This window comes from Aotus nancymaae, unplaced genomic scaffold (genome assembly GCF_030222135.1).
Source record: "Aotus nancymaae isolate 86718 unplaced genomic scaffold, 86718_ANA_hifiasm-v0.15.2.pri h1tg000036l, whole genome shotgun sequence".
NCBI lineage: Eukaryota > Metazoa > Chordata > Mammalia > Primates > Aotidae > Aotus > Aotus nancymaae.
The window spans coordinates 58,903,564-58,975,652 of record NW_026988450.1 but is presented as its reverse complement, the minus strand read 5'-3'; the positions used below and the strand labels follow the sequence as shown (position 1 = coordinate 58,975,652).

At 34.9% G+C, this 72,089-nt stretch overlaps 1 pseudogene; it reads right to left on the bottom strand.

Moving 5' to 3' along the window:
- Positions 1–33,009: 33,009 nt before the first annotated feature.
- On the bottom strand, positions 33,010–38,856 carry LOC105710783 (anaphase-promoting complex subunit 13-like; annotated as a pseudogene).
- Positions 38,857–72,089: the final 33,233 nt, after the last annotated feature.

The window sequence follows — 72,089 nt, the reverse complement described above, 5'->3', positions numbered from 1 at the left end:
GTGCCTATCATGTAAAAGATACTGTAAGTTTACAAGTACCATTGAATTTAAATCAAATTTAAATGCAAATTAACCATATAAAGTAGGTACTTTCATTTTGCCTATGGAAACAATTTACTAAGCTTAAATAACTTCTATAGCTATTACAAGATCATATATCTAGAAAATGATAGAACTGAAGCTGAAACCCAGTTTTAGATAATTCTAAATCCCATGGTTTTAAAATGTTTTATCAAAAATTGAGTTAATTCTACAGATATATTATTTATTCAATTATTAAAATAGTTGAACAACTACCTAATAACTATTTATAATGTGCCAGTCACTGTTGGTATAAACTGGCCATAGAATACTGAAAAAGACTGAGAAATTTTTTGCTCAATAAACGTGATGGAAGGAAAATGAGTAAATTACTAGACTGATTGATTGAAGAATAGCTAGCTAGACAGAAAGACAGAGGCATAGAGAGATAGAGAGATAGATAGATATAAATAGTCAAAGTGCTACAAAGGATTTTAAAAAACAGGTAATGGAATCAACAGTGATGGAATTGAGAAAGGAGGTGCAGCAAGACCAGTTTAGACTGATACTGGGAAGCCCCTCTGCATCAGTGATTTTTTAGCTCAGTCCTGAATGAGAAGTCAGCAAAGAGAAAATCTTCTGTTATGAGAAACAGAAGTGTGAAAGGAAAGAACATAAATTCTGAAGGCACACACTTTGCATTTGAAAACTGGCTGTAGACCACGGCATGTGTGACCATAGGCAAGCTATTCCATGTTATTACTTGTCAGTTTTCCTTTATAAAATGGAGAAAATAGTCACACTTTATAAGTTTGTTATGATATTAAATGACTTAATTTATACAAAAGGTTTAGGCTAGTGCTTAACGTAGCGAACAATATATTAGTGTTCAATACTACCACCATCATCACCATCATCATCTTCATCATCCACATTCAAAGGAGAACAAATGGCTTACATGGCTTTAAAGCTGCTTTCTGACATCACTTTTATTATTATCCCAAATATACAGAAGATTGAGGCCAGAATCAGCTGATTTTCTATTACAGCTTTCCAAGTATCTTGAATACTAAGAAATGCACTAGCTAAAGTCTGTTACTTTCAGTTTTTGTGTCTGAGATTAAAGGTGATAATCACTTGCTTTAAGAAATATAAATAATTTGGAGTTAAATAAACGTAAGGAATTATTCATATATTAATATTTTATCACCTGTATTTTTTTACCATAACATCCGAGCACTGGATAGAGATCACACTAGTTTTTATAAAGTAGTATCTGTACTCGAATGTATTAAAATATTGGTACAAAGAAAATATTTTCTCTATTTGTGGGTCTCAAATCTAAAGTTCTTATTGGAGTATTGCACAGTACATTTTTATGATTTCTACCAATTTAATCATAAGAATATATATATTCACTCACACATATATTCAGTTAAATAAAAATAATTCAAGACAAGATACTTTAGTGAACCAATTATACTTGGATACCATTATTTTCAGTCTTAGAGGATCTGGAATAATTAATTTTTATAAAATATTGATAAACAATGAAAAATGAAGTAAACTGAGGAAGGTTATCTGTTGTCATTAGACTTGTATGTACTTGTACATAATTAGATTAGTTGATTTAGGAATAATAATATGTATTAATCTTTCCTAAACACACAGTGATCAGAATTGCTCTAGCAAAACTCTTTGAGAACTGAAGCCTTTGTGTAGATTCTAGCTTACAGCCATCATCTACCACTTTCATCATATGAAAATAAAAAGTATACCCCTCATGCTGAGTCTGAAATTATAGAAGGAAAAGGGCAAGTAAATTTCAATGTATAATTAATTACCAAGATATTCCACGGCAATGTAGCTCTCTTCATCAAGTCAATTTCGATGCCTAAATGCTTTTTTAAAGAATTCAGAACAAACCATCAGTAAGATAATAAGTGACCTGTGGCTGAATCACTTTATTTAAGGTGACTGGGAAATATATTAATAAGTGGAAGAAAAATTTTAATGTGGCTTGTATTTAAATGTGGCTTGGATTATCATTCCCTGATTTTCTATATCTGCTTTCTATTTCTGTAGTGTAATATCTAGTTATATCCATTATGCATGTGAAAAAAATTTTTCATGGTGATAAAATGTTAAGGAATTTAAAATATTTTCAATGTACACATTAGGGATATACTCCTCAACATGCATATTACCCAACTTCAAACTAAACTACAGGGTTACAGTAATCAAAACAACATGTTACTGGCACAAAAACAGGCACATAGACCAATAAAACAGAACAGAGAGCCCAGAAATAAGGCCACATAACAATGACCATCTTATCTTTGACAAAGCTGACAAAAACAAGCAATGGAGAAAAGACTCCCTATTTAATAACTGGCTAGTCATATGCAGAAGATTCAAGCTGGACCCCTTCCTTACACCATATACAAAAATCGACTCAAGATGGATTAAATACCTAAATCTAAAACCCAATACTATAAAAACCCTGTAAGACAACATAGGCAATACCATTACAATATTACATTACAACATTACAGTTATTTATACAAATAGAACTATTTACATAATTTATTTGTTTACTCTTTTCATTTTAAACACATTTTTAAAAGGTATTTTTGTTTTTAGCTCTTTTTACTATTTTTAGCTCAGGCACAGGTGGTTCTGCATTATTATATATAAAATTTGTGTAAATCTAATACTGAGTTAACCCTGTTTATATTATCTTGAATATTTTATTTTTGTCCATTTATTTTGGTGAAGTAACATAATGCAGACTCTATAAGTAAAAGTCATATGGTCATATAATCTATGGGAAAGGATAGAATACATTTTTATCTCTTTAAAGTACAATTTAATATTACATTTAATTTCTCTTAAATCAAAGTCAAATCCTCCTTTCAAAATATTTTCTTTTTCTTCCTTCTCTACTTCTCCAAGAATATACTTTGGTTATCCTTGTTCTAAATGTCAAAGTATTTTTTTATTCTTTTTTCCCATTTCACCTCAATACATTCATTTAGATACTAGTCCATGTCAGTTTTTTATCCCCACATTACTTAAATTTAATAAGGTATAGCAAGTCATCATTTACCTTGCATTACATCCAACCTCATCTACTTTTATTTACTTCACATTGAACTCTTTATCAAGAATGGTACTAATAATTTTACTCTTTGCCTCATAAATATTTAATTACCTACTGATATAGTTCAGTCTCTTTGTGCTACTATCCAAGGTCAGAAATCTAAGTTTTCTTTGTGGAGAGAATTATGTCAGCTGAATGAGTCTGTAATTTCAATAATAACATCTAGACTATTAACTAAATTATTTTTTCAATCAAAGGGCTATCAGGGTACATGCATGACTGTCTGCTGCTGTTAGGGACTACATTAGAACTTCTGTGTCCCAAATTGTCTGTAATGTATTTTGTGATCCTGTATTATTCCATTATTATAACATTACTATTCCTGTTACTTGTTTGCTCAGCCCTGTCATGCCTATGTTTGGTTAGGTACTGCTATGGGCTGAATGTGCCCCTCCACACACTTAAGTTCATATGTTGAAATCCTAAACCCCAATGTGATGGTATTAGGTGCTGGGGCCTTTGAGAGGTGATTAGATCACAAAGGCGGAGCTTTCAAGAATGGGATTAGTGTCCTTATAAAAGACACCAGAGAGCTTGTTTTCTCTCTCTACTCTCAGCCATGTTTATTTGCATAGAACATTTATATTTAACTACCTTTAGTGTTTTTCAATGAGAAAAGTAACACAAATATTTATGGATAAATAACAATAAACAGGTCAAAATGTTAAGACTGACAGACCCTTTCACTCTTTTTACATTTACTCTAAACTGAAGGACACCCATCTCTCTACTCTGCTACTGAAATTGTACCATAAAATTTGAAACCCAGAGAATAAACAATTTACAAGGTGATATTTCACTTGGAATTTCAGATTGCATGTATCTTCAAGCTTTTTTGTGAATAACTGTGTACAAGTAAAATTCACATAACTGTTTCTGTGAAAACATACTGCTGAACAGCCATTACAAATGTGACATATTTTTAGACATTTTTGAGGATATGGTGAAAGAATTAACTCAGACATAAACATATATAAATACTGAGGGAAACTTCAAATAATTTATCATAAAAAATTGTTAACAAATTATAAAAAGTACTTATATTATTTAAAAGAAAGCAAGTTCAATCAAAGTTAGGTAAGTCAGTAAAGACTTAACATCTAGGATGTAATCTGGCCATTTATCTATTAGGAAGAAGATAAGATGTATAATCACCTATAAGTGAAAAATAAATAAAGCCACAGTATGAAAACTATGATGTTCAAATTTGTATTTTGGAGAAAAGGGAAATAGAAATGCTTGGCTAACTCAGGACATAAAATAGCTTATACAGCGAAAACAATTATGTGCTTTCTTACATTACTAACCAGAAACAAAGATCTCCACTTTCTGCAATTTACCCAGAGTACTGGGCATGCAAGAAAACCTTGTGGTCAAAGCATCCTAGGATAGATTCCTGGCACTCTACCGGTCTTAGTCAATTCAGGTTCCTATAATGAAAATACCATACACTAGGTGGCTTAAAAGACAGAAATCTATTTCTCATAGTTCTGGAGGCTGGAAGTCTAATATCAAGTGAACAGCAGATCTGGTTTCTGGTGAGCATCAACTTCTTTTATACGTTTGGAAACTTATACTGATTCTTAGTGATTACACCATTTTCTATATAAATGTTCAAAACTGATCTGCATAATACTTACAGATTTCCCAAAGACCTCCAGTTTACGTAATTTGTTAGCTACTTTTTCTCTAGTTTATCCAAACCTCTCCTCTCCTGCTTATTTCTTATCTCTCTCTCAGAATTCATGCCATATATGTTGACATTTTGATTACTGGAATATTTTTTTCTTAGCCTATCAGAGATCATTGACAGTGGTTTGGATTATGTACATCCATCTTATATAATGAGAGTATAATTAATTTAAACAACTAGATGCTTTAAAAACTGCATTTCTCATCAATTATTGCTTTATAATTGAATATTTTACCATCCTGGACTTAGGAACCAGCAAAGATTTAATGACAAAGATACCAAAAGCAACTGCACAAAAAGCAAAAATTGCAAGTGGACTCTAATTAAACTAAAGAGTTTCTGCACAGCAAAATAAACTATCAAGAGAGTAAACAGACAACCTACAGAATGGGAGACAATTTTTTGCAAATTATGCATCTGTTAAAGGTCTTATCCAGCATCTACAAGGAATTTAAATGAATTTACAAGAGAAAAACAAACATCCCCATTAAAAAGTGGGCAAAGAACATGAACATACACTTCTCAAAAGGAGACTTTTATGTGGCCAACAAGCATATTTTTAAAAGCTCAGTATTACCAATCATTAGAGAAACACAAATCAAAACCACAATGATATACCATCTCATACCCGCCAAAATGGCTATCACTAAAAAGTCAAAAAAAGACAACATTGCAAAGAACAGGGAACACTCATACGCTGTTGATGGGAGCGTAAATTAGTTCAATCATTGTGGAAAGCAGTGTGTAACAATTTCTCAAACCGCTAAAAGCAGAACTACCATTCAACCCAGCAATACCATTACTGGGTACATACCCAGAGGAATATAAATTATTTTACTGTAAAGATACAGGCATGTGAATGTTCATGTGGCACCATCCGCAATAGCAAAGACATGAAATCAACCTAAATGCCCATCAGTGACAGATAAGATGAAGAAAATATGGCACATATACACCATGGAATACTATGCAGTCATAAAAAATGAAATTACGTATTTTGAAGGAACATGCAGGGAGCTGGAGGCTATTATCTTTTTTAAATACTGCATGTTCTCATGTATAAGTGGGAGCTAAATGATAAGAACTTTAGAACACAAAGAAGGAAACAACAGACACTGGAGTCTACTTGAGGGTGGAGGGTGGAAGGAGAGAGTGAAGCAGTAACAATAACTATCAGGCACTGGGCCTAATACCTGGGTGATAAAACAATCTGTACAACAAACCCCCATGACACAAGTTTACCTACGCATTATAACAACCTTCACATGTACCCCTAAACCTAAAAGTTAAAAAAAAAGTAAAAAAATATATATTTTTATGCTTTGGTTTTAAAAAGCAAGTTGTTAATATGAACATTTATGCATTAAAGACAAAACTCATATCAACAAGCTGGAATTATATCTTAAAAACAGCAACATGAAATTCAAAGAATGCCAAATATAACATTTTGAATTTACACAACAGAAATCAATTGGGTATGTATATAGTCTGAGGAATATGAATAAAAAACACTGCATGTGGAAGAAATTTAGGAATTATCTAAATGTGATTTGTACATATTATACTCTAAACCACCATGGGATATATCAAGACTCATCAAGGGGTAGGTCAGTCTGTCATAGAAATGAGAGTCAAACAGAAATTAAGGATTTTGGATAGGCCCTTGGACAAGCAATTTCTACAGTCATCCCAGGAGGTTCATAAGCCAACCTTGGACAATGAGAAATATACTTAAATAAATAAATAACACAAATAAAATTAGGTTACAGAGCATAAAGAATACGGTTACTGAATATGAAGTCTGTAAAAAATTAGTAATTGGAGTTACTGTAGATGTAAAGGTTAATTCAACTTAAAATCTCGAAGGCAGAGCTTACCATAAGGTGTCATACATATGTTGAGGTGACAAGGGGGAACTAATTCATGTTTAGGAGTTCACAAAAACACTGAATCTTATTCATGTTTGCATCACAGGGTCTGACACAAGGTAAAATATTATTGAATAAATTACCATTAAATAAAGGACAAAAGCTATTTTTTTTTTTTTTTTTTGAGACAGAGTTTTGCTCTTGTTGCCCAAGCTGGAATGCTGAAGTGCAATGGCACGATCTCAGCTCACCACAACCTCTGCCTCCCAGATTCAAGCGATTCTCCTGCCTCAGCCTCCCGAGTAGCTCGGATTACAGGAATCCACCACCACTACCTGACTAATGTTGTATTTTTAGTAGAGACGGGATTTCTCCATGTTGTTCAGGCTGGTCTCAAACTCCCGACCTCAGGTGATCCATCCGCCTCAGCCTCCCAAAGTGCTAAGATTACAGGTGTGAGTCACTGTGCTGGGCCAGGACAAAATCTTATATGGGGCAAGGCCAAACAGATATGAGATTAGAAGTGGAGGTCAGCTTTGTTTGTGTTTTGATTTATTATAAATTTTAATGGCCAACTTCAAAAGGTGTGGTTGCTAAAAAATCCAAAACTGGGACTTGAACCCTTCATACTACGAATCTTCAAACTGAACGTCACACCTGCTTATGGAAAAACTTTATTTCTAAACAACTGTGGTACAGATTTCTTATTTTAAGACCATATTTTTTATTTAAAAATTGTAATTTCTATCCTATCCCCTGGTCAGACCTAACATGACTTTTCCTGGCTTTGAAAAGCTTTCCCTGAGGAATTATAGATAGGAAAAGAAGGCTGCCCATGGAGGAAAGAATATAAAAGCCAAATGTGAAGAGTACTTGAAGATGGTTCTAAGCGGTTTGGACATTATTACAAAGAAAACTGTCAAAACAGGTTTGTGCCTCTTAAAGTAAATTTTGTCTTCATTATGGAGGATAATTTAATGTAGAAATATTAGAGATAAGCAAAACTATTAAGAGATTTTACAGGGTTAATAATATTGAAACACAAAAAGTAGAGTAATAAATTAAATGACATTATCAGGAGTCAAATAAGTTCAATTCGGAAAATGTGGAATATTCTAAAATAAAATTGATCTGTTTTTTCCAAATGATATATTTATGGGAAAAAAACAGGAAGATGAAAAGATACTTCAGAGACATAATAAACAAAATCAATAATACTTGGTTGGACATTGACATCCTCCCCAGGAAAAAAAATACCTTTTGGTGACTATTGGGGGAAATCCGACTTACGAGTTATCAGATTAGATGATCTAGTAACATTAGTAGATAACTTTCAGAAGTTATGTGTAATTTTTATATAATGATATAGAGTTGTTAATGTATTTAGGGATAAATTGCCACCATTATTGTAATGTACTATAAAATGTTACAGCTAAAAATAAGTATATAAACATGTAAAATATGCAGGTGATATGTAAAATGTGCAACAAACATCAAAATATTGAAAACAGTTTTGGATAGAGGTTATGGATATATTGTGTTTATTTTACTGTTCACTATGCTTTGGAGTATACTTAGTTGTTTTGAAATAGTTTTAAAAAGGTATTACATTAAATTTTAGAAAATCTCAAAATGCAAGGGACCAGCTAGGTAAGAAAACTGGTATCTTGGGAAATGAGAAAAGCACTTCGGAAGGCCAAGGCAGGAGAATTGCTTGAGTCTAGCTTGGGGTAACATAGTGAGACCCTATCTCTACCAAAAGTTATAAAAAAAAAAAAAATTAGCCAAGCATGGTAGTGCATGCCTATAGTCCCAGCTACTCAGGATGCTGAGGTGGGAAGATTTGTTGGGCCCAGGAGGCTGCAGTGAGCCAAGATCGTGCCACTGCACTCCAGACTGGGAGACACAGCAAGAAGTGTTCCAAAAAAAGAAAGTATGGGGTGTGGAGGATGGAGGTGGGTGGGAAGAGAGAAGAGAAACTGGAATTAAGAACAATCCTAAAGCAGAAAATTTTATAAAGTAGGTGGTATTTCAAAAACAGATATTCAAAACAATGCAATTTTTTATTTCCTTCTTCAGGATCAAACCATTTAAAATTTTCAGTGTAAAATTCATCCATTATTAGTCGTCTAAAATTGCAAATTTAATAATCACATCAAAGTAGTTGTTAGAAAACATTAAAGCTAACTTTTGAGAAGGGCAGTAGCTTTTGTAATATTTTTACCCATCTCCTCTTTACATGGGTGTTTATTCATTTAAACTTGATCTGTATCTGTTCTCTTTCTATTTGAGTCCCAGCTTCTCATTCTTGTATAATTGAAGTGTTTCATTTTTCAAGTACCTCTTCCCAGGTCCTGAATAGCATATCCTAATACTCTAATTCTCAAAGGCTTATCCGCCACATTGATATCAGAGGGTCCTTATGAAAGAACCATTAAGGACTATCAGAGATGACAGTTAGACTCAAATTATGTAATGAGGTGCCCCTGTGACTTTAGAATTTGTCATAGTCTATCACATCTGGGTTATTCCTTTCAAGTCCAATCTAAGACAGTACTAACTACAAGATGCACCACTAACATGCATTTGCCACTAGGATCTTTACCTGTGTCTTTACCTTTTTTTACTCAAAAAATTGTATCGATGCAGTGATGTATTCACTGGCTTAATAATAGGTTGTAATTGTCTTCTTTTGTTCACAGAAAAATCTGGTGACCCATGAAAACTGGAATCGCATTTAATTTCTAAAACAAGACTTTCACCAGAATAACAATGCTCCACATACAATGGCAATACTGATCCTCTCAACTGTATCTTTTGTCCTGTTTCAAATAAAGTTTAGATTGCCTTTATTCTGAAATTATTTCTAAATCTACTATTTAGAAATGCTATTCAGTATATTCTGTCAAAAAATAAATGACTAAGTTGAAGACATGATAAATGACACAGAACATGATCATGAAACATGCTAAAAATCCAAAGCAATAAAATAAGGCTAATATCAAATCAGCCTTCAAACGTCTGAAGGCACTAGACCCCACAAATCGTAGAATTGAGATTTTGTGATACCCACCACTGAAGAGGACGTGTCCAGCACAAAGCCATGAAGAATATAATTAAGATCAATTTTTAGGTCCAGCCAATATCTCAGTGATTACATGCAAAAGGATATGGCTATATTAATTTCATCTCTTGATTAAAGAAATCATAAAAATTGAACAAGATAGCCCACCTTTTTAGTCACTACGAGGCCATATATACTCTTGTATGTATCACTTACTGATATGTTCTGGAAAATGTGCCCTTAGGCAATTTTGTCATTGTGTGAACCTCATGGTTTACTTACACAAACCTAGACGACATAGCTTACTACAGACCTAGAATAGATGGTATAGCCTACTGCTCCTAGGCCACAAACCTGTGCCACATGTTACTATACTGCATACTGTAGGCAACTATAACACAATGGTAAGTACTTGTGTATCTAAACATATCTCAACATAGAAAAGGCATAGTAAAACCACAGCATTACACAGTATCATAATATTATGAGATCATCAAAATATATGTGGTCTGTCATTGATGAAACATTGTTATGCAGCTTATGACTGTATTCTGAAAGGATAGGGTAGTATTTATAACACATGTAGAAATATTCTATTATACAAAATATTTTGACAGCATATTTAAAATACTTGATTCAAAATATAACTATTATAAACATATCAAAATACCTTTATTCTCTGTAGCAAATAAAAAAATTAACCATATTTAAACATATTACTGTATTGTATGGCTTCCAACTAAATGGAATTAACATCACATTTGAGATAATTCATCTACAAAAGACACATCTGAATCAAAGAATCCATTGCAAAATTTGTACTAAGTAATCTCTAATGGTACTAGAAAAATAGAGATAATAACTATATTTTATAATGACACTTTTGTTTGCTAGAAAATCAATTTTTGGTGACTCAAGTGAACTGCAAAAAAAAAAAAAAAAAAAAAAAAAAGGCAGATCATAACAGCGCATTGAGCGTGGCCTACTTACAATCCAGCTAACTGCTTGAAAGAAAGAGAGCTCGGTAGGATGACGACGTGAATTTCCCGTGTGTGCCTTTAGCAGGCGGTATCCCAAGCAACTACACAATATCACCCAAGGAATCATCAGGGTCTGCCTATTGATGTTGTGCTCTTCATTGTTTATGAATCCAGAAGGTGAATTTTAGCACAAAGTGTTCCAGAAAACACCAGTCATCCTTCTGTTTTTTCTCTTTGTTTTTGAACTTGAGGATCATAAGTTGGTTAAAATAGCTTCTACTGACCTCATAGGCTGTATAGCCTCAACCAATCTCCTGATCGTCTTTATTCTATCAGATGCTTTATTATAGCAAGCTGTCATTTGTAACTAAGTTCATTCTTTCAAAAGTTTTTGTGACTTTTTTTCCTGGGGGAATAAAGAGGTGGGAATAATAACCTCCTTTTTGCTGTTTTAATTCATCCAGGGTAATGTACCTTTTAATAGGAACCTCTTTTTTTTCATGTATTTGATTTTTGCAATCAACCATATTACTACTTGCTGGGTGACAGAGTAATACCCTGTCTCAAAATAATGATAATAATGATAATTGTCCTCTCTTTCTGAGTTCCAGTAACAATCTCCTTCCTCTGTCTCTTTGAGCCAAAGGTGGTAATAGTTCAACACTCCTTTTCCCTTCTTCTATATCCTTCCCACATCTTCATAAATTATCCTTTATTAACTCTTTTTTGTAATGACTCCATTTTCATCCCCTTCTACTTTAATGCTGGGGCATTCATAATATTTTACTAATATTTTATTGTAGTGCTTAAAATACTATAACAGGTTTTAAATAGTTTCATAAACATTTATTTCTCCAATAAAATGTGAGTTATTTGAAAAAAATCTTATTTATACATATTGATATCTTATAGCACATGTTAAGTGTTTTCCATAAATTGAGTACCCAAGAAATACTTTTTCAATTGAGATTGACTTTGAGACGTTTGGTCTTTCATAGAAAGATAAAGAACAAAAGTTCAAACTCTTACTTTAGAAGTTGCCATTTATCAGCTTACTGACTTTGCATATGTAATTTAATTTCTTTCTTAAATCACCTTTAGACATTGATGAAATTATGTCAGCTATTGGTGGATGCAGAAAATCTTTAATGAAAGATCATGGCCATGATTAGAGAATCAATGCTCTAAAGGGCACTGAATTAAATTTTATGTCTTATGCTGTGGAAGATTAATTTAAATGATTTTATCTTTGCTAAAAAAAATTATTTTGTCTGTTGATACCCTATGCACTTGACGAGAATGTGGGCAGTTATTAGAGAAACAATCAGGACCATTCTGTGATGGAGAAAATAATGCTATGAATAGCAACAGCCAACTTCAATTTATAACATTCTTCTAAGAGTTCAATACATGGCATGTATAGAAAATCTAAATAAACTAATTACTTAGTACTGTGGAACTTTAATCTCATATCCTTTGCTTATTATCCTACAACAAGGTATTTCATTTTTTCTTATAGGCACACTTACACACACACAAACAAATCAAAATGGTTATCTAATGTTTAAGCAGAACACTGCTAATCCTTAATAAGTTTGTAATATATTTAGAAAAACAACAGTCATGTAACATATATATGGCAATATAAAAAAGAAATGAACCTTCTATCCCATACTCAAAAATAGTCACTAAGTAGGCATGATTACTGACCAAGTAAATGGCACAGGTAATGATCATTATGAGACTTGATAATTAAATCATAAAAGGTGTATTATGCAAGGAAATAATCTGGTACCAAAGATAAAAGAAGTGAAATACACTAACAACAACATTGTACCCCGTGCTGTTTCAGCCTGGTGAAATAAGTTAAACCTTGTATAGGACTGGCTCAACATTAGATGACACAGAGAACTGTTCTTGTCATATCTTTAGTAGTTAACAGGTGTAACCTGGGAATTCTGGGGTGTGTGGGCTTGCACTTTGGCCACTGAAGATTCTGCATCTTTCTTGTATCTCCCTTTCTCTATTGTAAAAGACCAAGGTGGCCATTTTCAGGAGGCCCTCTAATGTACTATCTAGTCCCAGGGGTTTCTGCAACTTCCTCCTGATATCAGGGGCTGAGTAATAAATTTATCCTTTACAATTAGCTATCCCCCAAACAAATCATGAGATAGAGAAGTGTGCTTTATGAAGGCCTCTCTTAGCCTTTCCAGGAGGTCAGTGGGATTTTCATCAAATCCCTGGTTGGTCATGGACAACTTAGTATAATTGAGAGCCTTGGTCTTGGTCCTAGGTAAGTCCTCCATTAGGTACACCTGAAAGTGATTCCTTTTCCAGTCTTCCATCTCATCAGTGGGATCCCATTTAGAGTCATTCACTAGTACTGCTTCTCTTCCACTTGGATGTTCACCCCCTTCCCTGACACTATATGTGAGGCAAAGCTCATCCCCAAATCGCTCTGCTGCTTGCAGAGCAACCTGCTTCTCAGTATCCATCATGGTCTGATTCAAAAGTAGCATAATGTCTCTCCAGGAGAGTTCAAACATTTGAGTAAAATTTTGGAAAGCCTCTATCTATCTGTCAGGGTCATCTGAAAACTTGTCAAGATCTCCCTTAACTTGCTTTAAGTCCTGTAGGGAGAAGGGGACCTGAACCTTACTGGGCCCAAATTCACTGGGCATTTGTTGGAGGGGCAAGAGTGAGACTGGGGCTTGGACAGGGTGAGGATTTCTAGGAGGGTGCAAGTGAGAGGCTGAAGCTGGATGGGGAGCTGGGGGTGGAACCGGAGGAGCAGGGCTTGAGGGAGCTGACTTCTCTGCTGGGAGTGCCTCTGGGATTCCTATCTTTAATTCTCTGGGCTTGCCCCTTGTAACCTTTCCTGAGACAGCAAACAGGAGGGTTAGATCAATCCTACATTGTCAGCAGAGGTCTAGATGGCCTTGCTAGAAAGCCTGCACATATGGGGCCCCAGACTATCTGTCCTCACGTCCACAAAAAAGTTCCAACTGCTGAATGGTATCAAAATGAACAGTTCGTTCCTGAGGCCAAGCCAATCCTTGCTGTAAATCATAATTTGGTCCAACCTTCATACAGAGGGCTATGAGATGTTTTTCCTCCAGATTCTGAGGGTCAAAACAGTCCCAGTGGTTCAGGACACACTCCAGAGTATCAGCTGGGGGTGGTTAAGAAAGCTGGCTGCCCATTCTGAACCACAGGGAATAGAGGCACCTCTCATTCCCTCCCCTCTTTCAGTCAATACCCAGGGCGTGATGGAGAGAGAAAGCAAGTGTCCTCCCTTTCCATTTCTCCTCTCATCCCTTGAGTTCCAAGAGACTTTGGCAGGTGCCAGCCATTGGTACCAATGCAGTACCTACCCATGAAAAAGGAAAAACCTGGAGAATAGGAATTAACCGCCCTCACCTGTGCCTCGCTTTCTCCCTGCTGATGGCAATCTTTGAGCAGTTCCCTGGACCTGATAATGCCATGGAGCACGGCCTCCTTCTGTGTGGTGGGGTTTAAGTCATCAGGAATTGGTCCTGCCCATTTACTTTGTGGTTGCCTGGCTTTGGATGCCTCAGACCTTGTTTTTCTTTTCAGGGCCTCAGTCTGAAGCTTGGAATTGAGTTTGGGACTGAAAAGGTATTTTAGAGGCTCTATATATTGAGCTAAGTGTTTCAAGTCCTGCCGAATTTGCAGTTATCAGCCAGCAGGTGTTGTTCCTTCGTTAATTTTCCCATCAGAAACAGAGTGCTAGGAGTAGGGGGAGCCCTCTCACTATGAAAAGAAAAAAACAGAGAGACAGTTTAAAGGGCAAAAAGGTGAGATCCTGGGCGAAGAACCCCTTACTCAGTGCAGGTGGATCCCTCTAATCTTTATCTCCTTCACATGGTTCAGAACTTTTGAATTCCTTGGCCAGGGGAGAAACATTCCATTGCCCCTGTGAGGTAACAGCGAAGGCAGGGTTGTCTCCCGCCCCACCCCCCACACTAGGAAGCAGAGGCTGCAGCCACAGCATTGCTCTTCCCCCCCGCCCGACGCCCCCGCCCCGCAGCCCTCATGGCTGTTGGGCTGGGTCTTTGCCTGCTGCAGGCACCCCCAGGCACCCCAGCTGTGAGGGGAAAGGATAAGAAGAGGTGCCCTGAGCCCTGCATGCCTGCTGCTGTAGAGGTGGAGGCCTAGACGGCTCCTCTAGGAACAGTTGGTCTGATCTACACCTTTGGCGGCTGAGCCAAATGCTGGTTTTACTTAGTAACGTCGTGGCAGCCAGTGGCAAAACTCAACATTATCAGGTAAGAGATAAGAGCTATTTCAAACCGTGAGAGAGTGAGAAAAGAAATGAAGTCTGGGGGTTTTCACCAGCCAGGGTTAGGGCAGAGTTCTTAAGACTCCATGAAGGGAAACAGAGCCTCTTACACCCAGGAAAGGGAGAGAAGTGGCAGGGTTTTGGAAGAGAGGCAGAACTGACGGTTTCGCATTCACACTCACCTTCCAGGATCCTGGGTGACGTCCCAGTTGAAACAAGAAAAGTTCCCTTGTCCCCCTCGGATAGTGAGTGGTGGCTTCTTTGGTGCCCCGCTGCTCAAACCTCTGGGGGGAGCATGCAGACAGGCAGGTAGCCGGACTCTGACCCTACAGCAGGGTCTAGGGCTGAAGGTTTACAGCTGAAGCTCCAGGGGGCGTGTGTTACAGGGTCCTCTTTCAGTTTAGCCATCTGTGGGCAGCTTAACTCAATTAGACCCCCTGCCCTATCCAAGGATAGAGGGCTTTCTGCATCCCGGGGTTTCTTGCCTCGGTTTACTAGAAGAATGGGATCACACGTGGGCTTGGAGAATGAGTCCAAAGCTTTATTGAGTGGAAGTAGCTCTTAGTCGATGCGGAAGCCGAAAGGGAGATAGAGTGAGAAGGCGGTTTTCCCCTGGAGTCGCCGCTCAGCAGCGGGCTCTCTTCAGACCGCCCGTCCGAGTAGTTCCACCTGTTGTAGCCGCCTGGCGTCTGATGGTGCAGGTCAGTGCGCTCTTCCGCCAGTGTGCTCCTCTTGAAGTCTAGCCTCTTGCGCGCGTGCCCACTAGGGTCGCAGGGTTTTTAAAGGCACAGGATGGGGGCATGATGGGCCAGGGTGGTCTTGGGAAATGCAACATTTGGGCATGTAAACAGAAATGACTGTCCTCACCTAAGTCAGTGGGCACAAGCCAGGGGTGGAGCTTTAGCAAGGGACCCGCCCTTTTCTACCCAGCACTCCCCTGCCAGCCTCCCATATCAAATGTTATTTACCATATAAGGCCATTGTATGTAACCAATTGGATACTCTACAAAACACTTAGAAAGTGTCTGACACATTCTAAGTACTTGAAACAGTTATTACAAGTTCTAAGCAACTGCTATTGCTTTTGTTGGTGGTAATGAACGTGTTTAATAATATGGAAATGCAAGCAAAACAATTAGAAGAACATTTCCTCAGCAGTCTAAAATAAGATTCATATGTAAAATGGTGGTTATGACTGTAAGATAATAAACATATATTGTTTCAATCTACCTAATGTGCTAATTTGCTATGCCAACAATGGGAAACCAATATACAGGTTAATACCTAAAAATATGGAAATGCCTTTGCAGTTGGTCAGTTGGAAGAGGCTGGAAAAAGTTTGAAGAAGCATGATTTTAAAAGCCTAGATTTTTGTAAACAGACTGCTAATAGAAATATGAATGTTAATGACTGCTGATGAAGTCAGTGTGGAACATGGAAGAGGAAAAACCTTTAAATTTGAGTTGATGCTATAACGGATTCAGACTTTTAGAGATAATTGGAATGGAGCAAATGTATTTTGCAAATAATACATTTGGGGGTCAGATGACTGTGATAGGCAGAATAATGGCCCCCCAGTAATGTCCATGTCTTATGAATATGTTACCTTACATGGCAAAAATAACTTGCCGAGGTTATAAATTAAGGACCTCGAGATAGGGTGATTATTCTGGATTATTTGGTTTTATACACAGGGACCCCTGTAAAAGTGAAAGTGTTTATGTTAGGTTAAGGAGACAGATTTGATTATTCCAGCTGCTGGTTATAAAGGAGAAGAATGAGCCATGAGCCAAGGACTCTAGTTAGCCTCTAGAAACTGAAAAACACAAAAAACCTGACTGCCCTAGAGCTTCACGGAGGAAAGTGGCCTATCACACTTTTATTTTAGGTAGGAAGACCCATTCAAACATCTAACATTTATAACTATAATAAATAGATTTTTGTTGTTTTCAACCACCAGATTTGGGACAGTTTGTTACAGCAGGAATAGGAAATTAATATATGGTGAGAATAAAAAAGAAGAAAATACTATGAAGGATCAGCAAAATGTGGTGACTGATTAGATGTGGAGGGTGGAAACAAATAACTGAGGAAGTTAATAATAATACCATCATTTCAAGCCAGAGAGTAGGAGAGTAATGTCTCCATTTCACAGACATGCCGTATTAAAATGTTTTATTATCTCTAAAAGCCCCTCATCAGTCACATTATACCTTGAAGTTCTACTTTCTAATGTGTCTCAATTATACTTCTCTTGATGAATTCTGGTATTATTGTGCTAATGCCAATATCTCATCTTTAGAAATAGCACTGAACCTGTGGTTCTTTTCATTATGATGTCATGTATGTGGTTCTCTTCACTACTCTGCTGAAAACGAGGCCCCATAACAGCAGGCACACCCTCTAACCCTGCAAGAAAAAAATAAACAAAATAAAACTTGAAAAAAGAAAAATTAAAATTTTGGTTCACTTTTCAAATGCATTGTGCTTTTCATCACAAAATAGAGCTTTAGAAAGGACAGAAAGAAGGTCTTCCTGTATGTGACACACAGTTCTATAGCACAAATTCTGATCAGCCTTATAAGATGTTGTGTCTCTATTTCAGGAATCATCTTTTGTACATTGGCCAAGATAAGTGATTCAAAAGATATTTTTTTAAGTTGTAGCACACCAACTCAATCAATAATTCTCTACTTAACCATAGATGAAAGTTACACAATGAAAAAGGAAGAAAAAGCCTCATAAATAGGAAAGTAGAAACTTACACATAACTTGCTATTTCTGACCTCTCCAGTATATACAGTTTCTTCCCACCACCTAGCTGTCACACCATACTTCTGCCACCATGTGATTTATACAAATGTATCCAGTAATTTCAAGTAATTTTTCATAATTTGTTTTTCTTAAGAGGTATAATGTAATTTTGACCTGCACCTAAGCTCATAGTCCTTCCAGTAAGGCAATTGAACAAGGTCTTTGAAATTTTACTTACACTCAGAGAGACATAAACATAGATTCATAAACTTAAAGTGGTTATTTAATTTACTTTAGGCAGGACACCATTAATCCTTAAGAAATGTATACTCCATTTGCTTTTTGTTGTCTCTGGGCAATAACTGCTTAATTAAGTAGTGATCCTGTTCACTTTCTCATTCAGTATCAGAAACACCTTTTGTGATTGATTAAATTTTAATCAATTGTGAAGATAGCTAATATAATTTAATAGACTTAATGGCAAATATTAGTGGTTTTAGATTACAGGGCAAAGCTAAAAAGCTAAAAGGCGGTATGGGGTTTTCAGGGAAAAGAAAATTAACTTCAAACGGGACTAAATGTGAGTCTCAGCTTTTTCTGGTACTATTGGTATTAACTTGGACAAATCAGTAACACTATCAGTCTCAATTTTCTTATATGTAAAATTTAAATAAAAATACTTACCTTGCATATTTTTGAGCCAAGCAATATTATACTGTGCATATAACATGAATAGCACATAATATGTTCAGTAAATGATGTTTGTTACTTAAATAACACTCTTCTCAACACTTAGTTGTCTGAGCAATGTGACAGAACTTTTACACTTTTGATTTAAGATTTCATAGGCACATTGGTCAGGAAATGAGGAAGTGCTAACTTATGACAGATTCTTTTCTGGTACCATTAACCCAAAGTCTATAATTATCCATGAAACTTTACATAAGCAAGAAAATATAGTCCCTTTCCCCTCAAGGCTTCTTATTAAAAACATTTTCCTTTTAAATGAAATATTTAACATTATTTACCTCAAACATTTTTCTGATCATTATCTTGACTCTCAAATTCAATTATGATCAAGGCAATTGTCCATGTATAACAAAGTTTAAATAAAGCTGAAAATTTTTGGTGACTAATTTGCATTTAGCTATGTGTTTTAAAGCTTTACAAATAATGGTCTCCACTTGAAGAAATCAGCCTTTAGTTAAACTGACAGTTCTACTAACAGGAGTTTTCAGAGGCAACCTAACGCAAAGCAGTTTCCTTCTTTTGTAACAAATGGCTACTGCATGTGGCCATAGTTTCATTTTCATGTATCTACTATTACAGCCATAATGTAAAAGTTAAACAATGTTTTATTTTAAATTCTTATTTCTACTCACCACTGTTATTGATTAGTTCAAAATAGGAAACTAGCTATAATAATCTTTGTCTTCAATAGCAATTATTTCAACATCAAGCAATCTTTTACTCTAGAAAATGTTCCCTGCAGTTACTTTCACTGACTGCTTATAAGGTCCCACAGTTTACATATTTGAATGTTGTGGAGCCCACACTTAAATTCTCAACAGGATTTTAATTAGAGTCTGAGCAGACCAGAATGCATATATATTTTTTTCCATTCTTGATTAAGCAAACTCACCTCAAGAGCATATACAGCTTATAAACTACATTGATTTCTCAAATATTTTTCAGTTGTGTTTATATGTAGCTAATATTTTACTATCTCCTCTTCATGGCATTTCATTTTTTATTCTCTTATACTCCAGAAAAGGCAGATAGATATTTTAGAAAGAAATTATAGGTGCATATATACATGAATGTTCATTTTCAGTGAGATAATAAAATCATCAAAACATGCAATTTAAATGTATGTGTTCTGCTTTATTAATGATTCAAATGTGATTTTGAATTTCTGTTAATGCTTCATAGGCAAATGGAAAAGATGGGAAAGAATAGGATTAAAATATTCCTTGGGACTAATTAAACTAATTTTACAATCACATGAGTTTCATCAAATTAAGCGAATTTCCCATCTTTGTCCCAGTCTCATTTTTTCTTTCTCTGTTCTTTAGTTCATTCCACCCAAACTCCTAAAATACCAGTGCCTTTTTCTATGTACTTTACTGTTCTGCAAATAAAAATGCTGCATAATTGCTAATGCATACTGTGGTATCAGTGTGAAGATACTAATTTAGTCATAGAAATACTAACTGCACAAGAGTAAGGTGATTATGGGCTAACTGAAACATAAAACATGAACAAAGATATAACTAAGAGGTAAATAACTGGAAATGGTGAACGACAAGCACAGATATGTTTCAAAATCATATTGGCCTGATTGGAAAAGTTGAAAATGAAGTTCCGAAAAAGAAATCAATGCCACAATGTTCAGGAGGGTAATTTTAAAATACATATATACTACATTTCAAGGCAACACTGAATCCTGCAGTGAAGAAAGATGGGAGTGAATCTGAAAGAAAAATGTTTCATCTAAATATCTAGATGACAACTTAGCTATTGGATACTGTACAGGCAAATTGTTATTTTAGATATGACAAAAGTTAATGGAGGATTAATGCTACCAAGAATTAATAAATTTTGATGTCAGGTAATGTTGAGAGCATTTATTGAGTATTGGTGAAAAATATTTAGTAAGAAAACCCCATCTAGTCTAAAACTAAACCAGAATTAGTAGTAAAACAAAACTAGGCATATTTGACAATATAAATGCTGATATACATATTTAAGTATATCTATTACTGATTATGTGAAATATTCTAGCATTCAGTGTTGGTAGTACTAGTATTATGACCTGAGAACAGAACAGAAAAGTATGTCTCTTACTTATTTTCTGATGGCATTATGTGTTCCCTACCCTAGCTTCTAGAGCTGCTCAAGTCACACTGCATCAAGTCATAAATGATGAAAAGATTGCCTGACCTACCAGCCTCAGTTTCTTTACAGTTGTATTTGAAAAAGTGCTTTATAAATTGAAACTATGTAGTCTGGTACTATAGAACCCTATACTGCATGTAGAAGCCAAAGCTTAACAAATATTTTGAATGAAGAAAAAATTAATACTTCATAAATTGATTTTACTCTAATAATATTAATCAAGAAAATTAAAATCCCATTATCTTTGCAGGTTCTTTAATCTAGATGAAAATCACTTTTAGACAGGGTTTTAGATAAGGGTAATAGCTTTAGATATGGTTAATGGTCTTTAAGGAAATGCTAATAGTACTGGGCTTTAAAGGCTTTGGACGGCTTGTATAAGAACAGATAGTATTTCTGCCTCAGAAAAAGGCCTAGAGAAGATGCTCAATAAATGCTACTTACTTTCTTTGCACACTGTCTGCCCTTCCTATGCGTATCACTCTGATCATGAGTCCCATATCCCCTGCAATATACCAAATGACCCCATACCTTTTACTCAAGTCATTTTAAAGCAAGTTTTTAAAAATATTAAACCATTTCATTTGACTTCTGTACATTGTAACCAAAGGGTATGAGGTTTCTGACTATCACATACTTGGAATTTGTTTTCCCTTGAGTTGTTATACATGGCATGTCAAATTGTTTTACATGCTAGATCCATAATTTAAAGAGGGAAAAAACACTTAGTTCCTAGTCAGAGAAATTTGATATGCTTTTCCAGGTCGGTGACAACCATAATTAATGCCTTCATACATTTAAGCATTGCCATTTAGGGTGGACAAAAGACATTCATTGAGATAGGGGAGATTATATTTTTTTCTTTATATCACTTCATACAAGTAAATATTACTAAAGTTTAAGATACATAAGGTTGAAAAACATGAACACTGAAACTCCTCTCAATAATATAACCAGTGTTCTCCTTGCTAAAAAATCCAATGGAGTACTTTTAGTTGTTTGAGTTTTAGGTTTTGGTTTCTTTTCTCCTAACCTTTCTGCAGGATTTGATGAGGCAGGCTTCTCAAACTTAAAATTGCAATTCTCGAAGTGTGATCTGTGTACCCTCTGGGGACCTTAAGACCCATTCTGGGGATCTGAAAAGTCAAAACTATTTTTACACTAACACAAAGTCATTATTGGTCCTTCTTGCTTTTTGACATTTGTATTGATTGTGCAAAATCAGTGATACCTTATCATGAATCAAGGCAAAGACCCCAAGCTGTTCCACAATTCTTCACTACAACATGCTCACAGATAAAAAAAAAAAAAAAAAAAAAAGCTGTTTTCACTAAATAACATTTTTTATGAAGTAATGAGACTTATTAATTTTATTAAATCTCATCCATTGAGTACAATGTGTTTATAATATGCCATGTGACAGAAGTGTATATTAAGCAATTCAGTTGAATACCAAAAAAAAGTGTGTGTGCAATTGAGTTGTAAGCTTCTGAATTAGCAGCTTTGTTCACAAAACATAATTTTTACTTGAAAGAACAATGAAAGTTAAACCATGGTTATTGAGACTTGGATATTTGGCAAACATTTTGCTAAAAATAAATGCAGTAAACCTATCCCTTTGATGGAAACAACTGATAGCACGTATGGCCAATTATAAAATTTGAGTTTTCAAGAGAAAATTAAATATTGGGAAATAATAATAATTTTAACCAAGATATGGCAGTGGAAAGGGAGAAAGATATACTAGTTAACAAAATATTCTGGAGGTAAACTGTATAAGATATAGTGACTGAATGTGGGAATTAAGGGAGAGGCTAGAGTCTAGGATGGCATTCTCTTACCCCAACATAAATTTATTAAATAGGTGGATAGATAGTGTTACCATTCATGAAAAGTGAATTTTGGGAAATTAAATATTGCCAGTGTGACCTTGACAGTTTCCATATTCATTTTTCTAATACTAATAGCAGTTATATTGATGAATGCAAATTTTTATATTATATAATGATCTGTTTCAACATTTGGAAGATCTATATAACTCAGTGAGCCAGTATTTTCCAAATGGCCAATGAGAGATAATACAAAATTATGCATGAGTTAAAGATTCACTTAAAGTTTAAATATACTGAGGGATTTTAACAAAACAAAGTATAAAAAGTTAATTAATATGGTTTAATTTCCACATTGTAGCTAACTTTTAAGAAACTATCATTAGTTCACCAAACAGTGAGGCAATTCCTTAAGGATCTAGAAATAGAAATACCATTTGGCCCAGCAATCCCATTACTGGGCATATAACCAAAGGATTATAAATCATTCTATTGTAAAGACACATGCATACGTATGTTTATTGTGACACTGTTCACAATAGCAAAGACTTGGAACCAACCCAAATGCCCATCAATGATAGACTGGATAAAGAAAATGTGGCACATATACACCATGGAATACTATGCAGCCATCAAAAAGGATGAGTTCATGTCCTTTACAGGGACATAGGTGAAACTGGAAACCATCATTCTCAGCAAACTGACACAAGAACAGAAAACCAAACACCACATGTTCTTACTCATAAATGGGTGTTGAACAATGAGAACACATGGACACAGGAAGGGGAATATCACACACAGTGGCCTGGGGTGTGGGATGCTAGGAGAGGAATAGCAGGGGGTGGGGGTATTGGGGATCGATAGCATTAGGAGAAATACCTAATGTAGATGGACCAGGTAATGAATGCAGCAAACCACCACCATGGCACGTGTGTACCTGTGTAACAAACCTGCATGATCTGCACATGTACCCCAGAACTTAAAGTATAATAAATTTTAAAAAAAGAAACTATCATGAGTTAAAGAGAATATTCATAATTATCATGAAAGGCTATGAAAATACAATATGTATGTGTGTCCAAAAATATCTTAACCCAAACAATTTACTGTACCAGGTTAAATGCAAAAGTAGATAAGACAGTCCAGCTACCTTCTATTAATATACATACTCAAGAGATTTGCATAAAACAATGTCACCCACCTCACTACATTTTTTTAAGTCATCATTTTGATAAAAGTATGTTATTTTGGTAACATCCAATGAATGTATAAATATTTTAGTTAAACTAACAAAGTTTTAAATCTTCTCAATTTTATTCCTAATATAATAAATATCAATAGCTATAATCTATGTAAACAAAAATGATTTGAATTCATCAAAATTTTTTAAGTGTGTAAAGAAGTTCTGAGGCCAAAAAGTTTGAGTATTGCTGAATTGAAGGACAGCGTGTGCTCTAAAACTGGAATCTTTAACGCCTAAGCATATATGACATCACTCTCTGGATGTCATTCTACTTCTCTAATAGCCCCTTATACTCTCCTCTTCTGGTGTTTTTATTTGTTCTTCCCTTTTGTGTTAGGGACTCTCATGATTCATTAGTTCAGTTTTGTCTCATTCTCTGTTTCTCTGGAACTTTTCCAGAAGCTTTGAATGTGCTGATCACTCCCAAATCTACATTAGCAAAGCAAAACCAAATATTTTAAGGTTCTTATCCTATACCTAAATGTCTACTGAGCATTTCTATTTGTCTGTACTACCATAACAATAAACTACATAAGTCTAGCCATGAGCCCTTCATGTCTTTGGCACAGAAGCCCTAATCTGTAGTCTCACTTTTCATGAATGATATCACTGTTTATCCACTTACTTAATAAATTTATGTTGGGGTAAGAGAATGCCATCCTAGGATCTAGCCTCTCCCTTTATTCCCACATTCAGTCACTATATCTTATAGAGGTTACCCCCAGAATATTTTAATTAGTATTTCTTTCTCCCTTTCCACTGTCGCATCTTGGTTAAATTTATTATTATTTATTAACTGAATTATAATAATAACATCTTAGCAGATTTTCTGTCTCTAGCAATAGTCTCTTAAAATCCATTTTCTACAATGAGCAAAAGTGATGTCTCAGTTTCTTCTCTGATTAAAATTTTTCCCATAGGCTTTAGGATAAAATTAAGTCTTTGAATATCAGACCTTCATGATCTGGGCCATATCAAACTCAATACCTTCATCTCTCACCACCGCTCAAAATAAAGGACTAGAATTTCAATGACTAGCTCTCAGACAATTGATCCCACATCTCATCTCTAGGCAACATCAAAGAATACTCAAGTTGAAAGGATCTTTGGAGATAAAGTAACCATATAATTTATCATCCAAACCAGGACACTTTTGAGAATGAAAAGGGTGCTATTAATAATTACATTGGGATAACAGATGCAAACCGGGACTGTCTCCAGCAAAGGAGCCTGTATGATCACCCTCCCTGGAGATCAACTAGTCTATGAGAGAACTTGAGTCATTAAAGTGAAAGTGGTCATGCTGGTCATAACAATGATTAGACGAGAACCAGCCTTTCCTATCTCCTGCTCCATTGCCTTTTCTTCCACATTATGCTGCTTTTCTAATAACTTTCTCAAGATAAAAATTGAGTAGCCTTGACTGTTTACAGAAAGATGTTATATAGCAAAACGTTTGTCATTTTTTAATGTTATTACAGTAAATATTTGTAATAACTTTACAGTAAAAAGTATCACTATGAAGGGGAGCTCTGTAATGTGTAAGAGGGATCAAAAATATCAGCTTACATATGCAAAAGTAGCTTTCATTTCAGTAGGAAAGTAGAGTATTGTCTAGTAATAATAAAAGATGCCCCAGATCCCAAATCCCCAAATACTTGACTAGGTAACAGCCACTGCTACTCCAGCTGTGTGTGTGTGCGTATGTGACAGAGACAGAGTGAGAGAGAGAGTGAGAGAGTGAGCGAGAGAGAGAGAGAGAGAGAGGGAGGGAGAGAGAGAGAGAGAGAGAAATCCTCTCCCTGTCCACAGGAACTAGACTGAATCATATAAAAAAAGAAAAACCCCGAGACTCATTTATCCCAGCCCTTTGATAATTGCCTACCTTGTAGTACAGGAAGGCACATATGGCTTCTTGCCTTCATTCCCATGAACCTATCCAGATCAAAAAGCTAAGTTCCAAAAACTAAGTTATCTTCAACTTGAATATTGTTCCAAACTCCTTGTTTCAAATCAGGGCATGAGACAGAGTGATCCCAAACAGCAATGCAAAGGCTCATTGAAGACAGAACTTACCCATCTCCCGGTCCCTGAACATCTCATTTTCATCATCCATTAAGCTATATCCTTCAACTTCACTGTTTCCATTGTGCTATATACAAGCTTATTTCCCTTAAATAAGAAATAAAATTAGAGAAATCTTGAGTTATCTTTAAAGTCTATGGTATGAGAATAACAGGGTGTTCATCAACTAATGCAATAATATGTTATGCTCCAATAAAACTTCCTGCCTTTAAGACTAGAGTCTGGGCTTAAATTATTAGTATCAGGACTATATTGAAACAGAAATCTAATTATAAAACCATAGTCAAAAACAAATAAACAAAATCAAGACTATATTTGTCTATATCACCTAATTCCTGTCATTGTGACATACTCAACTTTTATATTTATTCGTGGATATCATGGAAGGTTATACTCTGTATATTATGTTGACATTATAGAATATGTACTTTTTTTATTTTGCTGCAGATTGACATCTCAATTTTATGAAGAAAACAATAACTTGTATTCCTCATAATTAAGAGAGGGGAAATATCTTCTGTTCTACTCTTTCCAATCATAACAAAGCACTTCAGTCATAGCACATATAAAAACTCCCAAGATCCAAACACAAATATCATAGCTTTAAGAAGATACATGCTGATATGGGGTTAGTATTTTCCAAATGCTTTATTTTAAGGACACCTAAGAAAAATTCCTAAAATTCTGTCAATGTGTGGATGTTTCTCCAATTACAAAAATAGCAATAATATTAAAAAGTGTTTTCCTGTATTGTATTCCATTGTGACTTGCATGCCAGGAATCATAATTCAATGGTGAATCTACCCCTGCTTCAGTCAACAGGGATATTAAATAGTATTTTCCAGTAAAAGATAGGGACATTCAAGCATTTGTTCAATGGTTGATCAAGCCCAGTTAAAGTTTTTCCTTTTCTGGACAAAAATCAAGCAGAATAATGCCATTTCAATTCTCCATAGCACAGTAGAACAAAGAGGAGCTCAAAAGAATATCAAGTAAAATGTTGTAATGTCATATAAATACTTCTATTTCCAGATAACTAGAAACTGAGAGCTGACCATACTTGAAAAATATAAAACAGACCACATTACATACCATTTTCATTGGCTATATATATTTGTTTAAGATAACTACATTGAGAATGCTACATTGTTTTCTTTCTATACTAGGAGTTTGAAAATTCTTACTTAACGCTTTTGTGGTTAGCAAGAAGTCCTCTTCAGAGAGTTTCAGAATTAGATATTTTAATCAATGTTGCCCTAAATGCCTGCTCTCAAGATTCTAGCACTCCCCGCAAAAATGGTATTTTAATAACATTTTTCTTTACGTGCTAAATATTTTGCATTTATCTATGCTCTATTTGACTGTACTATTAAAATTTACTAAACATTCCCTTCTCTACCAGTTTTAACTTCCTTTCTCAACACTCCAATTTTACTAAGGACATTGTTTCTTAGACCCTTCCCTCCATTCTGGGCCCAGCAGCTTCAGACCCAGCCAAATTAACCAGTGTCATTCATACAGAGCTTGTCACTGCTGTGTTCCAAAACTTTAAATCTATTGCTACAGATTTAAAGATGCTCCTAGAGCATCTAAGATGGCAACTATCCCATTAAAATAATAAATAATGTTAATAAAGAAAGCTTAACAAGTTTCACTTTCTTCCTAAAAAGAATGAAAGCATTCCAAAGTGACATTGCTTCATTAGTGGGCAAAAGCAATTCTAAGTATAGTAACTGGATGTCCAGTCAAAGGGAAAACAAGACTTTTGTTCTTCAAGGAGTTTAGAGAACAAATATTTCCCTGTGATCTCCATCATGTAGGACTACTGTACAGTTCATTTATTCATTTAAATATATATGTCGAGTCTTTACTATGTGGCAGGCACTGTTAAAGGCACTGAGGCTAAAGAAATAATATTTCCTCTCCCTCAGTAGTTTACAATCTAAGAGTAAGTAATATCTACATACCAGAACACCTTTGCTTAAGAAATCTCCTTGGGCATCTCATTCATTTTGAAATATTAAAACTAGAAGAAATTATAAACATCATCTAATCTATCCCTTTCACTTTATAGATGAGAAAACTGAAATTCAGGAAAGATAGTTAAATTAACTACCTTCACAAATACAAACTAGATCCCAAGTGTTCCAATTCCTAGTCCAGGGCACTAAACCATAATATTCCTCTCAGGTCACAAATATCTCAGAGACATTTAAAAAAAAAAAAAAAAAAAAGGAAGGAAAGAAACAACTGGGCTGGGCACGGTGGCTCACGCCTGTAATCCCAGCACTTCGGGAAGCCGAGGCAGGTGGATCACCTGAGGTCAGCAGCCTGGCCAACATGGCAAAACCCTGTCTCTATTAAAAATATAAAAATTAGCCAGGCGTGGTGGCAAGGGCCTGTAATCCCAGCTGGGGCAGGACAATCTCTTGAGCTTTGGAGACAGAGGTTGCAGTGAGCTGATATCATATCACTGAACCCCAGCCTGGGCGACAGAGCAAAACTCTGTCTCAAAAAAAAAAAAAAAATACATGTGCCTTTCTTGGGGTTATTCCCAATACAGGGAATATGACTTAGTACTGAAATAGACCTTTGAAGTGAGACAAAATAAGGTTGGAAATAATTTTACTAAGGATCCAGGCATTGAGCAATGGCATCCAGCCAATAACCATAGTCCTGTAGCATTGTCATCTGTCACCTTTCTTCACGTGTTGACTAGAGAGAGGAGTTGGCAGCACATTGCACATAAACTGTAATTTCATACAGCTAATGGTTTGCAACTAAGCTACACAGATTGTGAAACAATGGCAAAAAATATATGAAATTTAATAAGAAAAAAGAAATGTTCTAAAAACAGATATTGTCAGAGACTACTTTTAAAAAGCTATATAGAGCCACCTAGTGACAGAAATTTGTGTTAATGGAATTACATTTGGTCATAAACAGAAAGCAAGTTCACAGACTGAAAGATATTATAAATGGCTAGGTCAGGAACAGAGGCTGGTTTTGTGTGTATATAAGGTCCTAATTGTGAAGGAGACATAAATCATCTGTCAATGTCTTCATTTTTATATTATTTGTATTTTGCATTTACTGTCAACAGAAAGCTTACATATGCCTTCTGAAATAGCTAAAATTTTTCAAATTTAATAGCTCTTCATCACAGTGTACAAGTTAGAGATAACTGGATTCCATTTTTAAATTCTTATATTTCACCCAACCAAATTAGGCTCAAAAAGTCAATTTCTTTACATTGGAAAATATCTGTCAATATTTTCAAACAGAATAGAACGTGCTTTTTATTCCCCTTATGAACTTTAAGAGGCTTTTATCTATGAGACACATTTTAACAACAAAGCTACATTTCTAAGGAAACTAAGGCAGCAGAGAATTGTTGCTCCAAATAAAACTCTTTGTATTTTCAAATAAGATAGAAATAATAATTGTATGTATTTTCTTAAAGGAATTTATATAAACACATACCTAATTAGAACATCTCAGAAATGTTGTGATTGTTAGGACAAATCCTGAGTCAGAATCACATCAGCTTTTGTTAAACCCTTAAATCTCTTTTTTCATCTGAGAGTTGATTTATCGTTAATTAATCCTGAAATCTTTCAGAATGATGGATGTTTTATAATGATGAATAAATACTAAAGATTGGTATAAATATCAACTTACACTGTTACATAACCGAATCTTCTATGATGTAAACATTCAATGAAAAAGTATTAAAATTGTTAATGAAGTCATAGAGAAGAAAGTGAAAGCTAATTCAAAATAGTTTATTTTAACTTTATATGGTCTTTGCTTGACCAAAAATAAACTTGAAAATATCTTTTGCTTTATTTCTTAATGCTGAAAATCATTATTTAAAATACTGGAGGCTTGCACCCTTTGCTGACTGAGCCTCTGCCCTATAAGGGAAAGGGCACTGAGAAAAAAAGCAAATACAGAATCCCTTGACTCATATCTATGACCTACGATAACACAATAAAGTATACATTGATTTCTGATGAATGAGATTTTATTGTATCATATTGAGATATCAGCACACGATTAACCTCGAATTCTTTTTTCTAAGCAGTTCTATTACCTGCAGCCATAAGTCAATTAAATAATATTTGCAATAAGATAGAAGGCTATAAAACTGAAATCCTGGGCATAACATTTTTAAACTTTTAATAAGAAGAAATAGAATCAGATAACATAACACAAATGTGTTTTTTTAATGATGTGGATAATCCTACCAAAAAAAGATAGCAAAGTTAAGACAGTTCTGATGTGTAATTTTAGACAATATGACAATGGGGAATGTAATATTACTATGGAAAAATCAAGGAGGGAGAAAGACTGATGGAAACCTAGAGTTATAGGCTTGATTAAATATCTGTGGCATATTTCCAACCAAGTAAGTGATGTGCATATCAGCAGGATCCTCAGGCAGTCACTATAGCTACAAATCCAGGAATGCCCATGCCCACCAGTGTGTGTTGTGCAGACCAAAAAAAGAAAATCACTTACTGTGGATAAGGCTATTTTAATGATGTCACCAATGAACACAAAGGAGGATAGGATAAAGATAGCTGTCATCATGGAATGTCTACTGTGTATTTGACACTAGACTAGGAGCTTTACGTATTCCATTTCAGTTAACAGTTACAGACTCCTTAAGCTGGTATTAATTGTTATATTTAAAAAGAGAAGAAACTGAGACTCTGAGAAGTGTTCTAAATCATTTGACTGCCTCAAGAGCTATTTTTTTCCTCTGTATTTACTGAGCTACATAGTAAATACAAATATGCCTTATATATCACTATTGTAAAACTAAAATTTTATTCTAATTCTGTTTACCTAACAATAAAGGTACTCCATTTTTTCAAGATCAGAAAATGCTTTAAAACAGGTAAACTAAAAATGTTCACTCCTTTTTCTTAAGAATGTACAGCCCAAACAGGAACCAAACTCCAATTTTAAAAGATAAAATAAAATAGTTTTTTTTTTAAATCCAAGACAATAAAATATTTTAACATAAAATATATTTTTTGAAATTCGATATATTCAAAGATGCAGTTTTACTATTCATCTTTACAACATAGTCAATAATTTTTTATTTATGGAAGAGATGTATTCTCATTGTATTTTCTAAATATGAGCAATATATAGAAACTTAAAGAATTTTAGTGGATTAGTCTCAAAGCCAACATTAACATTCAAACATAAGAGACCATAAGGATCAAGTCCAAGTCTTTTTAAAATACAGATTCCTGAGTCCTACTACTCAGAGACCCTGGCTCAATGGTTCTAAAGTGGAGCCTAGAAATTTACATTTTGACTCATACTCTTCCCTCCACTACTCCAAGAGATTCTGGTGCACACAGTCCACAAACTGTATAGGAAACATTCCTATTATTACCACTTCAAATTTTTTATTGACTTTCATGAAATTTCATGTCATGTCCTCAAAGTAGTTATTTGTTTATTTTTTTATTCTTGTTGTATTTATATCTTTTTTCATGACAGATCTTATCAGAATTTTTACCTGATCATAAATGCAAGAAAAAATGGTCATTTTGTGGAGTTGATTCTTAAAAGATTCTTAAAATATCATAGTTATTATGTAAGAAAAGGTATGACTTATGTTTTTAGAATTTCAAGAGTAAAATATGCTTTCAAAACATCAATAACATCTACTGTGATTGTTATAAGGGTCTTCATTTCATGTAATATATTTAAAATTTTACATATGTGAAAAATCACTTGTACCAAGACATTCCTATCATTGTATAAATGAGCAAAGAGATGCACAGATACAAATAAGCATAACCTAGCACTGGACATCAAGTGGCAGCAGGACCAGATCTCCCAATACACCACCCAGTGCTGTTACCAGGACACTGCTGTCACCCCGCATGTGAGCATTCACTCACAAACCTGAAACTTAAGTGAATACCACACAAGGTTCTTCCCTGTGCCATTCATAGCATGATAAAATGATGAAAACACTGGACTCTTTTCCTCTCATCTAAAATCCGAACTAATGGCAAAAAAAAAAAAAAAAAAAAAAAAAGAATTAATTCAAATGATCCTTTGCTAAACTAAGGTCCAGAAAAAAAGGCATTTAAATCTTTGTTATAGATCATAACAGAAGATTTAAGTTAAAGATGTATTCCAGGAACCTCCTCCTTCTGTGGAATGGCACCCAAAAGAAAGAATCCATTTTGCAAAAACTCAAGGCTATTTAAGTGGTTATTTTTTACTCGACTTTTAGAACTAGCCACTGGGTTGTACTAGGTTGATGCAGTTTTTGCCATTACTTTCAATAGCAAAAAACACAATTACTTTTGCATCAACCTAACATATGGCCTGGTCCCTTTAATGCAACATAGTCATGTTGCCAGTTGATTTTTATTTCTTCATCTCCCACACCAAATTATTCCTTCTACTTGATACCATCAAAAATATTCTTCTATTGTATACACTATATTTTCTTTATCCATTCATATGTTGATAGACACAGGTTGATTCCATATCTTGGCTATTGGGAACTAATTCTGCAATGAACATAAGGGAGCAGATATCACTTCAAATATTGATTTCAATTTTTAAGATATATACAGGATGATCTCATTTATGTAGGGAATCTTAGAAAAGCAAAATTCATAGAAGTAGAGAGTAGAATAATGGTTACCAGAGGCTGGGGTGTCGGGGAGAGAATAAGGAGTTGTTGGTCAAAAGGAACAAAATTCCAGGTAGGCAGAAAAAATACGTCTTGAGATCTATTGCACAGTAGGATAGCCATAGTCAATAAAAATATATTGTATATTTTAAAATAACTAAGATCATAAATTTCAAATGTCTCACCATCAAAAATTGTAAGTAAGCAAGGTGATGGATATGTTAAATATTTTGATTTACTTATTCCACATTGTATACATATATCAAACCACATTTTATTCCACTAATATATACAATTATGATTTGTCAATTAAAAACAGTATTTAAAAATAGTCTTCTAAAATACAAACTGTAATTCATTCTGCTTTTTGCTATCTTTGAAGGACCATGAGAATAAACCCAATCAACACAGAGAATGTACAGGAGTAAGTCTTGAATGCAGTATCTACATATCTATTCCACTATTTTTTTTTAAATTTGTATACTTTTAGAAACTCCATTTACAAGAAAGGAGCCAAGTGACAGTTTCCAATGGGGGGAAGGTTCTCATGAAGGTACTGTAAGGCTAAGTCTGTCCACTTCATTTCTTGTACTTTGATAGATTCTGTGTGCCACCACTGACTTGTTCAGGTTCAGGAAGCTCATTCAGTGGTCTTGCAACATCCTAATAAGGCAGCTTGTCTTCTTTCCAAGCATCATCAATCAAATCTAAGATCCTTCCATCTCTCTGAACTTCACCATCTATTTTTCTGCAACTTTGATCTTGTCAAATCATCACCTGGCCCACCACAGCAGACACTTCCCACTATTTTCATTAGTTGCAATACAATTCTACTGTGTTAGAAAGATAATGCCAGTGATCATATTGCTAATATCTAGCAGATCACAGCAATAACTTATTATTTACTAGACCCTAGATGGCATCATATTTTCAACTTATCACACTTTCAACTTCAATTTTACAATGAGTCATAAATTCAATTATATATCTAGCCATTTCTTAGTAGCAGTGCACCTGCAGCTACAATCCCTTATAAGACACCTACAACTCTAAATTCTTCCCTTATTCTCCTTTCCCACCAACCCCATTTCCAACTGACTCATTGAGTTCTGCTCATTTTGCCTTTCCCTGATCAAGCCATCAAATTAACTCTTTCATGCTTTTCTGGGCTGTTTATCCTTTTCCTACTGCCAACAGCAGGTTTTTTTGTTTGTTTGTTTTTGTTTGTTTGTTTGTTTGTTGCTGATAGCCTTTCGACTTTTGTTCCTCATGAGATTAATGTTAGAGAATTCCTTAACGGTTTTCTTGGAAAATAGCTCTTACTTAGAGACATACACAACATGCTTTTTACAATGATCTGAAAACCCACAAGTGAATGTTATAAAAGGGCCTTATCACTGAATGAGCTATAGAAATTAGGAGCCAAAATTGGAAAATGGGATCTAACTAAACTAAAGAGCTTCTGCACAGCAAAAGAAACTATCATCAGAGTGAACAGGAAACCTACAGAATGGGAGGAATATTTTGCAATCTATCTATCTGACAAAGGGCTAATATCCAGAATCTATAAAGACCTTAAACAAATTTACAAGAAAAAACAAACAACCCCATCAAAGAATGAGTAAAGGATATGAACAGATATTTCTCAAAAGAAGACATTTACGTGGCAAACAAACGTTTGAAAACAAGCTCATCATCACTGATCATTAGAGAAATGCAAATCAAAACCACAATGAGAAGAGATCTCATACCACTTAGAATGGCGATCATTCAAAAGTCAGGAAATAACAGATGTTGGAGAGGATGTGGAGAAATAGGAACACTTTTGGTGGGAGTGTAAATTAGTTCACCATTGTGGAAAACAGTGTGGTGATTCCTCAAGGATCTAGAACCAGAAATATCATTCGACACAGCAATCTCATTACTGGGTATATACCCAAAGGATTATAAATCATTCTACCTTAAAGACACATGCACACATATGTTTATTGTGACACTCTTCACAGTAGCTAAGACTTGGAACCAACCGAAATGCCCAAATGATAAAAGAAATGCCCACATTTTCTTTATCCAGTCTATCATTTGGGTTGGTTCCAAGTCACAATAGCAAAGACTTGGAACCAACCCAAATGACAGACTGGATAAAGAAAATGTGGCACATATACACCATGGAGTACTATGCAGCCATAAAAGAGGATGAGTTCATGTCCTTTGCAGGTACATGGATGAAGCTAGAAACCATCATTCTCAGCAAACTAACACAAGAACAGAAAACCAAACACTGCATGTTCTCACTCATAAGTGGGGTTTGAACAATGAGAACACATGGACACAGAGAGGGGAACATCACACACTGGGGCTGGGGGGGTGGAGGGTGAGGGGAGGGATAGCATTAGGAGAAATACCTAATGTAGATGATGGGTTGATAGGTGCAGCAAACTACCATGGCATATGTATACCTATGTTAACAAACCTGCACATTCTACACATATATCCCAGAACTTAGAATAGAAAATTTAAAATTGAAAAAAAAGAAATTAGGAGCTATCTTTATTCTAAAAAGGTAAAGCTAGTGAGAATATTTCTTAAATTTTTATAATACAATAGGATAGTAAAGTTGTAAAATTAATATTCATATATTTTGACAGCCAAAAATATGCATGAAAATATATCTGAGGCTATAAAACAATTAAATATTACATAACAAAAATGCTAAATTCAATACACTATGATTGTTCATATGTAACCTCAAAAGGTACTTGGAAATGTCTTGATATTTATATGTAATACAAATTAAATATTTACATAAATAATTTTTTAAGTTTTTAAAAAATATTTGGCCTCACCAATACCATCACTTCAGACTATTTTTATTTCATAGCTATATTTTGTGCAAATCAAAAGTAAAATCAGATCAAGGGACTTTTGGACAGAGACTATGGGGTTGATCTAAAAAGCAACTGCAGCAAAGTTTCAGGATACAAAATTGATGTATGAAAATCAGTAACATTCCTATACACCAACAAAATTCAAGCTGAGAGCCAAATAAAGAACACAATCTCATTTACAATAGCTGCAAAAATAAATAAATAAATAAAATACTGAGGAATATGGCTAAGCAGGAAGGAGAAAGAATGAAATTTCAAGAATTTACAATGAAAATTTCAAGACACTGCACAAATAAATCAGAAATGGCACAAACAAATGGAAATACATCTCATGTTCAGGAATTGGAAGAATCAATATTGTTAAAATGGCCATACTACCCAAAGTTATTTATACAATCAATGCTATTTCTATCAAGCAACCAATGACATTCTTCACAGAATTAGGAAAAAAAATTGTTTTAATCATATGGAACCAAATATCCCAAATAGCTCAAGCAATCTTAAGCAAAAGAACAAAGCCAGAGGTATCACATTACCTGACTTTAAACTATACTATACTACAGTAACCAAAACAACATGGTACTGGTATCAAAACAGACACATAGACCAATGGAACAGAATAGACAGCCCAGAAATAATGCAGTACATCAACAACCACTCAATCTTTGAAGTCAACAAACACAAGCAATGGAGAAAGGACTCCCTATTCAAGAAATGGTGCTGGGATAACTGGCTAACCATATGCAGAAGACTAAAACTTGACCTTTATCTTATACTACATACAAAAATCAACTCAAGATGAATTAAATACTTAAATCCGAAACCAAAAACTATAAAAACCCTAGAAGAAAATCATTCTGGACATAGTAACAGGCAAAGATTTCATTACAACCACTCCAAAAGCAATTGTGACAAAAACAAAATTTGACAAATGGAACCTAATTAAACTAAAGAGCTTCTGCACAGCAAAAGAACTATCAACAGAGCAAGCAGACAAGCTACAAAATGGGAGAAATTATTTGCAAATATGCATCTGACAAAGGTCTAATACCCAGAATTGATAAAGAACTTAAACAAATTTGCAATCAAAAATAAGCAATCCCATTTAAAAGTGGGCAAAGGACATGAACAGACACTTTTCATAAGAAGACAAACAGATGAACACATCACTAATCATTAGAGAAATGCGAATCAAAACCACAATTAGATACCAACTCATACCATTCAGAATAAAAAGACAAAAATTAACAAAGACAATTAATAAAATTAATAAAAAGACAAAATTAATAAAAAGAAAAAATAACTTAATAAAAAGACAAAAATTAACAAAGGCTGGCAAGATTGTAGAGAAAAGGGAAAGCTTAAACACTGCTGGTGGGAATGTAAATTAGTTCAGCGATTGTGGAAAGCAGTTTGGCAATTTGTGGAAGAACTTAAAACAAATTACCATTCAACCCAGCAATCCCATTATTGGGTATATACCCAAAGGAAGGTAAACCATTCTACCATAAAGACAGATGCACACATATGTTTATGCCAGCACTATTCACAATAGCAAAGATATGAAATCAACCTAAATATCCATCACTGGTAGATTGGATAAAGAAAATAGGTTATATATACACCATAGAATACTATGCAGCTATAAAAATGAACAAGATCATGTCCTTTGCAGCAACATGGATGGAGCTGTAGGCCATTATCCTAAGCAAACTGGCACAGAGACAGAAAAATACTGCATATTCTAATTTATAAGCGGGAGCTAAACACAAGAGAACAACAGACACTGGGCCTACTTGAGGGTGGAGGGTGGGAGGAGGGTGAAAATTGAAAAAAACCTATCCAGTACTATCCTTACTTATGTGGGTGATGAAATAATCTACATACCAAAACCATGTTACACAATTTACCTGTATAATAAATATGCACATAAACCCTGAACCTAAAATAAAATTAAACCCTGAATATACATCCAACAAAAATAGATTAGAATGTCCAGATTCAGATATGAAAGAATTTAGTGATAGGATTGGGGTGCCAGACAAACATGAGTTTAACCTTTGCCTCAAATTTTCTAACTGTTTGAACTGATGACATTCACTTGTATCAGTAAAATACTGATTCAAGTACCACTATTAAATGATAACAGAATTGAAGTCACTGTTTAAGAGGTACCTAATATCAAATCTTTCACATACTAAGAGTTGAAATAAATAGCAGTGTTTTTCCACCTTGAAGCTATTTTCTCTTTTCAATTTTCATACAATATCCTACAATAAAGCAAGAGATTCTTGAAGATCATGTTCATCTTAAGCTAAGTCACATCTAGCAAATGAGGAGCCTTACCCTGTATAAGTCAAGCCTCATTTTTGTAAACATAACAGGCTGTGCTATCTCTTTCAACTCAGGAAGTTTTATTTATTAAAGTTCCGCTCATAAAGTAACAGGAATAGCACTGCCTATAAACATAGAAACATCACTTTAATAGATACCAAATTGCTGACAGGAAAAGGGATTTAATTTCCCCTTAAAGCCAATAACTCCTCTCACATTTACTTTGAAACAAAATGGATTTAATTTGTTAATAGCATTTTGTGACAGTAATATTTAGCAACTTTTAAAATGCCTAAAACTTAGCTTTCTCTGCCCTAAATGCATAAACACTTTATATATTTTTTATTGCAGAATTAAAGAATGTACTTATTATATCTGTTGCACACAAGGTAATACATTACAAATGTGCTTTTTTTTTTAACTTGGATTAACCTATATGAATTTGTACATAGTACTATCCAGTGTTTCATTCTGTGCCTGTAATTCGTTAAAGGATGTATGTAGCACAGTTTTAAATATAATTAGTTTTTACTTTATAACGTCACATTCTACTCTTATACTTTAGTTCATTGAAAGTGATGCCCAACTTTGAAAATTTTAGTATTGAAGCAAAATTGAATGGAGGAGAGTGAGCTTCTACATCTGCCACATATCTAGAATTAAGATTCCATTGCTTTAATGATGAAGAAAGAGTTGCTAATATATATTCTACTGCTTTATGCCACCAATGTATACCTGGTTTGAATGAGAACAATTAGACTACAGTGTTATAGTCTAAATATTTGACCAGCCAAAACAATGTTTTGAAACCTAATCACCAATGTAACAATATTGCAGGGGTGGGGGGAGTGCCTTTGAGAGGTGATTAAGTCATGAGGGCAAAGTCCTTATGAATGGATGTAGTGCCCTCATAAAAGAAGCCTCAAAGAGTTGCCTTACCTCTTGCACTGTGGGAGGACACAGCAAGAGTACAACATTTATGAACCAGCAAGCCCTCCTCAGACTTTGAATCTGATGGGGCCTTGATCTTGAACGTCCCAGCCTCCCGCACCATGAGAAATAAATTTATGTTGTTTTAAATTCACCCAGTTTATGGTATTTTGCTGTAGAAGCCTGAGATTAGAGGTAAAAATAATAGCAAAGCTATTGTGCGCCTATTTAGGTGTAATGTTTTCAAGTAAAATGTTGAATGTCACAGACTATTCAGTAAAAAATAGGCAGTATTTATTTAATTTGTTTATTTTTTCTTTTGAACATCAAGTTCAAAACAGTGGAGTTAAGCATGTTTCTTGCATCAAGTAACGTTTTCCTCACGAATCCAGGTAAGACTCCACTTCTTTTTCACTTTTCTCTGGCATTCTCACTCCTCATTTGCATCCCTTCTCCATCCCAGTCATCCACTGTAATGTGTTGGGTGTATCATTTCTTGCAAAACGTGTAATGTTAATTTATATGTGGCTGTGGATTTTATTTACATAATATATATGCTGGCAGGACGCATGATTTATTGCAAATATATTAGATTAAGCAAATGATTTTTAATGAAATTCTTGCTGCTGTGAGGTTGAAGGACAGACTTGTGTGGACCAAGAGTAGAAACAGGGAAGCTGTCGCCAGAGAAAGAGTCATGTTGAAGGAAGTCAGGAAAGGAGGCTTCAGCAAGGCTGGCAGTAATGGCAACGACAAGTCTCCACATCGGTTTCAAAGGAAAATTAAACAGATTTCCTGATAGATTTGATGTAGACTCTGAGCAAAAGAGAGAATCAAAGATGACCCAATGTTCAGGAGCTGAGCTGAATAATGAGAAAGACTACAAATGAGCAGTATCATTTTGAGGGAAGAATAAGAAATCAAAGTTCTGTTTTAGACAGGTTAAATTTGAAATGCTTATTTGATATCCAAGTAAAGCTAATACATAGACATTGAGATCACTTGGATCTACATCTAAAGTTTCATGAGGACAATAGAATAGAAATATGAGTGCTATTTTTTAAGCCATGGGCTTGAACGAGCTCACTTCTGAGAAGATCAAGATCCAAGCACAGAGCCCGAGAGCATTCTAAAAACTTAGAGGCCAGGAAGAGAATGTCAGAAGAGACTGAGAAGAATCAGCCTATGAGTTACAAGCCAAAACAAAAATCATAACACAAATTTAAAACATGAATCTTGTGGTACCCTGGAATCCAAGTGAAGAAATGGATTCAAGGAAGTGGTGAGAAACTGTTGAATGGTGTTTAGAGACCGAGTGAGATGAACTGTGAACTGACCATTATATCAAGATAATGATTGATCTTGACAAAGGCAGTTTCAATAGAGTGATAAGATAAAGCCCTAATTGAGTGAAAAAGAACACTAAATAAGGAAGTATAGCCACAAGAATAGATGCTTTTGAATAGTTCTCTTATAAAGGGGAGCTGAGAAATAAAGTCAGAAGAGGATTTTTTAATGGAAAATATTACAGACTCTTTTCCTGGTAATGGGAATAACCCAGAAAACAGGGGCAGGGGTGGGGTGTATTAGTTCATTCTCACGCTGCTATGAAAAAATACCCAAGACTGGATAATTTATAAAGAAAAGAGGTTTAATTAACTCACAGTTCCACATGGCTAGGGAGGCCTCAGGAAACATACAATCATGGCAGAAGGCATCTCTTCACAGGGTGGCAGGAAAGAGAATGAATACCAGCGGGGAAAATGTCAGACCCTTATTAAACTATCAGATTTCGTGAGACTCACTCACTCACGAGAACAGCATGGGGGAAACTACCCCCATGATCCAATTACCTTGGTCCTGCCCTTGACACATAGGAATTATTATAATTCAAGGTAATATTTGCATAGGGACACAGAGCCAAACCATGTCAAGGGGAATTGTTGATGAGGGCCAGAGAGGGAAAATTTCTGGTTCAGTGTCTTGTTTGGGTCAGAGAAGATAGTACACTATGCAAACATAGTGTACTATGTTTGGGTTGGATGGGAACACTGTCTATTCATCTTCAGGAGTACGTTTCTATTTCCTCTTTCCTGTTAAAGTGAATTATCCACGTCACATTTCTTATAATACCATTAGCTTCCATTCCTACCTTATTGAGTCTATTCTTTTTTACAGCAGTGAGAGTGACACTGTCACACTCTTTTTTTTTTAATTCAGGAGGTAGATTGCAGGTTTGTTACATGAATACATTGTATAATGGTGGGGACATGCTTCTTTAGAATAATTTATGTTTACTTACAGCTAACTAGAAGTTGATTTATATCATTGATTGAGACCCAACAAATAAACTGCTTTAAGCCAGTGCTTTATTAGATCAGTTTTTCAACACATGGCCTGATGTTCCCTCAGATGGGGGTATCTGAGATCCACCCAGAAAATCAATGAAGTCCACATTTTTCCAAGTGTATATCTATGTGAAGTCAGATAGCTTATCAACCACAGCAACATATAGGAAGATATTGAATACATAAGCATATATGAGCATAAGAGAACATGTCTTCTATTGAACAGATTTCCAAATCTCTAAAACAATTCTGATGTACTATTTTTTTTTGTTTTCAAAGACATAGTCATTGTAAATAAAATGTTATTTATTTTAACATGTAATGTGTTTATTATTATTTCTAAGTGAATTAATAATTACATATTTTTAAAATTTGTTTTAACTTCTAATATAGTAAATTGGATAGACATAAATCATAAAATTCAAAACTCTTTTAAGCCTTCAATATATTTTAATAATTTTTTAACCCTTATTTTAGTGTAAGTAGTTTGAGAATCTGTACACAAGATAAGCACTAATGTTCCTTGCCATTCTAAAATAACATGCCTTAGCTCTGTACCATCTGTCCTCAAATTGAAAGCAATTGAAGGCAAGAATCATGAATTTTTAAAGGCTATTTATTGTATTATTTTTCTTTTCATTAAAGATGGATTAAAGATACCTACATTTTTTATATTCTCTAATTAAAACTAACTCATAATGGGTGATCAATATATATTAGATGGATTCTTAAGTAATAGACACTTACATGGATGATTAGGGATAATTAGGAAACAAGGGAAATAGTTTCACAGTGGCAGTGCTGGACCAGCTTCTTAGTGCTGAGACTTAAGCCCACTGAAGTTGCTAATTCCTCTGAGTTAGTTAGTATGCCTATTCTGGTGATGGAGAAAGCATTCTTCCCCCTATAACATTCCATAAAGTGTAATAACTAAACTCGAGCCCTTTGAGACCAGAAAGTTCTAAATTTAAATATTATTTCTATTGTAAAATGTGGCCCTGGGTAGAGTGTTAAAGTGGTTTAAACCTAGGGATTCACATACCTAAAATGGGAATAATAGTGCATAGCTCAGTTTGTCACATTGCTTATCTTGTGGACAGAGCTCAAAAAGTATTACTTAAATTTTAGTTGCTAGATAATAATAAGAGGGGATGGGTATCTGAGGCCTAGGGTACGGGGAATGGGGGACTTCAAGGTCATAGTTATGGACCGACAGGTATAAAAATATTTCAGTAGTGTAAAAGTGACATTGTATTGCCAAATAGTGCTTACAAACTGAATATCTCTTGTAGTCATTGATAAGAGCAATACATGTGTTTACTTCAAGCTCTCATCATATGTGTTGCAGTAAAATAATCTCTGGGGTCAAATTCTGCCATTCATCTAAACATTGAAAGAACAAGCAAAAAAACAGTCACGTAACTTGTTGAGGGAAACCCACTCTCTTCTCCAAGCCTCACATTTAGCATTTTGCATAAAAGGAACACTGGGCAGATACAAGGAAGCATGGATGGCAGAAGCAGCAAGTATGTACTAAAATCAGGTGACAAAATCCTCTGTGATACTGAGGCATATAGAACAAACAGAACTCTAAACCACTGACATGATACTGCTGGGCTTGCTCGATGGATAAAAACCACTCCTGCAAGAGAGTGGGATCTGCACGAACTTCCTAATCCGTCTTCTTGATCCTGTGTTAAATGCCATATGTTTCATTAATTAACAATAATCTGTACTCTCTTATGACAACATATATCCTCTGATACAAAATTTAAGAAGTCCCAAATCATGAGCACCAAAAGGTTGATTTTTGTTTACTGTTCTTCAAATACAATATAATTGCCTCTTTATTAGAGATTTTACTTATTGTTACACACCTGCAAAACACTGTTTATACTAAATTATTTTAAACAATCATACAGAAAACAGAAACATGATTGTGAAGTCTTTCAACTATCTAGACCTAATGCTGGACCCTCCTGAAAATCTATCTTCATCCATTTCTCTTTCCACATCTGCAATGAACCTCCAACACACTGAATCAGGTAAATTGCAGAGACAGTTCAAGAAGTGCCCTGAATCTATTGTGCTCAGAAAGTAACAGGTATTCACAGAGATATGATCTATCCCACATGACCATAAAGCTGCATACCTGGAGCAAACTGCCTGCCATTCACTTGTTTTTAATCCCTACTAAAGTCAATGGCTTTAGTGGTTTCAGGTGATAAGAATGTAATCTAATTAAAAAACATAAGCTGCCACAGACAGAAAACTGCAGAACTCTCTGTACATTATAGCAGACATTGCTTTAATTCACCCATTTTAATTTATAAGCAAAAAGGAAAGGAATGACTATATTCATTAACATTTATTCAGTTAAAGAATACTCTAAGAATGTTTTACTCTGAATTATATATATTTATATTATATATAAATATTATAAACATTTTATATAAATATAATATTAGAACTATTACATAATATTTTTATATATTTATATATATATAATATACATATACACATTTTTTTTTTGAGACAGAGTCTTGCCCTTCACCCAGGCTGGAGTGCAGTAGTGCGATGCATCACAGCTCATTGCAGCCTCAAACTCCTGGACTTAAGGCATTCTTTCACCTCAGCTTCCCAAGTAGCTGGAAACACAGATGTACACCACCATGCCCAGCTAATTTTTTATTTTTGTAGAGATAGTGTCTCACTATGTTGCCCAGGCTGATCTCAAATTCCTGGGCTCAAGCAGTCTTTCTTCCTTGCCCTCCCAAAGTTCTAAGATTACAGGTAGTCACTGCACTGGGCTATGAATTATATTTTATTGATTGATTTGATAATCTGAAAAATGGATTCAGTCTAAGATCCAAAAGCTATTTATCACAAATTAAGTTTGTAAAGTTAAATCTTCTCCATGTATAAGCTTACCTTAGCATAGGTAATTTCTAATATCCAGTTTGAATAAATTCTAAACTTTTTTTTAGAATTTAAGAGAAAAAGTATTAACACTAATATTTCTGTACCTTGCATAGTATGCCATCAGTAGTTTCCACAAGCTTTTGTTCTAACTCCTTGATTATACTGATGTCAAGGTTTTCCCTTCTTCTGCTAAAACTGTGCTTCTGCCCCATAATTCCTTGACATGTTTTACAGTGAATACAATGCATAAATACTTGCATTAGCCATTCATGATTTTTATCAAAATTATCCAGCTTTTACCCTTCTAGGCACTTAGTAGGATTGTACTTCCTGGTCCCTTTGAGGAAGAACAAGGCAGTATAACATTCTAGCCAATGAATCATAAGTAAAAGTGATATGTCGCCCTCTCAACTCGAAGCATATATTACATATATGAAAGCATCTAGAGCTGTCTTTATTTCTGGCCTAGTGACCACAGAGCTGCAAGATGGTGGCTAGTTTGTTTGCCTGGGTCTCTGAGCGACCACTGAGAGCAGAGCTCACCAGCTGATCTATGATGAACATGTAGCTTGAGGAGGAAAGAAACCTTTGTTTTCAGCCAATGATAATTGGGCTGTTGATTATTATAACATAATCTAACCTATCCTGACTGAGCCTACTCCAGCCAAATGCACTTTCAATTCCTCCCTCAGGCCTTAATCCCCATTCTTAATCTAGGAAGGTAGGCTGCACATTGTAAAGGCTTTACGATCACCCATTTGTCCATCTCCTTTGAAATTAGGCCAGGACCAAGTTCCAGCAGCTTTCTGCAATTATTTTTCAGAGCGTAATCCTTTTCTAGCATTGACCCTAAAACTGAAGTCACTTCCTAAGATAACAGAACATTCAATTCTACTAATTACTCTGCACACAATGTTTTTCAAAGTATGTCTAAGAAAAACAGAGTTGGTCCCATCAACAATTTTCTTTTAAAGTTTCCATACTTAAATTTAATTGTGTATGTGTGTGTGTATATATGTGTGTGTGTTTAGCCTTCATTGCATTTTCTTAATTTGGGGAACTGTTAAAAATTATTCCCCCTCAATTCTAACAGATTTTAGTTAGTTGTATGTCAGTCATGTTGGTTGGGCATGTTGGGTGGCTCAAACCTATAATTCTAGCCCTTTGGGAGGCCAAGGCAGGAGAATCGCTTGAGCCTAGGAGCTGTAAAGTAAGACCTCATCTCTACTAAAACAAAGCAAAACAAAACGACAATAACAAAAAGGAATATGGGTGTCACCCAGGCCAACCAGTCATAGTACATTACTGTGAGGAGAACATGGTGACACAAGGACAGGCACAGGGCCTAAACTAGGCCAGCCATAAGCCCTTTGAGGGGTTGACATAGATTCTGATCCAATGAGGGTTGTGCTTTTCTTTCATAAGATCACTACATATAAGGATGATAGACATACTGGTCTGCCAGGGATCATCCTATCGTTACATGGAGAAAGCCTGCCCAAAAAAGGAAATGAAACTGAAACTGAGAAAAAGTTGGGAGGTATGAGGAGTTGTGTTGTGTTTGGGGGTGTGGGGCATGGTGAGAACAGGTGTTTCTGATGATATCAATTGACTCCTTTTAGCTATATCACACCTAAGTTTTGGATCTCCTAATTTTGAAGAGGCTTGTATTTTTTGTTTGTTATTTGTTTTGTTTTTTTGCTGGAGCTAGTTTTAGTTGGGTGATCAACAAAAGTGTCTTTTCCCTGACTCCCCTTATCCCACATATCTGCATGGATCCTTCCCATGTCCTTTTTAGATTTTTAAGTAAAAACAATCATCAACACAGAGGGCTCTGGCCCGGCAACACTGATGTATGTACCACCTTCACTTTTGCACTTCTTATATAAGTTTGTGTTTGTTTGATGGGATCCTCTAGAAAGTAATGTTTTTAGAGTGTAGTTCACTGTTACATCTCTCATATCTAGTGTGTCAATATAGATTTGTCAAATACAGGAACAGATAAATAAATGTGTGTTCTTTCCCCACTATGGCTGCATTAGTTGTCTTACCTAATTCTATTTTTCCCTGACTCCACAAGATCTTTATCTATATGGAAATTATGAAAATATTTTTATGATAAAATTTAAATTGGTCATGACCTTACCTTTTCCTCTTCTTCTGCCTAAATATTGTTCTTCTGCAGAAGATTCTCCTTGCTGTCTAGCTACATTCTAAGAAGCTACACTACTTTTCAAAATCACCTGAATAACATTTCGTAAATTATACTCTTAGTAAATTTTTATAGGTTTAATACTTAAACACTTTAAGGGACTAATTTACCAAACTGTGACCTGTGGCAATGAAAACAAAAAGCAACTTCTTTCAAAAGTCTCTATGTACCTGACAGGGAGTAGCTAAGACAAAGAGGTAAATTTTATTTTGTTCTTTAATTTGTATTTTATTATCACTACTCATCCTCACAAACCCTTCCCATAAACCAGTTTTCTTTTCTGTATTCACTGACATTACAGTTGACCATGCATATCAGACAGACAATAGAGAGAGAGAGAGAGAGAGAGAGAGAGAGAGAGAGAGAGAGAGATAGGCATATATTCATTGCACACACAGACATATACACACATACACTTGCATTCACTTATTAAATGGTGCATTGCCTCAAAAATCATATCAGTATAAATTAAATGAAATCCAAAACTAAAAATGGATTATGCAGTGTTGAGAACACACCTCTTTTTCCCCTTTTCCAAATCTCCACATAAAAAGAAATTGTTTTAAAAGGCCAAGAAAAAAGGAGAAAGCAGAGATGAACCAGTAATACAGATTTAGACATCGAAAAGTAGTTGCATTTGAGTAAGCCAAAGCTTAAGTTGCAATGAGTAATTTCAAGAGGCAACTCAATTCACCATCCAGAATTACCAAAGTGCTCTGGAATTGGCAGCTTCCAGTCCTTCTAGGGAATGTGGAGAAAAGAACTATTTCTTATTAAGCGATTAATTGAAATTTTTTTTTAAGAAACAGTCATACCTCCAGATGCCCTTCCTCACATTCGCAAAATCTAAAGTTTTACTCTGCAATAGTATTGCAGAGACTTCCTATTTCAGAGAGCATACAAGACGCAAGGACTCTAACCCACTTATCTCTCTTGTATTCCAAAAGGTTGACATTTAGGTGTTTGCACTTTAAAAGAAAACTAGTTAGTTTCTACTTTGAGGAATAGATACAGTATGGCTACACAGCCCTGCCAGAATGTCCTGTAGTGAAGCTCACAGTGAACAAACCCAACCATGTTCTTAGAGTGCCCAACCAGCCTTTAAGTTCCTCGCTGTTACTGACAAGTAGCCATGAAAGATTATCTGACACTTGAGGGAAGCCTCTTTGAAAAAAATCAAGGCCAAGTAAAAACAGAATAGGGTCATTTAAAGGGAACAGAGATCATGAAGTGTTAGTTAAAATAATAAAATTAGACCAAGATACTATCAAAATGAAGCATTAAGATAATTAAAAAGAAGTACCCTTGAAAATTAAAAGAAAATGATCGCAAAGGTTTTAAAATATTAATGCAAGTTAAAAGGTAAAATTCAGGACATCTTTTTTTTTTAAAAGTTTTTAAAAGGGAATGAAAATAAGAGGTAAAAGAGAAAACTAAATCAGCAGACCATTGCACAAATTTCCATAACCAAAAGATAGCAGTTTCAAAATAAATGAACAGGGAAAACTGGGGGTGGGGGGCGGGGGAAGGAGAAATACTCTCTGAAGCAATTAAGAGATCTTCCAACAAATAAGAACATGAGTTTGTATATTGAAAAGACCCATCAAGTGCCCAGCATGAAGGATGAAAACAGACAAACTCAGCCATTTTTATCTTTCACTTTCAAACCACTAAAGACAAAGAACAGCTCATCTAAGCTTCCAGAAAAGGAGAAGGAAAAGTGACATAAATTGGATCAAGGACTAGTATGGCTTCATATTTGAGAGCAAGAATACTAAAATGTATACACAAAAATTATTTTAAATTTAGAATTTTATATCTAACCAAGCTTACACCTATAAGATATCCCATTCAAGGTTCAGTGCAAGAAACAGAGACCACCACAGTTAGTGTCAAGCAGTATGGCAGGTTATCAAGTGACTGAAGAAACAGACTTTATGTTGGGCTTTCAGGAATGACTTTGAGAGCTTTGCTAGCAAACCAGGTCACCAAAGGACTACTAGCTCCTCTTCTATTCAAAAGTCACCACAATCAAGAAGCCTCCATGATCAAAATATACCCGTCCACAGTGGTACTTTCTAACAAAACTCGGCAATTTCTCATTAATAAATTTAAAATTTGTGTAAGTGAATCTTATTGGTACAAACTACAGAACTTTTAGAACCCCACTGTGTAGAAGTCTCAAAAATACACTTTTTAGCTTTTGACACACTGAAAGACATTTGGAATTCATGCTGAATGACAAGTCACTGTACCCATGACACAAAATATCAAAAATATATTTCCAAAGTATTCTTTCTACTGAAGTTCCTGGAGGGCATATTTTATCTCTCTAAACCTAGAGATAGTAAGACGTATACAGAAAACAGGAGACCCAACAACATGGGCAGAAGATGAGAGGGTCTCCCAGTATGATGAAGGCAAATCCAGGAAAACATCTGTGTCCCAGGGAAGGAGGACAAACTACGGTCGGAGCAAGTGAGAAGGTTTTGGGAAAGACTTGTTCAAAAAGATGGAATAAATAGAATACCTGAGGTGTCTGCGGTCTTGGTTTTAGTGAATAACCAATTTGAGACTGGATTAGTGGGAAATACATTGAAAACTAAGTAAATGATAAACATGACAGTTTCGGTTGGGGAGCGGTGGGAAGGTGAGCAGGAAAGGAAAGTTATAGAAATTTCTACTCACATATATGATCTACCCACAAGGAAAAAAAAAGAAAGAAAAAGCATTAACTACTCTTCTTATCTAAAGCCTAAAGTCGAAAAAAAACAATCAAGGAGTAATAAGCAGCATGTTATTTCAGGCATGGAAGCAAGTATTAATATAACTAAAATAAAGTGAGTGTAATTGTCATTAGGGAAAGAAAATAGGAATAAAGAGTGACATGGATTTCTGTTTTCTGTATCTAATTGTATAGAATTATTTGACTGTTACAACTACATGCATTTAGATGTTGAGTAAAAATTAAAACTTGGTGTGCTAGCATGGGGAGAAATGCCAGATATAGGTGAAGGGGAGGAAGGCAGCAAATCACACTGTCACGTATGCACCTATGCAACAATCTTGCATGTTCTACACATGTACCCCAAAACCTAAAATGCAATAAAAAATTTTAAAAAAAAACAAAGAAAAAAAATTAAAACTTGGGGGAGGATTTGAGAAATAAATTACAGCTCTTTATGTTATCCTATTCTTAAAAGAAATCTATTCTGTAAAGGCATACAAACATTTTTCAAATTGATCTCACAATCAATTCCTCTTTCAATCTTGGCTACATCTGAAATAGCAAAGACTGCTCCAAGACTAGAAATAAGATGACATATGATGCAGCAGTAGCTTTAAAAAAGTTCATATGCTATTGGCTTTTGAGAATTCATTAATCATTCACTAGATGGGGCTAACACACTGCGGAGAGGTGATGACTAACTAAACTTCCATTTTGTAAGTAATAACTACATTTGAAAGGAAATATATTCTGTAGATTTGTTAGGAATTTGCAATTAGACAACATATTATTTAAATTCTATTTTACAACATAAACAGAAATTGTTCACTTGTAATAAAAAGGCAAAGTATTGTAGAATTTTAGATTAAAAGAAAAAAAACTTTAGTGGTTATCTAGTTGAACTTCCCAATTGTACGTACAGGAAAACTGTGGTCCAGAGAAAAAGCACTCGCCTAACATAGAGCTAGGTATAGGCCCAGGCTAAATATCCTAATCTGCTGAAAGAAAAAAAGTCCATGGACCTGAACCATATAGGCAAAAAGCTTACATAACAAATGTGTATTGAGCATCGTATTGAGACACTGGGTTTAGGGAAGACAAAAAGATGAATCAGAATCTCATTCCATTCTGAGGCTCTAGGGAAGGGGTGAGTCTACATTGAGTATGGGGGAAATGTAAACAATATGTGGCAAGAGTGCAGGATTTGGTAAATTAAAGATGGCCAAAAATTATTTTCTACTCTTCATATTGAGAGATAGAGCTTAATTTTGTTTTTTCATGACTGGCCTGGCATCAGCGACTTGTTTGGCCTATAGAAGGCAGTGAAAGTGGGATTCTGGCATTTACTTAACCTAGCTTCCAAAGTTTATGAAGTCAAGCAGTTTCCACCCGAACCTTTTAGAATGATTGCTCTCAGGATGCTTGCTTTTAAATTCTGCTTAACCTTCTGTGAGCTGCCCAAGTGCTGTGGAAAGCCCACCTATAGCTGCTCAGACGTAACAAACAAATGAAGAATGCATGCATTATTTAAGAATTGGTACTGATACAACTAGCTATTTGTAAACAATCAAAAGTAACACAGACTTTTTTATCCCACTATACTCCCATTATACATTATAAAACATAAATTGCAGGTAAAATAAATATTAAAATGTAGTAATTAATATTTAGAAGAAATAACCAAGTCAAATTTCTCTAATCTGTAGATATAAAGACTTTTGTATATAAAAGTAATAGGAAAAAATTACAAAGCAATCTGTCAACTTTCACTATAAAAATAATTTTTTAAAACTTCTAGACAGAGATATGACTAGGACAGGAAAAAAATTACCCAGAATAAAATGTTGCATTTCTTTAAAAAAAAAGAGATTCATGAGATATAATTTCTGTCTTAAGAAGAATGAACAAATTAACGAGAATGATAAATATCCAACAAATATAATGGATTCAAAGCAAGGGAAGAGTGTGAAAGAAGAGAGACTGACTGCATGTTTAAAGTGTAAGCTTTTCAAATTAGGAATTAGTCATGGTTTCCTTTTAAAATGTAGTCTTAGCAAGGGTAGGGTGAGTCCATTACTGTGTGGGTACAAGAAAGCTAAACAGAAGACTGTCTTTAAATAATTTTATATTGAGAGACCCTATTTCAGCATTGAAATACATAAACTTCCTAATGTTTAATCACTAGTATAAACTTTATTAAGATGAAACACATTTTACTCTTATCAAAATACATTTACCAGTCAGATAGGCAAAGATTAAAAAAATGGATAATGCTTAATGTTGGACTTTGCAGAGAAACACTTTTATTCACACCCAGTCGCTATTGATGGCAACATAAATGGGCCTCAGTTTTCCTTCTCTAAAAGGAAAATGTACATTCTATTTGAATTGGCATTTAATTTCTGAAATTAATCATAAATGTTGATGTAGTAATATATAAATGTGCAATATTATCTTTATAAGGATATTTATTATAACATTATTTATAATAGTGAAATATTTGAACCTAAATGCCTAACAACTATAAATTGGACCTAATAAATCTTTATGCTAGTGTCTCCTTAGGTTGTTTAGCCATTCTTTCATGTGTTAGGAACCATCCTTTATTCTTGTCTACCTGTAAATAACAACAGAATCCTAGCAGCCACTTTATACAATGACCTTACCCCTTAAACCTCATTAAAATGAGGTGAGTGTAGTCACCTTCAGGGAAAGAAAACAGAAAAAGAGAGCAGCAGGGAATTTTGTTTTCTGTATCTAATCATATAGATTTATAAAACTATTTCAATTATGTGAATTCATATGTTGGGTAAAAATTAAAATTTGGGGAGGATTTGAGAAATAGGTTATAACATTTTATATTGCCCTGTTTTTAAAATAAATCTATTCCACAAAAGCATGCAAACATTTTCCAAAATAATTCTCAAAGAAATCCATGTCCTGACTCTGGGTATATATAAAATAGTAAAGGTTCAGACCTCACCTAAGTTGGTTCGCTGTTCCGTAGCCCAGGAAGAGGTTACCAATTACTAGAAAAATCATTACAAGCTAAATTCCAATACATGAGTATTCATTGAGGCTGCAAATAATTCCTCCAACATCTTTTGCAAGTCAAATATTTGAATGAGAATTGGATTTGATGATACAACCATCCAGTTTTAAACAAAGCATTGACATTTCATTAAAAGTAACATCATTGAAGATGAAACTTTCAATGTCAGGTTGGCAACTAGCCATAATTATTTGGTTTGCAAACTCTCTTGTATTTAGGTACAAGTATCATATTCAGTCACATGCACCAGAAGATCTTCATGGTCCATAGGACCCTTCAAGTGCCCTAAAGTCACTTGAAGTGTGCAAAATTTGATTACCTCTAACATCTATAGGGCATCCTGTGAAGGAATGATTTCAACCCTCCATCCCTCAGGCTCATATGAAGTAACTGAATGCTGATCTAGTCTCCTGCAGAAAATTTTGTTTATGACCCCAAGCTGGAGAATCCAAGAAGTTGGATGTAGAAATTATGACAAGGAATTGAATATTTTTATTAGATCTAATGAAGCTGTGCTTATATTACACATTGTCTGTGTCATACAGAAACAAGTCTGAAAGCTCTCTGGGTATACTACTATATGTCACATGTTCATTCCTTGTTATTAAAATAGCTGTGAGAATTATTGTCTTATTCTTACTACCGAACCTCGTCCCTCTAAGCAGAATTTGATGTAGACTATGTTATATTAGAAGATAATATCTTTGTCATTAATTGAAGTTTCCTTCCTCATGTTTTCTGCTGGGAAAACATTTCCCAACATTAAAGTAGCAATGACAGTTTTATATTTACACTATCTTCAAAGGGTGGCAGAACAGATAGTCAGTTCTTGGCCTATAAAATTCATTCTTCCAGTTAAGCCTGTGACTTACTAAGGAAAATGATTTCCCTGGATTTATGGCCTGTTACAAAAGGAGAAAGATATTGCTTCAGTAGAAATTACAAGACGCAGAATCTGGATGAATCATCACTACTGTGGGTTCAGAATTTCCAGTAACCATGTCTTCTGAGTTTCTCATAAGCTTTTCATTTAGTCAAAGTATGCAGCAAATATCCTCCTTGATGTACAGCACATTAGATAACTGATTGAATTTCATTTCTACATCACATGATTAAGCCTTACACTGTCATTAAGCCATTTTACCTATTCTTAGCACAGTAGAAATTTATCTTTATGAGCAACATTTTCCACTTATTTCAGCCCATTAAATATTTACATACTTAGATAAAATAAATACATAATATATTTATGTGGAATATCTACATACATAACCATATTGTAACACGTTATTTTGGCTCAATAATAGAGTAATACTGAGGAATAACTTATTCATTTCTACTATGCTATTATCTTCTCCAACTATACTATTATCTCATGAGACAAAGATAAAATAATGCATGTTTGGAGTCAGCAAATTTGTGTTTAAAACATGTTTTCACGCATTACTAACAAGGTGACGTTGGAGAAGTCAATTTACCTCTCTATGAAATGCTGTATTCTTTAATAATGATAAGAAGAAGACGATAACTTTTACTAAGTACTTTATGCCAGGCACTGTCCTAAGCACTTTTCATGTAGCAACTCATTTGATTCCCATAAAAACCTTTGATTTAGATAACTATTCAAGTCTCACAGGTGAAAAGTCTGAGACACAGAGAGAGTACTCACTTGAATAAGGTAACATAGCTATACGTGACACATCAAGAATAAACTCAAGAATCACGGATCATAGTCTACACACTCAAGACTACTCTATAACCTCTCTTAAAGTTAAGAAGGGAATTAATTAGATATTTTTAATTTTTTTCAATGTATAAGTGAAAGAATATATGTAAAACACTCAAACCAAAAGAAATTGACAGGGTAGAATATCGTTACTTGGTGTCTTAATAATTTGTAGTTGTATGATGTAAAAAATGGTTCCTGCTTATTAAACAATAGTCTGTCACTATCACATTTATTTAAAAGAACAGCAGAGAGGCATAGTTCTAATACCTAATTAGTAGCTGGTTTTTGTGGTTTTCATATCTACTATGTCATCTGCTCCTAATTATGACTCTATCAAAAAAAAAAGTGTCCCTAGTTAATAGTTCATGGTGCTAAGCTGAGGGAGGTTAAACAATTTGCCTCCATCCCAGAACAAGGAAGTGGAAGAGCCAGGACTTTCCCCCCAGTTCTGCCCTTAAGATCTCACTACATCATTCAGCAAAACCTCAACAGATGGCACTGAGTCACTAAAACCTAAGTGACATGCAGTTTTTGAAGGTTATAAAAAGCATTATCATACTACATTGTACACATGTTAAATAGTAGGGTGTGAGTTGTATCTTACTGGAAATTATAGTACATCATGAACTTATGACAGAAACAATTAGTAACAGTTCATAAAATTTTCATTGCTGTAAGTTACAAATTTTTATCATCCTGTTGAATTAAGGAGCAAAGCATGATTGAAATTGAGGTCAGTGTAAATGACATTTCTATAACCATAATTATTCTTGTAAGTTATTTTGTACAGATGAAAAAGAAAGGGTAACATTAGATTATTAGATTTTTTTTAAAAACTTGGTGTAATAATTTATTTCTAGCCTTCAATTAAAAAAATCTGTTACCATGGAGTATAGATTAACCCTATCCTAATATTTTCACTGGCAAAAAAATACAATTGGGAAATCTTAAAGCAGTTTTCCATTTCTATAGTTGACTAATTTAGCTGAATATTTAAATAAACTCTTGATAATAATTATGTTATAGATTATCAAAAGGTACAAATCTTCAATTATAAACAAGTTCTGGTAATCTAGTGCACAGCATGAGTGGTGATGGATGTGTTAATTAACTTGATTGTAATAATTAATGTAATATTTTGATATTCAATGTGTGCATATATATATCAATCACATTGTACATTTTGAATATATATAATTCTTATTTTTCAATTAAATATTTTAAATGTTTTTTAAAAAAGGAACTGAGGCCCCAAAAGAGCAAATGACATGCTCAATTTAACCCAGCCAGTCAGTGACAGAGTTGGAGTTTGACTACAAGAAATACTAATTAATTTAGAATGGAATATAATTCAGCAAACTAGCAATGAAAGGCATTTTTAAAAGATTCATGAAAACAGTAAAAAACTAGGATTGGAATTGCAGGAATGGTTATGAAGGGCAGTATTGGTTAGTGTTTACATATCTGGGTACTGGAATTAAACTATCTAAATTTAAATCTAACTTTTATCAGTTATTTGCTGTGACTTTAGTCGGGGGAGCACACAAATTTTAGGTCATAGACTCTTTACCTATACAGTGGTGATTATTATAAAAGTGCCTCCAAGCTACTGTGAGAACTTAGTGGGTTAATGTCCTAAAATGCATGAAATATAAGAAATACTAAATTAGCATTAATTATTATCAGGATGACCTTTTTTAAGTCAGAGAGTAGTCAACTTTCATATTTTGACTAAGAGATGAGACCATCTAGGGAAAGTACCTAGTGTAACAAGATGACCTAAGGGAGATTTTTGAATTATTCAATATTGAAAGAATTGGTGCTGGGAAGTAGGTCTCATGAAGATACTATTAATAGGGAATATTCAGAGAATTAAGGAGAAAGATTGAAAGTGCTAATGTCATGAAAGCCAATTGTTTTGGCAGCAAATTCTAGAGAAATGGTAAGGTAAATCCTTTATTTTTCTGTAAGATTTCCTTGAAGATAATATATTTCCAGTTTTATTGAGGCATAAGCTGCATAAAATAAAATTTACCCATTTTAAGTGTACAATCTGACATGTTTTGGCAATCATATACACTCATGTAACTGCTAGTAAAGGATGACTTGTAAATGGTAAATTCATGACTCTCTTAGAAATGTAAAATGAACATTTGTCAAAGATTTTATGTAACTTGGTAATTAACAAGACAACCAGAAAAACATTATACCTATTCAAAGGAGAATGCAAAGACCATATGAGCCCCTCAGGAATGTTAAATTAAATTTACTAATAAATACAAAAATGTCAAAACTGATCAATATATACAAAGCAATAATCAATTACTATCCATGAGACAAGTCTCTATTTCTATTAACAAGAACTATTTCCCTTATTAGTAGAGTTGGAAAATAGATTTTAAAAAAATGAAAGTCACACATACCTTATACAATCAAATAACTCACAATAATGTCCACTAAATAATGCAGAGTTCCACTGAAAATTCAGCAATCCCTTAATCCATTTAAAAATCTTTCACAATTTTCCTACAGTACCAACATAATCAAAATGTATAATATTTCCATTCTCAATAAAATTTTGCATTTCTCTTCTGTGATCCACGAAATATAGAAAACAAATATGTTAAACTCCATCTTTCAACCTTGAGAGAGTTTCTAGGCTGTGGTGCAGGGAAAGAAACACTGGCATTCACCCAGAGTTAAATAGAGCTGGGAGTATAGAGAAGCAAATCAAATATATATATATGACCAAGTAGAATTTAGCACGGTAATACAAAATTGGTTTACTATTCAAAATCAGTCAATGTAATTTACCACATCAAGAGACTAAATTAGAAAAACCATAAGATCATCCAAATTGAGGCAGAAAGGCATTTGAAAAAAAATAACACCCATAACTGATTAAAAATAAGCAAACAAAAATAATACTGTTAGGAAATTACAAAAAAAAAAGAGAGAGAGAGAAACACTCTCAATCTCATAAAGTGAATCACGAAAAAATTAAAACTTAAAACTATCATATCCCATCTACCAGCACCTATGCCTACACACATCATCAGTGGGCCTGTGAAAAGACCCACCCTGTATAGCAGCACCCCTCCCAATGCCTGTGTATATTGTTCAGGGGGACTGGGAATTGATCTGCCTCACCCGCTGCCATCAGCACCCACTCATGTCTCCTGGGAGCTGAGGAGGGGCTACTGAGTATGTCACCACCACTGACACCAGTACTCACCTTCATGTACCTATTGAAGGCCTGGTGACTGGCCTTCCCAGTCCATTGCTGCCACTACTGTTACCTATGTATGCCACTGGAAGCTCTCAAGATTTACTCACTGCTGGTACTGCCATCACCAATGCCATGCCTGCTGCCCAGAGGCCCAAGAACCTGCCTGCCCATCCAGTCCACAATTGCCATTGCTAAGACCTGAGCAAGTTACCTGGAGGCGCAAAGATTAGCCCACCCAGATTCACTACCACTGGAGTCCACATATACTTCTTGAGGATGTTGGGTCTGGCACACCACCACCACCACCACTAATATATAAGGACTGACCCACCTGGTACCCTTGTCCCCAGCAAAGCTCCACTGCAGCCTTCATTAACAATCACAATCTAAGCCACTGAAGAACTTAGACATTACTGACCTGAATAGTAGCTGAAGAGATCATATGGAGCATACACTATTAAACCCACCCAAAATCAAAGCCACAGTGCCATACCCAATGTACTCTATAGATATATCTATAAGAAAATATATTTTTCTATGAAAGCCAAGTCATATAATTAGAAGAAGTGAAACCTGTAAAACCAAATGTGCAGATATCAATATAAGGACAGAAACAACATAAAAGAGAAAGAAAAGAAAAGAAAGAAAGAAAACATGACACCTCCAAAGGAACACAATTATTCTCCAGCAATAGGGTCCATGAAAAATAAATCTATGAAATGATTGAAAAAAGATTCAAAATGATGATATAAAAGAAGCTCAATGAGATGTAAAAGAAAAAAAATCATTAAAAAGAGGAAAGAAATCAGAAAAACAATTCATGATCTAAAGGAAAAATTCAACAAAGAGATTCAGAAAAATGAAGCAAATAAAAACCTGGAAATGAAGAATTTAACAAATAAAATTTAAAAAATACAGTAAAGAGTTTCAACAATAGACTAGATCAGGCAGAAGAAAAAATTTCCAAACCTAAAGACAAGTCTTTTAAAATTACCCAATTATGCCCCAAAGAAAGGAAATCAGTACATCAAAGAGATATCTACACTCCTCTGTTTGTTGCAGCACTGTTTCCAATAGCTAGCGTTTGGGAGCAACCTAAGTGTCCATCAACAGTTGAATGCATAAAGAAAATGTGGTACATATTTACGCTGGATAACTATTTGGCCCCAAAAAAGAATGAGATCCAGTCATTTGCAAAAACATGAATGGAACAGAGATGATTATATGAAGTGAAATAAGCCAATCACAGAAAGACAAGCATCACACGTTCGTACTTTTATGTGGAATCTAAAAATCAAATCAATTGAACTCATGAATATAGATAGTATAAAGATGATTGCCAGAGGCTGGGAAGTGGGGTGGGAGGAAGGTGGAGATGATTAATGAGTACACAAAAAAGAAGGAAAGAAAGAATAAGACTTACTATTTGATAGCACAATAGAATGACTGAAGTTAGTAGTAAATTACTTGTATTTTTTAAGTAACTTAAACAATGTAAATGGATTATTTAACTCAAATGATAAATATTTGAGGGGATGGATAAAAAATAACATAAAAATAAAAGAGGAAAATAACAAAGAAATAAAAAAAATAAAGAAAACTTACATGACATAGGGGACATCATAAAGTAACTAAATTTTGAACTAGGTGTTTTAGGAGAAGAGATGAATGGGCAAAAATATAGAAAACCCTTTAAACAAAATAATAGAAACTTTCCAAGTCATGAACACATATAGACATTAAGATAGGGGAAATTTAAAAATTTCCAAATTGATTTACCACAAAAGATCTTCTCAAAAGCATATTAGAATCCAACTGTCAAAAGTTAAACAAAGAGAGAGCTATAAAAACAGCAATTTAAAAAAAAGAGAAAACGTCAGGCCATATATAAGGGAATCCTCATCAAACTAACAACAGATTTCTCAGCAGAAATCTTAAAGGCCAGGAGAGAATGGGATAATATATTCAAAGAGAGAGAAAAAGATACTAGCCAAGAATACAGTACTCTGCAACTTACCTTCAAAAATGAAGAAGACATAAAGTCTCAGACAGGCAAAAACTGAAGGAATTCATCACCAATCAATCAACCCTACAAGAAATACTTGAGTGAATTCTGCATGTGGAAGCAAAAGATTATATTTACAATTATCAAAACACACAAAAGCATAAAACTCACCAGTACAGCAGACACACAAATGAGAAAGACGAAGGATTTAAATGTTACCACCATATAAATCCACCAAACCACAATGATAAACAATAAAATGGAAAGAAAAGAGCATAGGATATATAAAAAAATAAAAAAACAAATAACAAAATGATGAGAGTAATTCCCCATTTATCAATAACCTTCAATGTAAGTGTACTAAATTTCCCACTTAAAAGAGAGAGACTAGCTGCATGAATTTTTTTAAAAAGGACTCAGCTACATGAAGTCTATAAGAAACTCACTTACCTCTAAAGATACATATAATATGAAAATTTTAAAAATGGAAAAATATTTCATAAAAATAGCAAACAAAGGTGAGCAGGAATAGCCATATTTATATCAGACAAAACAGACTTCAAGTTAAAAGCTGTAAAAAGGAACAAAAAATGATAATATATAATCTTAAAGGAATCAATTTAGCAAAACGATATAAGAATTCTAAATATAAATGTACCCAACAAGAGAGCATCCAGATATATAAAGAAAATATTATCAGATCTAAAAAGATAAATTGCCTCCAATACAACAACAGCTGAGGACCTCAATACCTCACTCTCAACATAGGACAGATCATCTAGACCAAAAAAAAAAAAAAAAAATCAACAAAGAAATGTTGGATTTAGACCAAGTAGACCTAACAGATATTTGCAGAACATTTCATTCAACAGTTGAAGAATACACATTCTTCTCACCAGCACATGGAACATTCAACAGGATAGACCATATGTTAGGCGATGAGACAAGTCTTAACAAATTTTTAAAAATCTAAATTATATTAAGTATTTTCTAGGACCACAATAGAATAAAACTAGAAGTTAATAACAAAAGAACTTTTGAAAACTCTACAAATACATGGAAATTTAACAGCATGCTCCTAAATAACCATTCGATTAATGAAGAAATTAAGAAGGGAAGAAATTAAGATGGAAACAAATTTCTTTTTTGCAATGAACAAAAATGAAAATGCAACATACTGAATCTTATGAGATAAAGAAAAAGCAGTGCCTACAGGGAAGTTTATAGGAATTAACACCTAAAGCAAAAAAAGTAGGAAGATTCCAAATAAACGATCCTAACAATGCACTTCAAAGAACTAGAAAAGTAAAAACAAACCAAATACAAAATTAGTAGAAGAAAAAAATAAGACTAGAGCATAACTATATATAAAATTCAAAAAACAAAGGAAAAACAAAACATAAACAAGTCTGCAAAATAACCAGCTAGCATCATGATGACAAGATCAAATCCACACCTAACAATACTAAACTTAAATGTAAATGGACTAAATGCCCCAATTAAAAGAAACAGAATGGCAAGCTAGACAAAGAATCAACCCCATCAGCATGCAGTCTTTAAAAGATGCATCTCACATACAAAGACACACATAGGCTTAAAATAAAGAGATGGAGGAATATTAAGCAAACAAATAGAAAACAGGAAAAAAAAAAAGCAGGGTTTGAAATTCTAGTTTCTAAAAAACAGACTTTAAACCAATAAAAATCAAAAAAGACAAAGAAGGGCATTACACAATGGTAAAGGGTTCAATTCAACAAGAAGAGCTAACTCTCCTAAATATATATGCGCCAATACAGGAGCACCCAGATTCATAAAACATGGTCTTAGAAACATTCAAAGAAACTTGGACTCCCACACAATAATAATGGGAGACTTTAACACCCCACTGACATTATTAGACAGATCAATGTTACAGAAAATTAACAAAGATATTTAGGACCTGAATTCAGCTCTGGATCAAGTGGACTTGATAGATATCTACAGAAGTCTCCACTCAATAACAACAGAATATATATTCATTGCCACATGGCACTTACTCTAAAATTGATCACATAATTGGAAGTAAAACACTTCTCCCAAATACAAAAGAATTGAAATATAACAGTCTCTCAGATCACAGTGCAATCAAATTAGAACTCAAGACTAAAAAGTTCATTCAAAATCATACAGATATATGGAAATTGAATGACCTGCTCCTGAATGACTTTTGGATAAATAATAAACTTCAGGCAGAAATTAAGAAGTTATTTGAAATTAATAAGAAAAAAAGAGACAATGCACCAGAACCTCTGGGATGCTGCTAAAGCAGTGTTAAGAGGAATATTTATAGAATTAAATGCCCACCACAAAAAGCTAGAAAGATTTCAAGTTAGCAACCTGACACCATAACAAAAAGGACTAGAGAACCAAGAGCAAACAAACCCCAAGCTAGCAGACGATACGAAATAACCAAGATCAGAATAGAACTCAAGGAGATAGAGAAATGAAAAACCCTTAAAAAAAAACCAATGAATGCAGGAACTGATTTTTTGATCGACTGCTAACTAGGCTAATAAAGAAAAAAAAGGAAAGAAGATTCAAATAAAGACAATCAGAAATGATAAGGGAGATATTACTATTGACACCACAGAAATACAAGCAATCAGAGAACAATATAAAAACCTCTATACACATAAACTAGAAAATCTAGAAGAAATAGATAAATTCCTGAACACATACATCCTCCCAAGACTGAACCAGGGAGAAACTGAATCCCTGAATAGACCAATAATGGGTTCTGAAATTTGGGCACTAATAAATAACCTACCAACCAACTAATAAAAACCCAGGACCAGATTTATTTACAGCTACATTCTACCGGAGGTACAAAGAAAAGCTGGTACTATTCATACTGAAACTATTTCAAAAAATTGGAAAGCGGGACTCATCCCTAACTCATCCTATGAGGCTAGCCTCATTCTGATAACAAAACCTGGCAGAAATACAACAGAAGAAGAAACTACAGGCCAAAATCCTTGTTAAACATGGATGAAAAAATTCTCAACAAACTACTAGCAAACCAAATCCACCATTACACCAAAAAGCTTATCCACCATCATCAAGAAGGCTTCATCACCAGGATGCAGCGTTGGTCCAAAATATGCAAATCAATAAATATTACTCATCACATAAACAGAAATAAAGACAAAAACTACATAATTATCTCAATAGATACAGAAAAGGCCTTTGATAAAATTCAACATTCCTTTATGTTAAAAACTCTCAATAAACTAGGTACTCAAGAAACATGTCTCAAAATAAAGTAAGCCATATATGACAATCTCACAGCCAATATCATACTGAATGGGCAGAAGTTGGATGCATTCTCCTTGAAAACCAGCACAAAACAAGGTTTCCCTCTCTCATCACTTCTATTCAACGTAGGAAAGTTCTGGCCATGGCAAATCAGGCAAGAGAAAAAAAATAAAGGACATTCAAATAAAAGAAAAATCAAACTATCCCTGTTTGCACATGACATGATCCTATATCTAGAAAACCCCTTCTTCTCAGCTCAAAAGCCTCTTAAGCTAATAAGCAACTTCATCAGTCTCAGTATACAAAATCAATGTGAAAAAATTGCTAGCATTTCTATACACCAAGAATAGGCAAGCTGAGAGCAAAATCATGAATAAATTTCCATTCACAGTTGCCAAAAAAAGAATAAAATAACTAAGAATACAACTAACGAGAAAAGTGAAGGGTCTCTTCAAGAACTCCAAACCACTACTCAATGATATCAGAGATGACACAGAAAAAAAAAATGGAAAAACATTCCATGCTCATGGGTACAGAATAATCAATATGTTAAAACTTACCATATAGCCCAAAGCAATTTTTACATTCAATGCTATTCCCATTAAACTACCACTGACATTCTTCACAGACTTAGAAAACTATTTTAAAATTCATATGGAGCCAAGAAAAAAAAAGACCCTGACTAACCAAGGCAATCCTAAGAAGAAAGAATAAAACTGGAGGCACGCTACCCAACTTTAATCTATACTACAAGGCTACAGTAACCAAATCACCATGATACTGGTACAAGGACACATAGACCAATGGAACAGACTAGAGAACCCAGAAATAGGACAGCACACTTACGACCATCTGATCTTTGACAAACCTGATGAAAACAAGCAATGGGGGAAAAAAAAATCCCTGTTTAATAAATGGTGCTGGGAGAACTGTCAAGCCATAGGCAGAAAATTGAAACTAGACCCCCTTCTACATTAGTCTGTTTTCACACTTCCATAAAGAAATCAAACACCACATGTTCTCACTCATAGATGGGTGTTGAACAATGAGAACACAGGGACACAGGGAAGGGAGCATCACACACCGGGGTCTGTTGGGAGGGGCCAAGGGAGGGACAGTGACAGAGGTGGCGTGGGGAGGTCAGGAAGGAATAACATGGGGAGAAATGCCAGATGTAGGTGATGGGGGGTTGGAGGCAGCAAACCACATTGCCATGTGTGTACCTATGCAAAAATCCTGCATGATCTGCACATGTGCCCCAGAACCTAAAGTACAATTTAAAAAAAAGAACTACCTGAGAGATGGTAATTTATAAAGAAAAGAGGATTAGTTGACTCATAATACCACAGGCTTAACAGGAAGCATGACTGAGAGACCTCATAAAACTTACACTCACGCAGAAGGCAAAAGGGAAGCAAGAACCTTCTGCACAAGGTGGCAGGAGAGAGAGAGAGAGATTGAAGGGGGAAGTTCCATACAATTTTGAACAAACAGATCTCATGAGAACATACTCACTATCATGAGAACAGCAAGGAGGAAGTCCAACTCATGACGGAATCACTTCTCACCAGGACCCTCCCCCAACACAAGTGGATTAACATTTGAGATGAGATTTGGGTGGGGATATAGAGCCGAACCATGTAATTCTGCCCCAGGCCCCTCCCAAATCTCACATTCTTCTCAAATTTCACAAATAATTATGCCTTACCAACAGTCCCCCAAAGTTTCATCTGAGACAAGGCCAGACCCTTCTGCCTATGAGACTGTAAAATCAAAAGCAAGTTAGTTGTTTCCAAGATATAATGGGGGTACAGGCATTGGGTAAATAATCTCATCCTAAATAAGAGACACTGGCCAAAATAAAGGGGCTACAGGCTCCATCCAAGTTTGAAACCCAGAAGGCCAGTCATTAAATCTTAAAGCTCCAAAATAATCTCATTTGACTCCATGTCTCACATCCAGGGCACACTGATGCAAGAGATGGGCCTCCAAGGCTTTGGGCAGCTATACCCCTGCAACTCTTCACTGTACAGCTCTACAGCTGCATTAACAGGTGGACATTAAGTGCCTGCAGCTGTTCCACATGCAGGGTGTACGCTGTTGGTGCCTCTACCAATCTGAGGTCTAGAGGATGACGGTCTCTCTTCTCCCAGTTCCACTAGGCACTGCCCTAGTGGGGACCCTGTGTGGGGCCTCAAACTCCACCTGTCCCCTCCATACTGCCCTAGTAGAGGTTCTCCATGAGGGCTCTGCCCATGCAGCAGACTTGTGGTTGGACATCCAGGAGTTTCCACACATCTTCTGAAACATAGGCTGCCAAGCCACAGCTCTTGCCTTTGGTGCACCTGCAGGCCCAAAACCACATGGAAGCCACCAAGTCTTGGGGCTCGCACTCTCTGAAGCAACAGCTCAAGCTCTACCTTGGTCACTTTTAGCCATGGCTATAGTTGGAATGGCTGGGATGCAGGTCACCATGTTCCAAGGCTGCACAGAGCAGTGAGGCCCTGGGTCTGGCAAACAAAACCACTTATCTTCCTAGCCCTCTGGTCCTGTGATTAGAGAGACTGCCATGAATGTCTCTGACATGACCTGGAGACATTTTCCCCATTGTCTTGGCTATTAACATTAGTTTCCACTTTACTTAAACCAATGTCTGCAGCCAGCTTGAATTTCTCCCCAGAAAATGTGTTTTTTTTTTCCTTCTACATGGTCAGGATGCATATTTTCCAAACTTTTTTGTTTTACTTCCTTTTTAAATATAATTTCCAATTTTAGACCATCTATTTTTTATGTATATAAGTATACATTTTTAGAAATGTCCAGGTCACATCTTGAGTGCTTTGCTGCTTAGAAATTTCTTTTGCCAGATACCCTAAATTATCTCTCTCAAGTTCAAAGTTCCACAAATCTCTAAGGTAGGGGCAAAATGCTGCCTGTCTCTTTGCTAAAACCAAACTAGAATAGCCTTTACACCAGTTTCCAATAAGTTCGTTATTTCCATTGGAGGCCACCTCAGCCTGGACTACACTGTCCATATCACGCATCTTCCTGTCTTCTTCCAAGCCCTCCAAACTGTTCCATCTTCTGCCCATTAATGAGTTCCAAAGTCACTTCTACATTTTCAGTTATCTTAATTGCAGTGCCCCACTTTCCTGGTAGTAAATTTCTGTATTAATTTATTTTTGCACTGCTATAAAGACTGCCTGGGCCAGGCCCAGTGGCTCATGCCTGTAATCATAGAACTTTGGGAGGCCAAGGTGGGGGGATCACTTGAGGTCAGGAGTTTGAAACCGGCCTGGACAACATGGTAAAACCTTGTCTCTGCAAAAACTGCAAAAATTCCAGCTACTCTGGAGGCTGAGGTAGGAGAATCTCTTGAACCTGGGAGGCAGAGGTTGCAGTTATCTGAGATTGCATCACTGCACTGCACTCCAGCCTAGGTGACAGAGTGATATTCTGTCTCAAAAAAAAAAAAAAAAAAAAAAAGAACTACCTGAAACTGAGTAATTTATAAAAGAGATTTAATTGACTCACAGTTCAACAGGCTTAATAGGATGCATGACTGGGAGGCCTCAGAAAACTTAGAATGATGGCATAAAAAGAAGGGAAAGTGAGGACCTTCCTGACATGGTGACAGGAGAGAGAGAGAGCAAAGAGGGAAGTCCCACACACTTTCAAACAACCACAGCTCATGAGAACTTATTCGCTATTACAAAAACGGCAAACAAAAAGTTCACCCCATGATTCAGTCACCTCCCACAGGCCCCTTTCCTGATACATAGGGATTATAATTTGAGATGAGATTTTGGTGGGGACACAGAGCAAAACCGTAACACCTTCCTTACATCATATACAAAAAATCAACTCAAGATGGATCAAAGATGTAAATGTACAACCTAAAACTGTAACAACCCTAGAAGAAAACATATGCAATTCTATTCAGGACATAGGCAAGGGCAAAGATTTCATGACAAGATGCCAAAATCAATTGTGACAAAAGAGAAAAATGATCTAATTAAACTAAAGTGCTTCTGCACAGTCAAAGGAACTATCAACAGAGTAAACAAACAACCCACAGAATGGGAGACAATTTCTGCAATATATCTATCACAAAAAGGTCTAATATCCAGCATATATAAGAAAGTTAAATAAATTTACAAAGGAAAAACAAACACCATTAAAAATTGGGGAAAGGACATGAATAGAAACTTTTCACAGGAAGACACACAAAATAACACAGAGAAGGAGTTCAGAATTCTATCAGATTAATTTAACAAAGAAATTGAAATTATAAATAGAATCAAGCAGAAATTTCAGAGTTAAAAATGCAATTGAGATAACAGAGAAAGCATCAGAGACTCTTAATAGCAGAATTGATCAACCAAAAGAGAGAATAAGTGAAACTGAAGACAGGCTACTGGAAAATATAGTAAGAGGAAATTTATAAAAAAAAAGGAATATAAAAGATGCATGTTCTTCACATGTGCCCCAAAACCTAAAATGCAATAAAAAAATTAAATTAAATTAAAAAAAAAAAGAATGAAACACATCTACAGGATCTGGAAAATATTCTCAAAAGGAAAAATTTTAAGAGTTATTGTTTTTAAAGGGGGGGTAGAGAAATAAAATGGTATAGAAAGTCTATTCAAAAGGATAATAATAGAAAACTTCCCAAAGCTAGAGAAAGATATCAATAACCCAGTACAAAAAGGTTACAGAACACAAAGTAGATTTAAACCAAGGAAGACTACCTCAAGACATTTAACAAACAAACTCCCAAAGGTCAAGGATTAAAAAAAATCTTAGCAGCAAGAGAAACAGAACAAATAACATATAATGGAGCTCCAATACATCTGGTAGCAAACTTTTCAGTGGAAACTTTACAGGCCAGGAGTGGCATGATATATTTAAAGTGCTAAAAGCAAAAACTTTAGCCTAGAATAGTTTGTCTGATGAAAGAAACCTTTAAACATGAAGGACAAACAAAGGCCTTCTCAGATAATAAAAGCTAAGAGATTTGATTACCACCAAATCTGTCTTACAAAAAAAATTTTAGAGGGAGTTCTTTGATCTTAAAGAAAAGAGCATTAATGGGCATTAAGAAACCATATGAAGGTACAATATTCACAGAATATTATAACACCAATTGTAATGTGTAAAGTACTCTTAAGCAGAAAGACTAAATGATGAACCAAGTAGAAATATCAACTATGACAACTTTCCAGTTCATAGATAGTATAATGAACTTTCCAGTTCATAGATAGTGTAATGAGACATAAAAATAAACAAAAAAAAGCTTAAAAGTGTGGGAATGAAGTTAAAATGTAGTTTCTATTCATTTCTTTTTACACATTTATTTATAAAATCAGTATTAAGTTATCATGACCCTAAGATAATGGGTTATAAGATAGTGCCTGCAAGTGTCATGGTAACCTCAAATTGAAAAACATGTAACATATTCCAAAATAAAAAGCAAGAAATTAAATCCTACCACCAGAAAAAATCACCATCTCTAAAAGGAAGAAAGAAGACCACAAAATAACTAGGAGAAGTAATCCTCACTAATCAGCAATAACATTGAATGTAAATGGTCTAATCTGTCCAATCAACGTTTTGATTTAAAAAGAAGCAAAACGTAATGATCTGTTGACTACGAGAAACACAATTCATCTCTAAAAATTCACATAGATTGCAAATAAAGAGATGGAAAAACATATTTCATGCCAATTGAAACAAAAAAAGAACAGGAGTAGCTATAATTATATTATACAAATTAGATTTCTAGACAAAAACTGTAAGAAGAGAAAAAAATTAAGTCATTATAGAATGATTAAGGGGTGAATTCAGCCAAAGGACATAATTTGTAAATACATATGCATGCAACACTAAAGCACCCATGGACAGATCTTCTAGACAGAAAATCAACAAAGAACATTAGACATTACCTGCACTATAAAACATATGGCCCTAATGGATATTTACAGATTATTTTATTCAAGAATCATTCTTCAGTACATGGATTATTCTAAAGGATAGACCATATGCTAGGCCACAAAAGCAAGTCTTAAAACATTCAAAGAAAATTGAAACAATATCAAACAACAGAAAGCAATTAAAACTAGAAATAAATAATGAGTAATTTTGAAAAATATACGAACACATGGAAATTAAACAATATGCTCCTAAATGATTAGTGGGTCAATAAAGAAATTAAGAAGGCAATTGAAATATTTCTTGAAACACATGGTAATGGAAATACAATATATCAAAACCAATAGCATACAGTAAAATCAGTAATAAAAGGGAATTTTATACCTATAACTTTATATATAAAAAAAGAAGAAAATCTTCAAACAAATGAAGTAATGATGCATCTTGAACTAGGAAAGCAAAAGGAAATCAAATGCAAAATCAGTAGAAGCAAAATAAGATCATAGCAGAAATAAATAAATGAAGAAAACAATACAAAAGATCAATGAAATTAAAAGTTAGTTTTTGAAAAGATAAATATAATTGAAAAACCTTTAGACAATTTGTAAAATTGTAAAATTGGAAAATCCAGAGGAAATTGACAAATCCCTAGACACATACATCCTAACGAGATTGAACCAAGAAAAAATCCAAAATTTTAACAGACCAATAACAAGTAGCAAGATCAAAGCCATAATAAAAAGTCTTTCATTAAATATAACATTTAAAGAATTAATATCATGCATACTCAAACTATTCCAAAAAATAGAAGGAATATTTCCAAATTCATTCTACAAGCCTAATTTTACCCTGGTACCAAAACCAGACAGTGATACATAAAAAAAGAAAGAAAGAAAGAAACGAAAATCACGGGCCAATGTCTCTAAAGAATATTAATGAAAAATCCTCAACAGGGCCGGGCACAGTGGCTCACGCCTGTAATCCCAACACTTTGGGAGGGCAAGGTGGTAAGATCAGGAGGTCAGGAGTTCAAGTCCGGCCTGGCCCACATGGTGAAACCACGTCTCTACTAAAAATACAAAAGTTAGCCAAGCACAGTGGTGGGTGCCTGTAATCCCAGCTACTTGGGAGGCTGAGGCAGGAGAATTGCTTGAAGCGGGGAGGCAGAGATTGCAGTGAGCCAAGGTCATGCCACTACACTCCAGTCTGGGTAACAACAAAACTCTGTGTTGGAAAAAAAAAAAATCCTTAACAAAATACTAACAAACAAAATTCAACAATACATTAAAAAATTGTTTATAATGACCAAGATGAATTTATCCCAGGGATTCAAGAATGGTTTGATGTATGCAAATCAATCAATGTGATACATCATATCAACAAAATAAAGAACAAATATCATACAAGTATTTCAATTGATGTTGAAAAAGCATTTGATAAAATTTAACATTCCTTCATGAAAAAAACTCTCAAAAAACTTGGTATAAAAGGAATATACCTAAATATAATCAAAGCCATATGCAGCAGCCACACAGTAGTATCACAGTGAACAGGGAAAATTTGAAATTCCTTCCCCTAAGATCTGGAACACGACAAGATTACCCACTTTCACCACTATTACTCAGCATAGTTCTGGAAGTCCTAGCTAGAGAAATCAGACAAGAGAAAGAAAGGGCATCCAAACTGAAAAGGAATCAGTCAAATTATCCTTGTTTACTGATGATATGATCTTTTATTTGAAAAAAAACCTAAAGACTCCACCAAAAAATTATTAAAACCCATAAACACTTTTAGTAAAGTTTCAGGATAGATGATCAACATACAAAAATCAGAAGCATACTTATAAGACAATAGTTAACAATATGAAAAAGAAATCAAAATAGGAACCCTATTTACAATACCCACAAATAAAACTCAATACAAAAACTTAACCAAATAACTGAAAGATATCTATAATAAAATCTATAAATCACTGGGGCAGGAAATTGAGGACACACACAAAAAAATGGAAGGATATTTTATGTTTATAGATTAGAAGGATCAGTATTGTCAAAATCCTTATACTATACAAAGCAATGTATAGATTCTATGCAATGCATATCAAAATACCAATGACAATTTTTGCTGAAATAGGAAATCAATCATAAAATACATATGAAACCACAAAACACCCAGAGTAGTCAAAACTATTCTGAGCAAAATAAACAAAAGTGGAACAATCACCTTACCTGACTACGCATCATAGTTCAGAACTATGGTAACCAAATCAGTATGGGACTGGCACAAAAACAGACACATAGATGAATGGGACATAACAGAGAACCCAGAAATAAATCCACACACCTACTGAAATAGTCTGGCTCTGTCCCCACCCAATCTCATGTCAAATTCTAATCCTCAGTGTTGGAGGTGGGGCCTGGTGAGAGGTGATTAAATCATGGGTGAGGATTTTCCATTTGGTACTATCCTCATGATAGCAAGTGAGTTATTGTGAGATCTAGTTGTATAAAAGTGTGTGGCACCTCCTCCTCCTCTTTCTTGCTCCTGCTCTGGCAGTGTAAGATGAGCCTGCTTCCCCTTTGCCTTTGACCATGATTATAAGTTTCCTGAGGCCTCTCTAGAAGCAAAACAGATACCAGCAATGCTTCCAGTATATCCTGCAGAACCATGAGCCAACTAAACATCTTTTCTTTATAAATTACCCAGTCTCAGGTATTTCTTTATAGCATTGTAAGAATGGTCTAACATAGAAAACTGGTATTGAGGAGTAGAATATTGCTATAAAGGTACCTGAAAATGCAGCAACAACTTTGGAACTAGGTAATGGACAGAGGTTGGAACAGTTTGGAAGGATCACAACAAGACAGGAAGATGAGGGAAATTTTGGAAATTCCTAAAGACTTGTTGAATGGTTGTGACCAAAATGCTGATAGTGATACAGGCAGAAATGGCCAGACCGAGGTGATCTCAGATAGAGTTGAGGAACTTACTGGGAAATGAAGCAAAAGTCACTTTTGTTATGCTTTAGCAAATAGCTTGGCTGCCTTGTTCCCTGCTCTAGAGATCTGTGAAACTTTGAACTTGAGAGTATTGTTTTAGGGTATCTGGCAGAAGAAATTTAAAAGCAGCAAAGCATTCAAGATATGGCCTGGCTGCTTTTAACAACCTGTATTCATACACAGGAGCAAAGAAATGACCTGAAACTGGAACTTATGTTTAGAAGGAAAGCAGAGCATAAAAGTTTGAAAAATTTGCAGCCTGGCCATGTGATAGAAAATAAAAGCCCATTTTCTGGAAAGGAAGTCAAGCAGCCTGCAGAAATTTGCTTAAGTAAAAAGAAGGAACCAAGTGCTAATACCATGACAACATCAAAAAGCCCTGGAAGGTGTTTCAGAGACCTTCTCAGCAGCCCCTCACAAAACAAGCCCAGAGTTCAAGTATGGAAGAAGGGTTTGGTGGGCCAGGCCCAGGGCACTGCATCCCTGCAGAGCCTTGGGAATTGGTTCTCTGTATTCTAGCCACTCCAGCTCTAGCCATGGCTCAAAGGGATCCAGGTACAGCTCAAGCCACTGATTCAGAGGTGCAAACCATAGCCTCGGCATCTTCCATGTGACGTTATGGGGCACTCCCTAGTGTATCTGTGAGACAAGAGATTTGGGAGGGCCCAAAGGTGGAATGACATCACTTGGATCTGTGTCTCTACCCAAATATCATGTTGAATTATAATCCCCAATGTTGGAGGTGGACCTTGGTGGAAGGTTGATTGGATCATGGGAATGGATTTCCTACTTGGTACTGTCCTCATGATAGTGAGTGAGTTTTTATGTGATACGGTTGTTCAAAGTGTGTATCACCTCCCTGCCACCTTGCTCCTGCTCTGGCCATGTAAGATGAGCCTGCTCTACCT